Here is a 72,089-nt window from a genome sequence, read left to right on the forward strand (position 1 = left end):
AAAAAGGCACTATAGGCTCTAGCACCACACATAGGGGGTTAGGATAAACTGATCCAATGTTTACTCTCAGTTGTTGTAGCCACATTCAGCAGTCCCTTGGGTGTGCTGAATTAGGGCAGTTGCCCTGAGCCCTTGGCTAGTTAAGATTCAGAGCTGTTCAGTTGGTGAGGGCTCTAGCTGACATTAACAAAGACATGAAGCTTCACACACACATATTATACTATATTTTAGTTTAGTTGTTCATATGCATGTTTCTCCTACTTGACTTTTGGGGGGGAGGAATGGCACCTTTTAAATAACATTTATTTATTTTCCAACTTTTAAAAGTTTATATGTATATTATTTCAAATTTAAAAACACAAGAGACAATGAAAAAATATTCATAATCACAAGCAGTGTATGGTTTGAGTTCTAGTCATTGTATATGTCTACACACAACTGAGCATACATTTTTAAAATGTGGTTGAGGTCATACAGTATTGATAATGCTTCTTCATACACCATGAATATTTCCCAAATCAAGTTCCCAAAGCCATGAGTATTTTGATGACCAAGAATATACTAACCCAAATTAACTGGATAGAAATGTAATCCTGCATTTCACAGGACCAAGCAATTTTTATTTAAAGACAAAAGTGGCAACAGGCCTCTGGATAAAGATGTAGGGGGTGTTACAATAAAAATACTGCATTTCCTTAATGCTAAATTAAAAATGAGACATAGTATATAAAGTATTGCAATAGCATAATGCTTCTAAGGTAAGTCATTATCAGATCTACACGACTATCAGTAAAATATTAGTGGGAGGGTATGTTTCCATTAAATTGTATTCCATGGTATGGATGTACCACAGTTCTTTTAACTATTGACTTGTGGAGGGACATATGAGTAGTATCCATTTTTTGGCTATTAAAAATAAAGCTATTATGAATTTCTCTAATAATTAGCGATGGTGAGAATCTTTTCATATGCCTCTTAGCCATCTGTATGTCTACTTTGAAGAAATGTCTATTTAGGTCTTCTGTCCATTTTTAGATTTGGTTGTTTGTTTGTTTGTTTGTTTGTTTGTTTGTTTTGTGGTACACGGGCCTCTCACTGTTGTGGCCTCTTCCATTGTGGAGCACAGTCTCCGGACGCACAGGCCCATCAGCCATGGCTCACGGGCCTAGACGCTCCGCAGCATGTGGGATCTTCCCGGACCGGGGCACAAACCCGTGTCCCCTGCATTGGTAGGTGGACTCTCAACCACTGCGCCACCAGGAAAACCCAGTTGTTTGCTTTTTGATACTGAGCCGCATGAGCTGTTTGTAAATTGTGGACATTAATCCATTGTCGGTTGAATCGTTCACAAATATATTCTCTCATTCTGTGGGTTGTCTTTTAGTTTTGTTTATGATTTCCTTTGCTGTTCAAAAGCTTTTGAGTTTAATTAGTTCCCATTTGTTTATTTTTGTTTTTATTTCCATTACTCTAGGAGACAGATTGAAAAAGATATTGCCGCGATTTCTGTCAAAAACTGTTCTATGTTTACCTCTAAGAGTTTTATAGTGTCTGGCCTTACACTTAGGTCTTTAATCCACTTTGAGTTTATTTTTGTGTATGGTGTTAGGGAGTGTTCTAATTTCATACTTTTACATGTACCTGTCCAGTTTTCCCAGCACCAATTATTGAAGAGGCTGTCTTTTCTCCACTGTATATTCTTGCCTCCTTTATCAAAGGTAAGGTGACCATATGTGCGTGGGTTTATCTCTGGGCTTTCTATCCTGATCCATTGATCTATATTTCTGTTTTTGTGCCAGTACCATGCTGTCTTGATTACTGTAGCTTTGTATTATAGTCTGAAGTCAGGGAGTCTGATTCTTCCAGCTCCATTTTTTGTTCTCAAGATTGCTTTGGGGCTTCCCTGGTGGCACAGTGGTTGACAGTCCACCTTATGATGCAGGGGACATGGGTTCGTGTCCCGGTCCGGGAAGATCCCACATGCCATGGGGTGGCTAGGCCCGTGAGCCATGGCCACTGAGCCTGTGCATCCAGAGCCTGTGCTCCGCAATGGGAGCGGCCACAACAGTGAGAGGCCCACGAACTACAAAACAAAACAAAAACAAAGATTGCTTTGGCTATTTGGGGTCTTTTGTGTTTCCATACAAATTGTGAAATTTTTTTGTTCTAGTTCTGTGAAAAATGCCAGTGGTAGTTTGATAGGGATTGCATTGAATCTGTAGATTGCTTTGGGTAGTAGAGTCATTTTCACAATGTTGATTCTTCCAATACAAGAACATGGTATATCTCTCCATCCATTTGTGTCATCTTTAATTTCTTTCATCAGTGTCTTATAACTTTCTGCATACAGGCATTTGGTCTCTTTAGGTAGGTTTATTCCTAGATATTTTATTCTTTTTGTTGCAGTGGTAAATGGGAGTGTTTTCTTAATTTCACTTTCAGATTTTTCATCATTAGTGTATAGGAATGCCAGAGATTTAAGTGCATTAATTCTGTATCCTGCTACTTTACCAAATTCATTGATTAGCTCTAGTAGTTTTCTGGTAGCATCTTTAGGATTCTCTACGAAACTGAGTTATTTGTAGTGAGGTGGATGGACCTAGAGTCTGTCATACAGAGTGAAGTAAGTCAGAAAAGGAAAAACAAGTACCATATGCTAAGACATATATATGGAATCTAAGGGAAAAAAATGAAGGTCATGAAGAACCTAAGGGCAAGACGGGAATGAAGACACAGACCTACTGGAGAATGGACTTGAGGATATGGGGAGGGGGAAGAGTAAGCTGTGACAAAGTGAGAGAGTGGGATGGACATATATACACTACCAAACGTAAAATAGATACCTAGTGGGAAGCAGCTGCATAGCACAGGGAGATCAGCTCAGTGCTTTGTGACCACCTAGAGAGGTGGGATAGGGAGGGTGGGAGAGAGGGAGACGCAAGAGGGAAGAGATATGGGAACATATGTATATGTATAACTAATTCACTTTGTTATAAAGCAGAAACTAACACACTGTTGTAAAGCAATCATACTCCAGTAAAGATGTTAAAAAAGAATTTCATAGTATCTGGTCTTAACATTTATGTCTTTAACTTATTTTGAGTTTTAAAAAAAATATATTGAGTATAGTTGATTTACAGTTTTATGTTAGTTTCAGGTGTACAGCAAAGAGAATCAGTAATATGTAAGCATATATTAACTCTTTTTAGATTCTTTTCCTATATAGGCCATTAAAGAGTATTAAATAGAGTTCCCTGTGCTATACAGTAGGTCCTTATTAGTTATCTATTTTATGTATAGTAGTGTGTATATGTGAATCCCAATCTCCCATTTTATCCCACCGCCCATTACACCCTGGTAACCATAAGTTTATTTCCTACATCTGTAATTCTATTTCTGTTCTGTAGGTAAGTTCATTTGTACCCTTTTTTAAAATTCTAAATATAAGCAATATCATATGATATTTGTCTTTCTCTGACTTACTTCACTCAGTGTTACTTTCTCTAGGTCCATCCATGTTGCTGCAAATGACATTATTCTTTTTTATGGCTGAGTAATATTCCATTGTACATAGATACAACATCTTCTTTATTCATTCCTCTGTCGATGGATATCTAGGTTGAGTCCATGTTCTGGCTATTGTAAATAATGCTGTAATGAACATTGGGGTCATGTATGTTTTTGAATTATGGTTTATCTGGATATATGCCAAGGAGTGGGATTGCTGGATCGTATGGTACCTCCAGTTTTAGTTTCTTAAGGAACCTCCATACATTCTCCATATTTTACATTCCCACCAACAGTGTAGGAGGGTTCCCTTTTCTCCACACCCTCTGCAGCATTTATTGCTTGTAGACTTTTTAATGATGGCCATTCTGACTGGTGTCAGGTGATACCTCATTGTAGATTTGATTTGGATTTTTATAATAATTAGTGATGAGCATTTTTTCATGTGCTTTTTAGCCATCTGTATGTCTTGTTTGGAGAAATGTCTATTTAGATCTTCCACCTATTCACTGATTGGGTGGTTTGTTTCTTTGGTATTGAGCTGCATAAGCTGTTTGTATATTTTGGAGATTAATCTCTTGTTGGTTGCTTTGTTTGCAAATATTTTCTTCAATTCTGAGGATTGTATTTTTGTTTTGTTTATGGTTTCCTTTGCTGTGCAAAAGCTATTAAGTTTAATTTGGTCTTATTTGTTTATTTTTGTTTTTATTTTCATTACTCTAGGAGGCAAATCAAGAAAGATCTTGTTGCAATTTATGTCAAAGAGTGTTCTGCCTATGTTTTCCTGTAAGAGTTTTATAGTATCCGGCCTTACATTTAGGTCCTTAATCAATTTGGGGTTTATTTATGTATATGGTGTTAGAGAGTGTTCAATAAGTGGTGCTGGGAAAACTGAAGAGATACATGTAAAAAAATTTCATTTTTTTACATGTATCTCTTCAGTTTTCCCAGCACCACTTATTGAAGAGACTGTCTTTTCTCCATTGTATAGTCTTGCCTCGTTTGTCATAGATTAGGTGACCATAGGTCTGTGGGTTTATCTCTGGACTTTCTATCCTGTTCCATTGATCTATTTTTCTGTTTTTGTGCCAGGACCACACTGTCTTGAATTACTGTAGCTTTGTAGTATAGTCTGAAGTCAGGGAGCCTGACTTCAGCTCCGTTTTTCTTTCTCCAGATTGCTTTGACTATTTGGGGTCTTTGGGTTTCCATACAAATTGTGAAATTTTTTGCTCTAGTTCTGTGAAAAATGCCATTGGTAATTTGATAGGGATTGCATTGAATCTGTAGATTGCTTTGGGAGTATAGTCATTTTCACAATGTTGATTCTTCCAATCCAAGAATGTATTATATCTCTCTATCAGTTTGTGTCCTCTTTGATTTTATTAATCAGTGTTGTATAGTTTTCTAAATACAGGTCTTTTGCCTCCTTAGGTAGGTTTATTCCTAGGTATTTTATTCATTTTGTTGCAATGGTAAATGGGAGTGTTTCCTTAATTTATCTTTCTGATCTCTCATTGTTAGTGTATAGGGATGCAAGAGATTTCTGTGCATTTATTGTCTATCCTGCAATTTACAAAATTTATTGATGAACTACAGTAGTTTTCTGGTGGCATATTTAGGAGTTTCTATGTATAGTATAATGTCATTTGCAAACACTGACAGTTTTACTTATTTTCCAATTTGGATTCCTTCCATTTCTTTTTCTTCTCTGATTGCCATACCTAGGACTTCCAAAAGTCTGTGGAATAATAGTGGCAAGAATGGACATCCTTGTCTTGTTTCTCATCTTAGAGGAAATGCTTTCATTTTTTCACCATTGAGAATGATGTTTGCTGTGGGTTTGTCATATATGGCCTATATTATGTTGAGGTAGGATCCCTCTATGCCCAATTTCCAGAGAGTTCTTTTTTATCATAAAGGGATGTTGAATATTGTCTAAAGGTTTTTCTGTATCTATTAAGATGATCACACGGTTTTTATTCTTTGATTTGTTGAAGTGGTGCATCACATTAATTGATCTTCAGATATTGAAAAATCCTTGCATCCCTGGGATAAATCCCACTTGATCATGTGTATGATCCTTTTAATGTGTTGTTGGATTCAGTTTGCTATTATTTTGTTAAGGATTTTTGCATCTATACTCATCAGTAATATTGGCCTGTAATTTTCTTCTTTTGTGATTTATTTGTCAGGTTTTGGTATCTGGGTGATGATGGCCTCGTAGAATGAGCTTGGGACTGTTCCTTCCTCTGCCATTTTTTAGAAGAGTTTCAGAAGTGTATGTGTTAACTCTTCATTAAATGTCTGAGAGCATTCACCTGTAAAACCATCTGGTCCTGGACTTTTGTTTCTGGGAAGATTTTTAATCATAGATTCAATTTCAGTGCTTGTGATTTTTCTGTTCATATTTTCTATTTCATCGTGGTTTAGTCTTGGAAGTGTTTACCTTTGTACGAATTTGTCCATTTCTTCTAGGTTGTCCATTTTATTGTCATATAGTTGCTTGTAGTAGTCTCCTATGATCCTTTGTATTTCTGCAGTGTCAATTGTAACTTCTCCTTTTTCATTTCTATTTTTATTGATTTGAGTCCTCTCCCTTTTTTCTTGATGAGTCTGGCTAATGGTTTATCAATTTTGTTTATCTTCTCAAAAAACCAGATTTTCGTTATATAGATCTTTGTTATTGTTTTCTTTGTCTCTATTTCATTTATTTCTCCACTGATCATTATGATTTCTTTCCTTTTACTAACTTTGGGTTTCATTTATTCTTCCTTCTCTAGTTGCTTTAGGTGTAAGGTTAGGTCGTATGTTTGTGATTTTTCTTGTTTCTTGTGGCAAGTTTGTATTGCTATAATCTTCCCTCTTATGACTGCTTTTGCTGTATCCCATAGGTTTTGGATCATCGTGTTTTCATTGTCATTTATCTCTAGATATGTTTTAATTTCCTCTGATTTCTTCAGTGATCCACTGGATATTTAGTAACATATTGATTAGCCTCCATGTGTTTGTGTTTTTCACAGTTTTATTTTCCTGTAATTGATTTCTAATCTAACAGCCTTGTGGTCAGAAAAGATGCTTGATATGATTTCTATGTTCTTAAATTTACAAAGACTTGATTTGTGACCCAAGATGTGATTTACCTTGGAGAATGTTCTGTGTGCAGTTGAGAAGAAAATGTATTCTGCTGCTTTCGGATGGAATGTCCTGTAAATATCAGTTAAGTGTATCTGGTCCAATCTTAGTTAAGGCTGTGTTTCCTTATTAATTTTCTGTCTAGATGATGTGTCTATTGGTGTAAGTGGGGTGTTAAAGTCCCCCGATATTATTATGTTACTGTTGATTTCCCCTGCTATGGCTGTTAGCATTTGCCTTATATATTGAGGTGCTCCTATATTGAGTTCACATATATTTACAATTGTTATATCTTCTTCTTGGATTGATCCCTTGATCGTTATGTAGTGTCCTTCCTTGTCCCTTGTAACAGTCTTTGTTTTATTGTCTATTTTGACTCATATGAGTATTCCTACTCCAGTTTTCTTTTGATTTCCATTTGCTTGGAATATCTTTGTCCATCCCCTCACTTTCAGTCTGTATGTGCCCCAGGTCTGAAGTGGATCTCTTGTAGACAGCATATACACAGGTCTTGCTTTTGTTTCCATTCAGCCAGTCTATGTCTTTCTTGTAGATTTTAATCCATTTAAATTTAAGGTAATTATCATTGTGTATGTTTCTTTTGCCATTTTCTTAATTGTTTTCGTGTCTTTTTGTAGGTCTTTTTTCCTCTCTTTGTTCCCTATTCTTGTGGTTTGATGACCATCGTTAGTGTTGTGTTTGGGTTGTTTTTTTTCTTTTGTGTATGTGTATCTCTTGTAGTATTTTGGTTTTCATTTCCGATGAGGTTTTGATAAAGCAGTCTGTATATATACAAGGTTGTTTTAAGTTGCTGGTCTCTTAATTTCAAATGCAATTCCTATTTCCTACATTTGTACTCTCTGCTTCTCATGGTTTCATGTTTTGTTATCATATTTGTGTATGGATGAGTTCCTGTTTTTACTGTAAGTTTACCTTTACCAATGAGCTTTCCTATTTGTGATTTTCTTGTTTCTAGTTGTGGCCTCTTTTTCCCCCCACTGTCTAGAGAGGTCCCTTTGCCATTCGTTGTAAAGCTGGTTTGGTGGTGTTGAATTCTCTTTGCTTTTGCTTGTGTATAAAGCTTTTTTTTCTCCATCAAATCTGAATGAGAGCCTTGATGGGTAGAGTATTCTTGGTTGTAGGTTCTTCCCTTTCATCACTTTAAATATATCATGCCACTTCCTTCTGACTTGCAGAGTTTCTGCTGAACAATCCGCTGATAACCTTATGGGGAATCCCTGGCATGTCATTTGTTGCTTTTCCTTTGTTGCTTTTAATATTTTTTATTTGTATTTAATTTTTGTTAGTTTGATTAATATGTGTCTCAGCATGCTCCTCCTTGGGTTTTTCCAGTATGGGACTCTGCACTCCTGCACTTTGTTGACTATTTCCTTTCCCATGTTTGGGAAGATTTTTACTATAATCTCTTCAAGTATTTTCTCAGGGCTTTTCCCTTTCTGTTCTCCTTCTGCAACCCCTATAACCTGAATGTTGGTGCATTTTATGTTGTCCCAGAGTTCTCTTAGACTATTTTCATTTCTTTTCATTCCTTTTTCTTTATTCCATTCTGTGGCAGTAATTTCCACCATTCTGTCTTCCAGGTCACTTATGTGTTCTGCCTCAGTTATTCTGCTATTGATTCCTTCTAGTTATTTTTCATTTCAGTTATTTTATTGTTGATCTCTGTTTGTTTGTTATTTAGTTCTTCTAGGTTTTTGTTAAACATCTCCTGTATCTCTTTGATCTGTGCCTCTGTTTTTTTCTTAGATCTTGTATCATCTTTACTATCATTACTCTGAATTCTTTTTCAGGTAAATTGCCTATATACTCTTCATTTAGTTGTTCTTGTAGGTTTTTATCTTGCTCCTTTGTCTGCAATTTGTTTCTTTATCTTCTCATTTTGTCTAAATTACTGTGTTTATGGTCTCCTTTCCACAGGCTGCAGGATCGTAGTTCCTCTTGCTTCTGGTGTCTGCCCCTGGTGGGTGAGGTTGGTCCAGAAGCCTTGCCATTATCTCCTTGATAAGGGGCTTGACTGGTGTTGTGGTGACCAAAGCTTGCCGTGGATATTAAGTGGGGCCTGCCCTTTGCTCTGTGGTTTTCACTGTCCTGTCAGGCACAGGGTGTGCTCCCTAATTTTTAGAGTAGAGACCCCCAGGTATATTTCTTAGCTGTTTTTCTGACTTGTGGTGTGAGATAGGCAGGATTGGAGAACTCTCCCTGCAAAAGAAGCCACTGAATATTCTTCCTCTGGAGCTGTTCACCTGTGAATGTGCTCTGTTGTGTCCCCTTTTGCTCATTGTGTGGGCTCACAAAGTACATTGTTATATGCCCTTCTCTCATTCCCACTTTAACTGCAGTTATGCTGGCAATTGACCCTGGTGAATTTCAGGCATTGTTTTCATCTGGCCACTGACATGGATCCACTGAGGTCAGGTCCCTGGACTGCTATAGTTGTGCACCTGAGCACAGTGTGGGGGCTATGGAAGCAGCTCAGACTCTGGCCTGGCCCAACCCCTATGTGTATGCACCCACAAAGCCCACAGCTGCTATAGCCATATGCATCCCAGCTGCAGGAGTACTTCTTGTCCTTTTGGATGTTTCAGAGATGCTGAATTTAGGAAGATGTCAGCAGAGGTGTAACTCCATGGTTCATGCAACTGTATGGAGATATTTCAGCTGTTCTTCCTTAGTCACACGGCCTCTGGGGCTCAGCTGTGATTTCAGCCCCAACTTCATGTGTGTTGCTCTCACTGGAGTCCGTTTCTGAGTTTGCTGGAGCACAGGAGCCCATCAGGCAGGAAAGAGCCAAGGCAGTGATTGGGGCAAGGAGGCTGCCCTGGTGGGAGGGTGCTGGGGTAGCAATTGGAAGTTGTGAGTCCATCAGGCAGTGATCAGGGCTGCCCAGGCAGGGGGTAGGGGGTAGCCGATGGCAGGGACATGGTATCTGGCTCCAGTAGGTGCCCTCCCTAGTGCCCATGGAAGCAGTAGCTGGTGTGTGAGGAGAGAGGCTGCAAAGCCAGCCCCATGCATTGTGCATCACTCAGCAATGGCTCTTCACTTCTGTGGCAGTCTGGGCTTCCTCCATGAGCATTCACAGGTGTGGAGCTCCTCATTCCCTTCCCTTTGGGCTGTCTCCTCACAGAAAACAGCAGTCCCCTCCCCAGGTCTGCTCACTAAAACTCACGTTCCAACACCCAACCTCTGTGCACACTGGAGGGCACCCATTTCAGGCTGGGGCATGCAGGGCTGTGGCACGGACCATATGTAGGCCTTGCTCTATCCTGCCTGCCACTGACCACTTGCTGTGCTCTCCTCCGAGCCCCCAAAGCTCCCCTTCTGTCCCAGCTGATCTTTCTGCTGGTGAGGGGGCTTTCCCAGATGAGGGAACCTCTCCTCACCTTCAGCTCCCAGCTGAGGCACTGGTCCTGTCCTGATTCCTCTCCTCTTCTTTTTCCCTTCTTCTTTTTTTATTTTACCCGGTTATGTGGGGATCTTTCTTGTCTTTTGGGGTGTCCCAGGTACTCTGCTAGTGTTCAGCAGGTGCTCTGTGAGAATTGTTCCATTTGTAGCTGTATTCTTGATACGTATTTAGGGAGAGATGAATTCCACATCCTCCTACTCCTCTGACATCTTGGAAAAATTCCATTTTGAGTTTATTTTTGTTTGTGGTGTTAAAGAATGTTCTAATTTCATATTTTTACTGGACATGTAGCTGTTCAGTTTTCCCAGCACTATTTATTGAAGAGACTGTCTTTTCTCCATTGTATAGTCTTGTCTCCTTTGCTGTAGATTAATTGATTTTAGCCATGTGGTTTTTTTAATTAAATTAAATTAAATTATTTTTGGCTGAATTGGGTCTTCATTGCTGTGTGCAGGCTTTCTCTAGTTGCAGTGAGTGGGGGCTACCTTTTGTTGCAGTGTGAGGGCTTCTCATTGCAGTGGCTTCTCTTTGTTCTGGAGGACGGGCCCTAAGCATATGGGCTTCAGTAGTTGTGGCATACAGGTTCAGTAGTTGTGGCTTGTGGGCTCTAGAGCACAGGTTCAGTAGTTGTGACACATGGGCTTAGTTGCTTCCAGCATGTGGGATCTTCTGGACCAGGGCTCAAAGCCTTGTACCCTGCTCTGGCAGGTGGACTCTTAACTACTGTGCCACCAGGGAAGCCACATGAGTATGGGTTTATTTCTGGGCTTTCTGTCCTGTTTGATTAATCTATATTTCTGTTTTTATGCCAGCACCATACTGTTTTTTTTTTATTTTGCTTTGTTTTTTGTGGTACTGTTTTGTTTTTTGTGGTACGCGGGCCTCTCACTGTTGTGGCCTCTCCCGTTGCGGAGCACAGGCTCCGGACGCGCAGGCTCAGCGGCCATGGCTCACGGGCCCAGCCGCTCCACAGCATGTGGGATCTTCCCGGACCGGGGCACGAACCCGTGTCCCCTGCATCGGCAGGCGGACCCTCAACCACTGTGCCACCAGGGAAGCCCCACCATACTGTTTTGATTACTGTAGCTTTGTAGTATAGTCTGAAGTCAGGGAGCCAGATTCCTCCAGTTCAGGTCTTCTTTCTCAAGATTGCTTTATCTATTCAGGGTCTTTTGTGTCTCCATACAAATTTTAAGATAATTTTTGTTCTTTTTCTGTGGAAAATACCATTGGTAATTTGATGATAGGGATTGCACTGAAGCTGTACCAGAATGGCCATCATCAAAAAGTCTACAAACAATTCATGCTGGAGAGGGTGTGGAGAAAAGGGAACCCTCCTACACTCTTGGTGGGAATGTAGGTCGGTAGAGCCACTGTGGAGAACAGTATGGAGCTTCCTTAAGAAACTAAAAATAGAGCTACCATATGATCCAGCAATCCCACTTCTGGGCATATATCCAGAGAAAAACATGGTTCAAAAGGATACATGCACCCAAATGTTCATTGCGGTACTGTTTACAATAGCCAAGACATGGAAGCAACCTAAATGTCCATCGACAGATGAATGGATAAAGAATATGTAGTACCTATATACAATGGATTATTACTCAGCCACTAAAAAGAATGAAATAGTGCCATTTGCAGCAACATAGATGGACCTAGAGATTATCATACTAAATGAAGTAAGTCAGACATAGAAAGATAAATATCATATGATATTGCTTATATGTGGATGGATCTTTTAAAAAAATGATACAAACGAAGTTAGTTACCAAAGAAATAGACTCACAGACTTAGAGAACAAATTTATAGTTACCAGGTGTGAAAGTTGAGGGGCAGAGATAGATTGGGAGATTGGGACTGACATTTACATACTGCTATATTTAAAATAGATAACTAACAAAGACCTACTGTATAGCACAGGGAACTCTGTTCAGTACTCTGTAATAACCTAAATGGGAAAAGAATAGATACATGTATATGTATATCTGAATCTCTTCACTGTACACCTGAAAGTAACACAACATTGTTAATCAACTCTACTCTAATATAAAATAAAAATTAAAACTCTTATGAGCATTTATATACAGGATTTTATGTGAAAATAAGTTTTCATTTCTCTGGGTAAATATCCAAGACTGCAATTACTGGCTTGTATGGTACTGAATGTCTAGTTTTTGAGGAAACTGCCAAATTGTTTTGCAGAATGGCTGTACAATTTTACATTCCCAGAAGCAATGTATTAATGATCCAGTTTTTCCATTTCCTGGTCAGAATTTGGTGGTGGTACTGTTTTGTTGTTGTTATTATTTCAAGTGGTAACTTGTGATTGTAATTTGCATTCCCCTGATGTTTAATGATATTGAACATCTTTTCATATGTTTATTAGCTATTTGTGTGTCCTTTTCCATAAAATGTCTGCTTATGTCTTTTGGCCATTTTTAAATGTATAATTTGTTTTTTTTTGTTTGTTTGTTTGTTTGTTTTTTGCGGTACGCGGGCCTCTCACTGTTGTGGCCTCTCCCATTGCGGAGCACAGGCTCCGGACGCGCAGGCTCAGCGGCCATGGCTCACGGGCCCAGCCGCTCCGTGGCATGCGGGATCCTCCCGGACCGGGGCACGAACCCGTGTCCCCTGCATCGGCAGGCCGACTCCCAACCACTGCGCCACCAGGGAAGCCCCCTATAATTTGTTTTTAAACTGTCCCATTTTAAGAGTATATATATATATATATATATATATATATATATATATATATATATGCCTGTGTGTATATACATAAATATGCTTATAGCAATTTGTCAATTTTTGTCCATTTGTGGATTATGATTTTACTGTCTAGTTTAAGAAATGTTTGCTTAGCCCTAGATCTCAAAGAATTTCTCCAGTGTTTCTTTTTCTAAAATTTTATGATTTTATGTTTTACATTTAAGTTTGTGATCCATATTGTGTTGAATTTTATGTAGGGTGTAAGGTTTAGGTTGAAGTTCTTTTTTCTTTTTCTTTGTTTTTTTTCTGGCCTATGGATATTCAATTCTTTCAGCACAATTTACTGAAATTATTTTGTCATGGATCCATTGAACAGTGACTTGATTTTGCACCTATTTAAAAAATCAGTAGGGCATATTTGTGTGGCTCTATTTCTGGATTCTTTATTTTTTTCCATTAATCTGTGTTGCTACCTCTCTACTAATATCACACTGTCTTGATTATGGTAGCTATATAATAATTCATAATATCAGGTAGAGTAATTTCTCCACTTTATTCTCCTTTTTCAAACTGATTTTACCTACACTAGTGTCTTTCCACCATTCCATGTAAATTTTAGAATTAGTTGACTATGTCTATGTAAAGAAATTTCATTAAACCTATAGATCAATTTGGAGACAATACACATTTTAATAAATTGAATCTTCCAGTCCACAAATATTTTATGCCTAACCATTTATTTAGTTATTTTTTTTTTACTTCTTTCATCAGCATGTTGTACTTTCTACATACATCGTGTACATATCTTTTTAGAATTTTATCTACGTATTTCATGTTCTTTGGAGCAATTGTAAGTAGTATTCTGTTTTTTTTTGTTGTTGTTTTGGTTGTTGTATATTCATTGTTAGTGCATAGAAATGTGATTGCTTCTTGTGTGTTGATCTTGTATCCTGCAAACTTGCTGAACTCACTTAGTTCTACTTTTTTTTTTTTGGTAGATTCCTTGAGATTTTCTAGGCAGGCTACCATGTCATGTCATATGCAAATACATACAGTTTTGTTTCTTCTTTTATGATATTTATGGGTTTTGTTTCATTTTGTTGAAATACTGGCTAGGATTTCAACTACTATGCTGAAAAACTAAAAATACAACTACCATGTGATCCAGTAATCCTACTTCTGGGTGTATACCTGAAGAAAATAAAAATAGAGTATAAAAAAGATATCTACACTTCCATGTTTATTGCAGCATTATTCACAATAGTCAGGATACAGAAACAACTTAATCATCTGTCAATGGATGAATGGGTAAAGAAAGTGTATATACATATATATGCCATGGAATATTATTTATCTGTGAGAAAGAAGAAAATCTTTCCACTTCCAACAACATGGATGGGCTTTCAGGGCATTATGCTAAAATTCCAGACAGAGAAAGACAAATAATGTATGTTATCACTTACACATGGAAACTATAATTGCCAAACACATAGAAATAAGAGTAGATTGCTGGTACCAGGGGCTGGGGGTGGAAGTATTGGGAAGATGTTGGTCAAAGGATATAAACTTACATTTAGAAGATGAATAAGTTCTGGAGAGCTAATGCATAGCATTGTGATTATGGTTAACAATACTGTACCATATAATTCAAAGTTGCTAAGAGGTGGACTTTAAATGTTCTTATCACAAAAAAGAAATCATAATTATGTGTTCTGATGGAGGTGTTAGCTAAGGCTACAATGGTAATCATATTGCATTATGTAAATATATCAATTCAACACGTTGTGTACCTTAAACTTAAACAATACTATATGTCAATTTTACATCAATTAAAAGAAGAGTGGTGGAAACACAAAAGACACCGAATAGCCAAAGCAATCTTGAGAAAGCAAAACAGAGCTGGAGGAATCAGGCTCCTGGACTTCAGACTACACTACAAAGCTACAGTCATGAAGACAGTATGGTACTGGCACAAAAACATAAATATAGATAAATGGAACAGGATAGAAAGTCCAGAGATAAACCCATGCACCTATAGTAACCTTATCTTTGATAAAGGAGGCAAGAATATACAATGGAGAAAAGACAATCCCTTTGGTAAGTGATGCTGGGAAAACTTGACAGCTACATGTAAAAGAATGAAATTAGAACACTCCCTAACACCATACACAAAAATAAACTCAAAATGGATTAAAGACCTAAATGTAAGGCCAGACACTATCAAACTCTTAGAGGAAAACAGAGGCAGAACACTCTATGATATAAATCACATCAAGATCCTTTTTGATCCACCTCCCAAAGAAATGGAAATAAAAACAAAAATTAAAAAATGGGACCTAATGAAACTTCAAAGCTTTTGCACAGCAAAGGAAACCATAAACAAGACCAAAAGACAACCCTCAGAATGGGAGAAAATATTTGCAAATGAAGCAACTGACAAAGGATTAATCTCCAAAATTTACAAGCAGCTCATGCAGCTCAATATCAAAAAAACAAACAACCCAATCCAAAAATGGACAGAAGACCTAAATAGACATTTCTCCAAGGAAGATACACAGACTGCCAACAAACACATCAAAGAATGCTCAACATCATTAATCATTAGAGAAATGCAAATCGAAACTACAATGCGATATCATCTCACACCAGTTAGAATGGCTATCATCAAAAAATCTAGAAACAATAAATGCTGGAGAGGGTGTGGAGAAAAGGGAACACTCATACACTGTTGGGAATGTACATTAATACAGCCACTATAGAGAACATTATGGAGGTTCCTAAAAAACTAAAAATAGGACTACCATACAATCCAGCAATTCCACTACTGGGCATTTACCCTGAGAAAACCATAATTCAAAGAGTCATGTACCACAATGTTCATCGCAGTCCTATTTACAATAGCCAGGACATGCAAGCAACATAAGTGTCCATTGACAGGTGAATGGATAAAGAATATGGGGCACACGTATACAATGGAATATTACTACTCAGCCATAAAAAGAAATGAAATTGAATTATTTGTAGTGAGGTGGATGGACCTAGAGTCTGTCATACAGAGTGAAGTAAGTCTGAAAGAGAAAAACAAATACTGTATGCTAACACATATATATGGAATCTAAAAAAAAAAAAATCGTCATGAAGAACCTAGGGACAAGATGGGAATAAAGACACAGACCTACTAGAGAATGGACTTAACACGGGGAGGGGGAAGAGTAAGCTGGGATAAAGTGAGAGAGTGGTAATGTATATGTGGACATATATACACTACCAAATGTAAAATAGATAGTGGGAAGCAGTTGCATAGCACAGGGAGATCAGCTTGGTGCTTTGTGACCAGCTGGAAGGGTGGGATAGGGAGGGTGGGAGGGAGGGAGATGCAGTAGGTAAGAGATATGGGGATATATGTATATGTATAACTGATTTGCTTTGTTATAAAGCAGAAACTAACACATCATTGTAAAACAATTCTACTCCAATAAAAATGTTTAAAAAAAAAAGAAGAGTGGTGAGAGAGAGCATCCTTGCCTTCTTTGTGATCTTAGAGATTCTCACCAAAATCTATATGGTTTTACAAATGCTATCAAGTTGAAGAAGTTCTCCTCAATGCTATTTTTCTGAGAGTTTTTAAAAAATCATAACCAAGGGTTGGATTGTGTGATATGATTTTTTCTGTCAGTTGATATTATCATATGAGTTTTCTTCTTTAACTTGTTTAAAGGAAGGATATCATCAATTGAATTTGGAATATGGAACAAGTCCTGCATACATGGAGTAAATCCCATGTAGTCACAGTTATATTTAAATTTATACATTGATGTGCTTGATTTATAATCCTTTATTGAGGATTTTAAAATCTAAGTTCATGAGGGATATTGGTCTATAGTTTTCGTTTTTGTGTTGTATTTGGTTTTAATATTAGGATAACACTAATCTCAAAGTGAGTTAGGAAGTATTAATTTTCTTCTATTTTTTTGGAAGAAATTGTGGATAATTAGTTTTAATTTCTTTTTTTCTTTTTAGCATCTTATTGGAGTATAATTGCTTTACAATGGTGTGTTTGTTTCTGCTTTATAACAAAGTGAATCAGCTATACATATACATATATCCTCATATCTCTCCCTCTTGTATCTCCCTGTTTTGATTTCTTTTTACATGTTTGGTAGAATTCTCCGGGGAAAGCCATTTGGGGACTGGGCATTTCTTTTTCAGGAGATTTTTTTCCAATAACAGTTTTATTGAGAAGTAATTGACGTATAAATGTTCACCATTTAAAATATATAATTCCACAGTTATTATTATATTTACAGAGTTGTGCAACCATCACCACTACATAATTTTAGGATATTTTTATCACTCCAAATAGAAATGCCATACCAATTACCAATCAACCCCTCTAACCTTTTCTGTCACACTCCCCCAACCCATGGCAATCACTAATCATTCTGTTTGTACAGATTTGCTTATTCTGGTCATATCACATAAATGGAAAAATATAGTATGTGGTTTTTGTCATAAGTTTCTTTCAATTAGCATAATCTTTTCACTGTTCATTCGTGTTGTAGTGTTTCAGTTATTTTTATGGGTGAATAGTATTCCAATGTATGGATATATTACATCTTTCTTTTTCCTTAACTGAAGTACAGTTGATTTACAATATTGTGTTAGTTACAGGTGTACAGCAAAGTGATTCAGTTATATTTTTCAGACTATATTCCATTATAGGTTATTACAAGATACTAAATATCATTCCCTGTTCTATACAGAAAATCCTTGTTGCTTATCTATTTTATGTACAGTAGTTGGTATCTGTTACACCCATACTCCTTGTCCCTCCTTCCCTCCCTCTCCCCGTTGGTAACCCTAAGTTTGTTTTCTATGTCTGTGTGTCTGTTTTGTATGTAGATTCATTTGTATTATTTTTTAGATTCCACATATAAGTGATATCATACAGTATTTGTCTTTCTCTGTCTGACTTACATCACTAAGTATAATATTCTCTGGGTCCACCAATGTAACTGCGAATGGGAATATTTCATTCTTTATGTCAGAGTAACATTCCATTATACACACACACACACACACACACACACACACACACACACCCCTATATGTACATCACACCAAGTGTACATATATATGTACATATATATATGTACATCACATCTTCTTAAACCAATCTTTGGTTGTTTCCATGTCTTGGCTATCATTAACAATGCTGCTATGAACATTGGGGTGCATTTATCATTTCAAATTAGAGTTTTCATCTTTTCTGGATATATGCCCAAGAATGGGAGTGCTGGATCATGGTAGCTCTATTTTTAGTTTTTTAAGGAACCTCCATATTGTTCTCTATAGTGGCTGTACCAATTTATATTCCCACCAACACAGTCGGACTGTTCCCTTTCCTCCACACCCTCTCCAGCATTTATTATTTGTAGACCTTTTGATGATAGCCATTCTGACCTGTGTGAGATGATAACTTATTGTAGTTTGATTTTTCTCTAATAATTAGCAATGTTGAACATCTTTTCATGTGCTTGCTGGCCATTCTGTATGTCTTCATTGGAAAAATGCCTATGTCTTCTGCCCAGTTTTCAATTGAGTTTTTTTTTTTTTGATATTGAGTTGTATGAGGCGTTTATATATATTTGATATGAACCACTGGTCAGTCGCATCATTGGCAAATATTTTCTCCCATTTCATAGATTGACTTTTCATTGTGTTGATGTTTTCCTTTGCTCTGCAAAAGCTTTTAAGTTTGATTAGGACCAACTTGTTTAGTTTTGCTTTTATTTATTTTGCTTTGGGTGACTGATCTAAGAAAATATTACTACAATTTTCTAAGAAAATATTACTACAATTTATGTCAAAGAAAGTTTTGCCTATGTTCTCTTCTAGCATTTTTATGGTGTCACATCTTATATTTAGGCCTTTAAACCAATTTGAGTTTATTTTTGTATGTGGTGTTAGGGAGTGTTCTAATTTTATTGATTTATATGTAGCTTTCTAGCTTTTCCAGCACCACTTCTTGAAGAGAATGTATTTTCTCCAGTGTATATTCTTGCTTCTTTTGTCATAGATTAATTGACCATTGGTGTGTGGCTTTATTTCTGGTCTCTCTATTCTGTTCCACTGATCTATATGTCTGTTTCTGTGCCAATACCACACTATTTTAATTACTGTAGCTTTGAAGTATAGTCTGTAAGAGTTATTCCTTCCAGCTTTGTCCTTTATCTTCAGGATTGCTTTGGCAATTCTGAGCCTTTTGTGGTTCCATATAAAAGTTAGGATTATTTCTTCTAGTTCTGTGAAAAAAGTCATGGGTATTTTGTAAGAAATTGCATTACATCTGTAGATTGCTTTGAGTAACATGGCCTTTTTAACAATATTAATTCTTTCAATACAAGATTATATACAAGAGGATATATTTCCATGTCTTTGAAATATCATCAATTTCCTTCATCAGTGTTTTATAGTTTTCAGTGTATAGGTCTTTCACCTCAGCTTATTCCTAAGTATTTTTCTGATGTGATTTTAAATGGGATTTTTTTCTTTCTCTTTTTGATAGCTCATATTAGTTTAAGGAAATGCAAACTATTTCTGTATATTAATCTTTTATCCTGCTGCCTTGCAGAATTCATTTATTAGTTCTAATAGCTATTTTTTTTGTGTGTGGAGATTTTGGATTTTCTGTATAGTGTATCATGTCATCTGCAAATAGTGACGGTTTTACCTCTTTCCTTCCAATTTCTATATCTTTTCCTTTTTTCCTTGTCTGATTGCTGTGGCTAGGACTTCCAACACCATGTTCAATAAAAATGGTGACAGTGGGTATCCTTGTTGTATTCCTAAATTTAGTGGGAAGGCTTTCAGCTTTTTCCCATTGAGTATCATGTAGGCTATAGATTTGTCATAAATGGCTTTTATTATATTGAGATATATTCCCTCTGTACCCACCTTGGTGAGAGTTTTTATCATGAATCAATGTTAAATTTCATCAAAAGATTTTTCTGTGTATACTGAGATGATCATGTGGTTTTTGTCTTTCCTTTTGTTAATGTGGTGTACCACATTGATTGATTTGCATATGTTGAAACGTCCTTGTTACTCTGGAATGAATCCAACTTGATCATGGTGTGTGATACATTTTATATATTGTTGGAATTGGTTTTCTAATATTTTGTTGAGGATATGTGCATCTATATTCATCAAAGATATTGACCTGTTATTTAATCTTTTTAGTGTCTTTGTCTGGTTTTAGTATCAGGGTGGCCTCATAGAAAGAATTTGGGAGTGTTCCCTCCTTTTCAAATTTTTGGAATGGCTTGGGAAGGATAGGTACAATTTCTTCCTTGTATGTTTGGTAGAATTCCCCAGTGAGGCCGTATGGTCCTGGACTTTTGTTTGTGGAGAGTTTTTGTTTGTTTTGTTTTGTTTTGGTTTAATTAACAGATTCTATTTCACTTCTAGTGGTCAGTCCATTCAAATTTCTTCTTGACTAAATTTTGTCAGGCTGTATGTTTCTAGAAAATTGTACATTTCTTCTAAGTTGTTCAATTTGTTGACAAGTAACTGTTCATGGTATTCTCTTAGGAGTTGTTTTCTTTTTCCTTTTTTTTTTTGTATTTCTGTGGTATCAGTTGTGACTTCTTCTCTTTCATTTCTTATTTTGTTTAATTGGGTCCTCTCTCTTTTCTTTTTGGTGAGCCTGGCTGGAGGTTTGTCAGTTTTGTTTATCTTTTCAAAAAACATCTCTTGGTTTTATTGATCTTTTTATTGATTTTTAAAATTTTTATAAATTTACATCCTCTCTGATAGTTATTATTTCCTTCCTTCTGCTGACTTTAGATTTTGTTTGTTTTTCTTTTTCTAATTCTTTTGGGTGGTAGATCATGTTGTTTTTCAAGATTTTTCTTGTTTCTTGATGAAGACCTGTATCACTATGAACTTCCCTCTTAGAACTTCTTTTGCTGAATTCCATAGATTTTGTAAGGTTGTATTTTCATTTTCATTTGTCTCAAGGTATTTTCTGATTTATTCTTTGATTTCATCATTGAACCATTGGGTTTCTAGTATCATGTTTTTTAGTCTTCATGTGTTCATTCTTTTCCCTTTTTTCTTTCTGTGATTAATTTCAAGTTTCACACTACTGTGTTCAGAAAAGATGATTGAAATAATTTCTATCTCCTTAAATTTGTTGAGGATTATATTTTGACCTATTGTGTGATCTATCCTAAAGAGCATTCCATGTGTGCTTGCAAAGTATGTGTATTCTTGTTTTTTTGGATATAATTTCCTGTAGATATAATTAAGTCCAACTGGTCTACTGTGTCTTCTAGGACCCCAATTGCCTTATTGATTTTTCTGTCTGGATTATTTGTCCATTGATATCAATGGGGTGTTAAAGTCTCCTACTCTTCTTGTATCATTATCAATTTCGCCCTTTATGTCTGTTAGTATTTGTTTCATATACTTAGGTGCTCCAATATTGAGTGCATATATGTTAAGGAGTGTAATAACCTCTTCTTGTATTGATCTCTTTATCATTACATAATGCCATTTTTGTCTTTCTTTATGGCCTTTTTTAAAAAGTCTATTTTGTCTGATATGAGTATTGCTATCCCTGCTTTATTGTTGTTTCCATTTGCATAAAATATAATTTCCATCATCTCATTTTCAGTCTGTGTGTGTCTTTTGCTCTGAAAAGCATCTCTTGTAAGCAGCATATTGTAAGTTCTTGTCTACCCCAGATCTAGCACTAAGCTGTGATGGCGAGTGGGTGGAGCTGGGGCACTCTCATTGGGAACCAAACTGCTGCACACTCCTGCCCAATGCCTGTCTGTCTGAGATTCGGTGCTTAGCCATGGTGCACTTGTGTGGTGCCACCATGTGCACACACTGACAATGCCTGCTGAAGCCCCAGCCACTGACCCCTGCACATGCTGAAAATGGGCTCCACAGCTCTACCTGGATCACACCCCAGTCCCTTGGTCTGTCTCTGTGTAGCTAGGCTAAATCTTTGCCCAGATCTCATGCTGGGCTGTGGTGTGGTGTGAGTGGGGCCTGGGTGTTTGCCCCTTCAAATTGGGAAGTGTGGCAAGGCTGCTACCACTGGTTCAAGGCTCTCTCTGACCTGATTGTTAGCAAGTTAGCATGCACACACTCCACACAAGTAGAGACTAAGCTTCTCTAGCTGCTCTCTCTGTCTCAGGGGATTTCCCAGCAGGCAAGGGGGTTTATCTCCTCTGCACAGTTCCTCAGGACTGGCTTGCCCAGATTGTGGCTTGTCCTGCTCAATCCCCAGGGTGAGCATCTGCCAGGGTGGACCTTGTCTTCTTTACATACTCTTCCCAGGGGCCCAGATCCTGACCCAATGCCTTTTGTTCTCATCCTACCCAGTTATGTGGGATTTTTGCAGTTTTGGTTGCATAGGAGCTCTTCTGCCAGTTTCTAGTTAGTTTTCTGTGAGAATTGTTCCACATATAGATGTATTTTTGATGTGTTTGTGGGGAAGGTGAGCTCCATATCCTCCTACTCTCCCATCTTGATCCCCTTCCTGAGCTATCACATGTATATATTCAGTTACCAGTAGTGGACATTTGGATTGTTTCCACTTTTTGGCTATTAGGTATAATGCTGCTATGAATATTCTATAAGTTTTGTGTGAACATAGGTTTTCAATTCTCTTGGGTATATACCTAAGAGTGGAATTGCTGGGTCACATGATAACTCTATGTTTAACCATTTAAGGAACTGCCAGATCATATTCCAAAGTGGCTGCAACATTTTACATTTCCACCAGCAGTATATGGGTGTTACAATCTCCACATTCTTGCCAATACTTACTAATGTCCAACATTTTTACTTTAGTCTCCTTAGTGTATATGAAATAATCTTTCATTGTGTTTTATTTTCAACATCTTTATTGGAGTATAATTGCTCTACAGTGGTGCATTAGCTTCTGCTGTATAACAAAGTGAATCAGCCATTCGTATACACATATTGCCATATCCCCTCCCTCTTGCATCTCCCTCCCACCCTCCCTATCCCACTCCTCTAGGTGGTCACAAAGCACCGAGCTGATCTCCCTGCGCTATGCAGCTGCTTCCCACCAGCCATCCATTCTACATTTGGTAGTGTATATATGTCCATGTCACTCTCACTTTGTCCCAACTTACCCTCCCCGCTCCCCATGTCCTCAAGTCCATTCTCTATGTCTGTGTCTTTATTCCTGTCCTGCCCCTAGGTTCTTCAGAACCGTTTTTTTTTTTTTGATTCCATATATATGTGTTAGCATACAGTATTTGTTTTTCTCTTTCTGATTCACTTCACTCTGTATGACAGACCCGAGGTCCATCCACCTCATTACAAATAGCTCAATTTCATTTCTTTTTTTTTTCATTGTGGTTTTGATTTACATTTCCCTATGACTATTGTTGGACATCTTTTCATGTGTGCATTGCCATTTGTATATCTTGAATTTCCAAATGAATCTTAGGATCAGCAGGTTAAATTCTGCAGAAAAGTAAAGAAAATGCAGCTGGGGGTTAAATAGGGATTAAGTTCAATCTGTACATCAATTTGGGGAGCATTGCCATCTTAACAATAGTATTTTCAAATAACAAACACAGTATTAATTTTCGAATATTTAATTATTCTCGATAATTTAGTTTCTCTCTTTACAATCAGGATGGCTTTTCTTCTTGCACAGTAACCTGACTAGAATCTACAGTACAATGTTAAATCGAATTAGAGGGAGTGGACATCTTTATTTTATCCCTGATCTTAGGGATAGAGTGTTTTTTCTTTCACCAATAAGTTGATGTTAGTTGTACAGTTTTCATTGATCATCTAATATTGATTGAGGAAGCTTCCTTTTACAGCTGGTTTGTTGAGTGTCTTTATTATTAAAAGTTGATGTGTCTGTCAAATGCTCTGTGTCTATTGATATGATCATGTGGTTTTTGTCCTTTATATTATTTATATGATGTGTTACATTGATTTATTTTCATATATTAATGCAATTTTGCATTGCATTCCTGGGATAAAACTCACTTGTTTTTGTGCATAATCCCTTTTCAAGTTTGATACATTTGGTTTCTGAGCATTTTGTTGAGAGTTTTTTTTATCTATATTCATAAGGAATATAATCTATAATTTTCTTTCCCTGTGATATTTTTGTTTCTGGTATCAGAATAATACTGACTTTATAGAATGAGTTGGAAAATATTCCCTCCTATTTCTTGGAAGAGTTTGTGGAGAATACTGTTATTCTTTAAATATTTGTTGCGTATCAGCAGTGAAGCCTAATGGTCCTGGGCTTTTCTTCATAGGTCACTTTTTGATTACAATTTTAATTTATTTACTTGTTATGATTCCTTTCAGATTTTATATTTCCTCTTGATTGAGTTTTGGTAGTTTGTTCTTTCTAGCAATTTGTTTCATCTAGGCTGTCTAATTTGTTGGCATAAAATTGTTCATAATATTCCCTCATAATACTTATTTTTGTGAAGTTGTTAGTAATATCCCTGCTTTTATTCCAGATTTTAAAATTTATTCATTCTTTCTTTTTTTTTTTCTTTGTCAGTCTAGTTAAGGGTTAGGCAATTTTGTCAATCTTTTCCAACAAGCAACTTTGTTTTTACCTATTGTTCTTCTATTCTCAATTTTATTTATTTCTGCTGTAATTTTCAGTATTTCCTTCTTTTTGCTTGCTTTTGGTTTAATGTCCTCTTCTTTTTACAAGTTTCTTAAGGTGAAATGTTAGATTCTTCATTTGAGATGTTCCTTCATTTTTACTCCAGACGTTTACAACTTAGAATTTCCTTCTAAGTACTGCTTTAGCTGCATATAGTTTAATATGTTGTATTTTAGTTTTCATTAATTTTAAAATATTTTCTAATTTCCATTGTGATTTCTTTTGTGATTCATTAGTGTTTTTCTCAAGAGTGTGTTAATATTTATTTTCCCAAATTTCTTTCTGTTTGGTTGTCTAATTTCATTCCATTTTATGATTTGAATACTTTTAAATTTATTTATGACAACATATGTTCTATCCTGGAGCATGTTCTATGTGCACTTGCAAAAATTGTGAAAATGTGTATTAGGCTATTGTTGGGTGGAGTGTTCTATTGTTGGATAAGGAGCTCTGTTAGGACTGGTTGATTTATAATGTTTTTAATGTTGTCTATTTCCTAGTTAATCTTCTACCTAGTTGTTCATCTATTATTGAAAACAAGGTATTGAAGTCTTGGACTATTATTGTTGAATTGTTGTTATTTATTTATACTTCGATTTCTATCAGTTTAGCATCTTGTATTTTGAGACTCTGTTGTTATGCGCATTTATGTTTAGTATTATATTTTGTTGACTGAATGACTCTTATCATATAATGAACTTCTTTTCCTCTAGTAACAATTTTTGTCTCAAAATAAATTTTGTGTGACATTAGTGTGGTCATTCCAACTCTCTTTTTGTCACCTTTGCATAGTGTATCTTTCCAAATCCTTTGTTTTTCAATCTAAAGTGTGTCTCTAGTGGATAGCATATAGTTATATCATGTTTTTAGTCCATTGTGCAAACATCTGCCTTTTATTTAAAGTGTTTAATTAATTAAATTTACTTACTGCTAAGATTTACATCTATCATTTTGCTATTTGTTTTTTACATGTCTGACTTTTTTTCTATTCTGTATTATTCCATTAATGCCTGCTTTATGTTAAATAGATATATTCTTGTCTCTCATTTTTATTATTCTATTGTTTATTTTACTATTATTTTTTTAAAAATTATTTTGTCAGTGGTTATCTTGAGGATTAAATTTAACACTTTATAACTCTGGTTTAGATTAGTGTCATCTCTTTTTTTTTTAAATACAGCCTCGTTTATTTATTTATTTATTTATTTATTTATTTATTTATTTATTCATTTATTCATTTATTTTGGCTGCACTGGGTCTTATTTGTGGCATGTGGGATCTTTTTTTAGTTGCAGCATGCATGCTCATAGTTGTGGTATGCGGCTTCTTAGTTGTGGCATGCAGACTTCTTAGCTGTGGCATGCGGACTCTTAGTTGTGGCATGTGAACTCAGTTGTGGCATGCATGCAGGATCTAGTTCCCTGACCAGGGATTGAACCTGGGACCCCTGCATTAGGAGCATGGAGTCTTACTCACTGGACCACCTGGGAAGTCCCAATGTCATCTTAATTTTAATAGTATGCCTATGTTCCTTTCAATGTCCTCTGTGCCATTATCATCATACAATTTACATCTTTACATATTATAAGCCCATCAACATAGTTTTGTAATTATTACTTTATAGGGATCTTTTAAATCAGATTGAAAAAGAAAAGAGTCATAAACAAGAATACATTTATATATTTTTATATTTACATATTTAGTTATCTGTGCCCTCTTTATTTCCTTGTGTGGATTTGAGTAATTATCTGGTATTCTTTCATTTCAGTCTTAAGGACACCCTTTAGTATTTCTTGTAGAGCATGTCTATTAGTGACAATTTGTCTCAGGGTTTATTTATTTGGGAAAGTCTTATTTTCTCCTTCATTTGTGAAGGATAATTTTGCTGGAACTAGAAGCATCAGTTGATAATACTTTATCAGCCTTTTGAATATATCATCCTACAGTCTTTTGTTTTCTGTGGTTTCTTTTGATGTCATCTTTTTTTATTTATTTATTTTAGGCAGCGTTGGGTCTTCATTGCTTCATGTGGGCTTTCTCTAGTTGTGGTGAGCAGAGGTTGCTTTTCATTGTAGTCTGTGGGCTTCTCATTACAGTGGCTTCTCTTGTTGTGGAACATGGCCTCTAGGTGTGCGGGCTTCAGTAGTTGTGGTGTGCAGGCTCTAGAGTATAGGCTCAGTAGTTCTGCTGCATGGGTTTAGTTGCTCTGCAGCGGGTGGGATCTTCCTGTACCAGGGCTTGAACCCACATACCCTGCATTGGCAGGCAGATTCTTAACCACTGCACTATCAGGGAAGCCCAAGCCCATAAGTCATCTTTAATAATATCAAGGTTGCCTTGTATGTGATGGGTTGTTTCTTTTGCTGCTTTGTCTTTGAAAAGTTTGACTATGATGTAGCCAGGTTTGGATCTCTTTGTGTTGATTCTACTTGGAATTCACTGAGCTTCTTGGATGTGTAGATTGTTTTGTTTCCCTAATTTGGAAAGTTTTGGGCCATTGTTTTTCTTTAAATATTATTTTTGCCCTTTTCTTTCTCTTCTCTCCTGAGAATTTCATGATGCATATGCTGATACACTTGATAATGCTCCATAGGTCTCTGAGGCTGTTTATTTTTCTTCATTCTTTCCTCTTTCTGTTTCTCAAACTGTAAAATATTAATCAAGCTGTCTTCAAATTTTCTTATTCTTTCTTTTACCAAATAAATCTCCTATTGAGCTTCTATAGTAAATTATTCATTTTAGTCATTATATTTTTCCACTTCATAAATTCTCTTTGATTCTTTCTTAGAATTATAGTAGCTGATTTAAAGTCTTTGTCTAGTAAATCCAACATGTGGGCCACCTCAGGGACAACTTCTATCAATTGCTTTTTTACTTGTGTATGGGTCATACTTTTCTGTTTCAAGTGTCAAAATTTTTGTTGATAACTGGATGTTTTAAATGATATAATGTGGCAACACTGATGATCAGATTCCCTCCCTCTCCCCAGGATTTGTTGTTGGTTCTGTTAGTTATTATTCCTTCCCCTGCTTGTTTGTTTAGTGACTTTTCTGGACTAATTTTGTAAAGTTCTTTTTCTTTGTTGTGCACTGCCACTGTCATATATCCTCAGTCTTGTGGTCAATTAATGATTGACAGTGCTTTCCTTAAATTTTTTGAACTATTAAGCCTCTCAGCCTTTGACAGTGGCTCTCTGTGTATGTGGGGGCATGCCTTCAATCTTCAAGCAGGCTGTTTATATCTATGCATTAGACTTCACTTTTTGTTTACACAGAGCACAGAGCCTCAAGATCAGCCAGATGTGAGAAGTTAGGGCCTTCTCAGGTCTTTCCTGGGCATGAACACAGTACTGGTCATGTGTGGGGCTTTCTAGAATCCCAGGAATATGTTGGAGATTTTCCAAGCCTGACATATCTATAAGGCAGGTATATATACATTTATATATTAACATATAATAATTTTTATATATTTATTATATATATATATATATATAAATCATTCTACCTTCGTATATATACATTTTTTGGTCAGTGTGTTGTGAGCCCCAGCTGTTATTGCTATCTGAGTTATAGGTAAAAGTATAGGGAAAGAACTGGTGCTCTCCTTTTTAGCAAATGCTCTATGGAATTGGCTCTTCTTATAGAATGAACTCTGAGTTAAGTCAGATAAAGATAAACCCTGAGAGTACAGCAGTACAATTTTTTAGGGTGGTGCCTGATGTATCCAAAACAACAATTATCTGGGGATTATGCTTTTGAAACACTCCCAACCTGTTCTGCTCCTTCCAATGTTCTGTTGACTGCTAATTTTCACAGATAACAATAGTTGAGAGGCTTTTTGTTTTAAAGGCTACCTCTTAGTCAGGGTGGGAGGGAAAGGATGGGAATAAATTAAGGTAAATAACGTACAAAATCTCACTGTTCTTACCAAGATTTAGTTGTGTGTCTGTAATAATACTACTCTAATTGTTGCAAGCCTTTGGTTATTTTCCAGAGTACTGAAAAGATTGATTTTGACAAATCTTTGCTTTTATGAAGTAGATTTTTGAAGGTTCTTACTCTGCCATTTCAGAAGTGTTTCTCATTGGTATCTTTTAAATTACAAATCAAAATTTCATTATAGGTATATGGTTATCCCAGCTACTTATTTCATCTTGGCTCAGTTCTCATATTTTGTGGTTTCTGAGGTATTAGTCATTTATTTTAAATTGTTGACTTTATGAGCATAAAACTGATTATAGTACTCCATTGCTATCATTTTAATGGCTGTAGAATCTGTAGTTATACCTCCTTTGGTATTCTAATATTGGTTATTTATGTCTTCTCTCTTTTTATCTTTGTCAGTCCTGCTAGGACTTTGTCCATTTTTTTAATCTTTTCAAAGAACTGACTTTTGGTTTTGTTGTTTTCCTCAGATTTTTAAATTTTGTATTTAATAATGTTAATTCTTATGTTTATTATTTCCTTTATTTGTACAATTTGGATTTATTTTGTTATTCTTTTTCTAGTTTCTTAATGTTGGAACTTACATTATTAATTTGAGACCTTTCTCCATTCCTAATGTAAGCACTTAGTGCTATAAATTTACTTTACAGTACTGGCTTAGCTGCATCCCACATATTTTAATATATTATATTTTCATTGACCTCTACATATTTTTTTCTTTGCTTTGAGATTCCCTCTTTGACTCCTGAATTGAACAAACATAGATGTTTGTTACTTTTGTAGGTGGTGTAACAAATCCATTTCTAAAAGTCATTTCCAGCAGACGTTTCTATTTTTCTTACAAAAGTTCCTTTATAAGACACGTGATTTTCTAACTCAGCTTTATCATACCACCCAAAAAGTTAAGAACAAGTTTTGTTCATGTTGCATATACAAATTTATAAATAACCAATAAATCTTTCCAAAGTGTAGTGTGTGCTTCCCGTTGGACAACTGTGGTACATTATTCTACCATTTCTCTTTCACAATATCAAGGTCTCATATGATGAAGACCAATGGTCAGATGGATAATGGCAGCTATCTGCTACACCTTTCTTCCTCAGAGATTCTTCTCACCTTCCACTTGTCAAGGCTTTTGTCTATTGTTGTGGAGACAGAGTGGTGTCTCATGCAATTGTGACACATTGTTCATCTCAGTTCTATGAGCTGTAAGACTTGGTGGCCAGAGACCACCATTCTTGCCCTACCCCACCTGCCATTCAGGGAGACAGGATAGGATGAGACTTGAGGTGTCAGAGGTGTCTGTCATTTGCTCATGGTGAAGAGTCACTTTTGTTTTGGATCCTGGGCTGAGCTGTCAAGTGGCTGAGGTGAGGGCTCCATATGATAGGGTCCCCATTCACTCCAGACCACCCAGCTTACTGGTTGACTTCAGGCAAGTATGACTCAGTGGGTACAAAGTGTGCTCCACTTCTCACTGCACTATCTGCCAGAACACAGTGGTATTATTTTTACCTGTAACAAGCACAGACTCTATCACATAGTTGGTGCTCAATCAATCCTCATTGAATATATTAATAAATGAATGGATGAGGACGAAGGAAAAGACATATAGTATGATTTGCACTGAACTCAGTCTCTAATGGGAACAGATCTTCTTAGTAGGACATACAACTATTGAATTGAGCAAGGTTCAGAGACTATTGCACATAAGAATGCAAAAAAATGCATGCTGCATCTGGGTTTACATGTTCTTATCATAGGTTTTCCTTTTTCTGTATTGAACAGTACAGACTGAAGCACTTAACATCACAAAAGCAACAGCGTTCTCCAACTGGTATGTGTTGTGGATGGGTTACAGGTGTGCTGAGATTTGTGCTCTCTTATCACTCAGAGTGGTTGGCTAGGATCTGAAGTGGCCCTAGTTCTAGGGATGAAGTTATCAGAGTCCTAGTGCCAGTTACTCCTGGCTCAAAAACCCCTTCCTGCTTATTTCAGTATACCATATAAGCATTATCAATCTCCGTGTGTGCCATAATGTGAAGTGGTTTGTAAGTCCTAGACACACCATAATTTTGAGTACTTCCTTTGAACATGTTAATGTGTAACATTCAGTCAAGACTTGTTTTGTGGGTCCCTAGCTGCTATTGTGCTTACATATACTTATGGAATATTTTAGAGAATTTTCCTAGAAATTTTATCTTCGCTGTTTCATCTGTATTTTATTTTATTTTATTTTATTTTGTGGTATGTGGGCCTCTCACTGTTGTGGCCTCTCCTGTTGCAGAGCACAGGCTCTGGATGCACAGGCTCAGCAGCCATGGCTCACGGGCCCAGCCACTCTGCAGCATGTGGAATCCTCCCAGACCGGGGCACAAACCCGTGTCCCCTGCATCGGCAGGCAGACTCTCAACCACTGCGCCACCAGGGAAGCCCTGTATTTTTTATTTAATCAAATGTGCCAAACTGTCTTACAATCTTAGTGAAGCCATGAAAATTTAATAGGTACTCTCCTATTAGGAAACATTTTACCTGCCTAAAATTGAATAAATCTGCACTACAACAGGCCGAGGATCTGTAAGTGAGGATAAGCTTACCCTCATTTTAGAGGAAAAAGACAAAAACATAACTGCCCAGAATTTACTGTTGTTATACTTCAAAGTAGAAGAAATGCTCACTTCTTTCTTGTGGTAAAAATATTTGCTTGCTATGATAACCAGTTATTGATTTACTCATTTGACAAATATTCCTTGAGCATCTTTTGTGAAATGATATATTCAGAGGGAGGAAAATAGCATAAGGCATGGTTCTTCTTCTCAAGGAGTTCATAGTCTATTAGGAGAGGCAAGACTTGAACACATTAAAAACAGTTGAAAATAATGTTAAAACAGTGTAAGCTATTTCCTATGGCGGCATAAACTGAAATGTCAAAGGACTCATAATGATTATAAGTATTATAGGAGATCAAAGGAGCACAAGGATGTTATGTGACTTCCTGGAGATAATGGGAGTAAAACTGGTCTATGAAGAAGGGAGAAGAAAAATAATAATAGCAAACGCTTATATAGCAGCTACTATGTGCCAGGTACCTTCTTCAGCATTATATATACTGGTTCATTTAATATTCACTAACACAGAGAGTTAAGAAACAGAGTTTTGGTAAATTGCCTAAAGTAATACAGCTAGTCAGTGTCAGAATAAAACACATGCAGTTTATGTTTTTATCACTGTACTGCACTATCCCTTGGTAAATATTCTAGGATTTGAGAAGCAATTTAATGAAGGCGCAGTAGGGTATACTAAGATCAATCAGTAGACTAATAGAGGGTGGCTGAGATTGATAAGAAAAGTAATGTATTTCTTGTGACTCAGCTCCTGCTTCTTTTGAGGTTAGGGCTCTTCCCCCCATCTTGTTACAATTAATGCCTATGGCACAGGGTTGCCAATCCTTCACAAGAACCCAAGGACTAAAGCTTATCAACCCTATTTGTCAGTTACTTGTTTTCTCTAACTCTGTAACTTCTTAGGTTTAGAAATAAGTTGTGCAGACATAGTGTTTGCCTTTCCCTATCACTAACTTTGGCTTTTAAAATTAAATGCTTAAACTATAACAGCTATTTCTTTTTTTTCTTTTTTTTTTTTTTGGCGGTACGCGGGCCTCTCACTGTTGTGGCCTCTCCCTTTGTGGAGCACAGGCTCCAGACGCGCAGGCTCAGCGGCCATGGCTCACAGGTCTAGCCGCTCTGCGGCATGTGGAATCTTCCCGGACCAGGGCACAAACCCGCGTCCCCTGCATCAGCAGGCGGACTCTCAACCACTGCACCACCAGGGAAGCCCTAAATGCTTATACTATGGCGGCAGACAAATTCCTCAGTTTGCACAAGATATATCATTAGGTGATTTAAGATTGAATCTTTGAGAGTCTTGCCTTTGGGATCAAGCCTTAGAGCTTTAATCTGTCTGATGATGGGGAGCCATTGGAAGTGTTTGGTAAGAGAACACTGCAATAATTGTGGTATTTTATCTGGCAGTCATGTGCAGGGTGGATTGGATAATAAATGATCAGTTTCCAAATATGAGCAACTATACAGATTTCATTTTGCTGGGCCTTCTTTTCCTGCTTTTAGGCAGTAAAACTGTATGATCAAAAACAGTCTAAGATAATTAAGCTTTTTTTTTCTTTTTACTTTTCAGCCTACCCATCCACATGGTTTATGGACTTAACGTTAAACTGAGGATGTTTGCTCAACTATCTGCCCACATAGCATTCTGTTTGCTTTTTACATATTTTAGGAGGCTTCAATATGTAAAGAATATGTACAAAATATGCAAGATTTCAACTTTCAATGAGTTATTTTTCACTTTAGGCTACCAAAATTTAAAGGAAAAAATGGTTAACAATTTCACAGAGAAACTTTACATTTCATTAAGTCTGCTTTAAGATGTTTGAGTTATTTCTCACTATAAACTTGATCTTAAGACAAGGAACTGTTCAAAATCCTCTGCTGTATATGTTAATTTAAGAAGTCTTTGCAGTTTTTGCTTTTCACTTTTCCTTGTTTTACTTTGCAAATCCAAGAAACCTAATTCTCAAAACAATTCTATTTTTCTTTATGATGCTTGTTCCAACTCTTTGGGAAAGAGAGGCCCTGATCGTCTACAATTTCCTCAACGTCTAACCTAACAGCTGTAAGCACTTAACAACTAATCAGCTCAATTCAGCTCACCTGTGTGAGTGATCCTTGACAGCTCCATCTGCTTTTAGTCAGGGTATTTTTCTTTTTTTGTAAAAGAGTTAAAGGGAAAAGAACTAATGAACTTGCATGATTACTTTCAGCTATTTTGAGTGTTATTCAAGGTACAAAATGTTTAAAACAATACATTTACTTTTTTATTGAAGTATAGTTGATTTACAATGTTGTGTTAGTTTCTGGTGTACAGCAAAGTGATTCAGTTATACATATATATATATATACATATATATATATACGTTTCCAGATTCTTTTCCATTATAGGTTATTATAAGATATCAAATATAGTTTCCTATGCTATACAGTAGGACCTTGTGTTTATCTGTTTTATATAAAGTAGTGTGTAAATGATGCATTTACTTTAATGCATATGTCTAATCAACAAATGGCTACCATATTATTGGCAATAAATACTATTGGCAACAAATACTACAAAAATGACCAGAAAGTTATATGTGGATTTCAAAAGAGAAATTGAGAAAATGTTAGCTAAAAATAAAAATTTTAAACCTTTTAAAAAATTAGAAAAAAATCATAGAAACTATTTAGTATGGCAAAAAGTACTGTATTAGCTAAAGTAAATGCTAAATCTCCTAGAAGAAAGGACAGGTCTTTAATACTCACAGTGAAGCTAACATTGTATTGGGCTTGGATATGGAGACTTTACAAGAGAACAAAACAGTGTCCTTATCATTACTATGTAGAGAAGGAGTGTGGCTTTTCAAGACATCAAGCAGCTATGGAGATGAGGTGGAAAAAGTATGACCTGCTCTTACTCTCACTTGGATACTTTGATATTGATCCACACTGCTTCTGTGTGGAAGATGACATCTGACAAAAATAGCAAAAACCTCACCCAACCAATAAAAGCCTTATTTCCCCAGAAGAATAATGCAGAGCTATTGACCATAAAATACATTTTACATACACCCACATCTAGCTGTAATAAGAACCTACTATTTTTAAATCTTTTACAATTGAAAAGCAGCTTCCTTCTACTCATTCATTCGTTCTCCTTTATAATAGCCCTATATTTATAAACCCAATTGCTTGCTCACTAATATCAAAGAAGAAAGCCTAGGGTGACTTACTTAGAGTTAGTAAGAGTCAGGTGTAGACTGCCTGGCTCAATCTAAGGTCCAGGTGCTCACCATTAAATTTCAGGGCCAGAACTGATGCAGGGTTAACAACACCTCTGCTTAGACCAAAGAAATCTCTGCTCTTCCCCCTCTTTTGATATTTCAGATTAAATTAGGATGGACATAAATGCCAGGCACTTCTTATACTCAAAGAGAAAGAGCTTTAGTAAGCCAGTTGCTTGAATTTCAAAGAACATCAGACATCAGAGCTGCAAGGATCCTTTAAATATTATTGTATATTATTAAATTCTTCATTGTACACATGAGAAAACTGCGATAGAGTGGTGGGCAGACTGGTCCAAGCTTTCCTGGAATAGTTTTCTGCTAAATGCCACTGGAGATTTACCAAGAAAGTGATCCCCATAGGCCTATAACACAGTGTCTTGCACTGTAGATTACCTGCAAAAGTATGACATTACTATTTGGGTACTGAAGTGATTTGATGATTCTGTAAAAAATATTTTCTCTTTTAGAAAAAAGACTCCTCAAACAAATGCTATATTCAGATACACTAGCCTTTGGCAGCAACTCAGCACCTGTTTAACTTTGGTGTTGGTTCAAAGCATTTGATTTTCAAAGACATAAATAGTGAAAGGCTCCTATTGCCTTAGCAACTGTATTAACCAAACTGTTCATTGTTTTTCCCTTGACACCATCCCCCAAATCATTTCAATATTCAGTTATATAGGAAAACAAATGTAGCTGCTTTATGATATTTTCCAGAAGACATAGTTTCTTCAATTTGCTATTTAGGAAAATGTTCCATGGCACAGTGTTTTCATGCATTTTTACTAAAGATTTTAAAATATAATTGTTACCAATGGACAGAAGTAAATGTCTTCCATAATAAGAATGAAGTGTCATGGCTAAAGATTTGGAATTATAGTCAGAAGACCTGAGTTCAAGTGTGATCCTGCTACTTACCAGCTATATAAAATTGAGCTAGTCACTTAATCACTTATATTCAGTTTCCTCAACTATAAAATGGGACAGTAACACTTCAGAGTGAGTTCACTTTGATTTCATAAGATACTGTATACAAATGTTAGTAAACTATGCAATACTGTAAAAATGTAATGTAATATAATATTACTCAGCATCTTTATTTATTCTTAAGAGGATGATTTTCAATCATTCAAAAGGTTGGAGAGAAGACAAATGCATATGATCAGATAATTCGATTTTCAGGGATGATAAGAACCCAGTTGGTTGAACTCTTCTTCAGCAAATAGATCTTGACCAATTATACTGTTCATAAATGACTTGTGTCCATTGATTTTCCCAGAATCTAAATGGGCTTTTTAAGAATAAATCTAAATTTAAATGATCATGCTTATGTTTCTACAAATAAAACTATTTCCTTCATTTTGAGAAAGACAGCATGTTTTTATGACTCATTCTGGAAAGTTATATTTACATATTTCTCATGTTTCATTGATGCCTTCGTAATCACACTCTACAATAGAATATATATATATATATTTGTATATATATATATGCTTCTTTGATAAATCATTTTGTCAGTAGACAAAAAGTATCCTAATGCATATGTGTGCCACTCCATAAAGTTAATGGTATTCCCAAGTTTCAGTGGCAGATTTCATCCCACCACTCTTGCAATCCTGGGATACTTTCTTATCCTGGGATATTTTTTCCCTATATAGACAGTTATTGGACATATGATATTCCCAAAATTTTGGGGAGCATCCAATAAGACTACATATAAAGCGAATTGCATATGCTTCAAGGCTTTGTATTTGGAAGGTAGGATTAAAATAAAGATGATTTTAAAAGCTGGGAGGCTTCTGAACCAAATTTGTTGGAGTATTTTAGCAAGATGAGATGTTTGAGGCTGGTTAGGCCACGCTCTCACCCAGCTCACTGGAATGTCATACCTAAGCCTGGTCTTAATATACTCAATGCTAACTTTCTTCCTTTGCCAAGGATATCAAAATGTCCTTGGGCAATGCCTTAAACCTCCAGGTAGTTTTTTTCAGTTGTTTATATATCTTATCAAGAGCTGTTTGACCATAGTTTAATTTTTTTTAAACCACTACCCTAAACCAAAGCAGTGGGAATTTCAAGCTCTGTAGCAGACCAGTCCTGGGGATTAAAATGTAGGTTAGGCAGTCGTCATATCCTTGGGTAGACAGGATTGCAGGTTGACATGTGACAGCATCTCTTACTGCACCATATGTGATCAACCACTTTGACAACATAAGTAATCAGATAGTTAATACACCACTGACCACACTGCTTAGCTAAGGGTAGCAACTTAAACTTCATGTGAGTCTCAGAAATGTTTGATGGGCAGGATGTATCCATTTGATCGCTTACTGCATTCTCTGTTTTGTCACTGCACAAGGCACAGGGTACTCTAAGGGGAAAATTGGCTATTTGTCTCATGATTTATGGAGGAAGTTGCTTTCTTCAGAATCCTAATCCTTTAGAATCTTTACCTTGGTATCTGGCACCAAGAATTCTCCTTTGCAAAACCAGGAGGATGGGAACCCTTGTCTTGGATGCTCCAATCTGTTTATTTATTCATTAGTTTTGAGTACCTGGTCTGTGACAAGCACTGATCTAGGAGCTGGGATACAGAGATAAACAAAGCAGAAAGTCATTTTTTATCAATATATTCCTGCTTTCTCCCAACAAATCAAATGTGTTTATTGGCAAAAGACTACAAAACTGTTAGCTCTTAGAGAGCTGGGTCTGTGTTTTATTTGTATTTTTGTACCCCCAATACCTATACAATGCCTGGTGGCAAGTAGGTGCTCAGTAAACATTTAGTGAATAAAGGAAGGAATGAAGAAAGTATTTGAAATTCACAAATGGAGATGTCACTAACTAATAAGGCTTATGTCATATGCCTTCTAGGGATGTGTGCAAATTCAAGGGGAAAGGGCAACTACCACACTTCACTAGTTTGGAGATAATATATTGGTGGTAGTAGAGCTTATTGGTTAAGAGTATGGACTTCAGAATTGGATAGATCTGCCTTCAAATTACCAGTTCCTCCATTTCCTGTGTGACCCTGAGCAAGTTGTTTCCTTAGTTTCCTCATCTGTAAAATGGAGCAAGTAATACCAACCTCATAGAGTTGTTGGGAGGTTATATAAGATGGGGGTGTATAAAGAACTTAGTACAGTGCCTGCCTCATACCAACTGTTCAGTGCTTATTAACCTCAGGCAGCCACTGTAAGCTGTGAGCCTCTGGAGAAGGAGCCTATTGGACTCTCTGAATGGACTTCATCTGCCCAGAGGAATCTCACTCACTCTGGCCTGATATCAGGAGGTTCTTTGAAGCTACCTGTATTCATCTATCTGTCTATCTATCTATCTATCTATCTATCTGTAGGGGACAATGGGTAGAGGGCTTTTGACTTTTTAGAAATCTGATCCTCATAGTTGTATAGAATAGATCCTAGAACAAAGCTCTTCTTGGGTATATTTTCTTACTGATTGGCTTGAACAGGCAGACAAAACCATTTATTTCTAATCACAGGAAGAAATTTGGACACCTCACTTCCAGGATTAAAACAAAACTTCATCGCAAATGAAAATGAGGACAAGTGATGATTTAGTAACAAAAGTAAAGTGTTGTCTAGAAAGGAAATACAAAGTAGACAAAACCCAACTGTTCAGGGACTTAGGGGTTTGGGAATAAGGGAATTAAAGTCTGGACCCAGGGTGGCCCCTTGGCAAAATTCTAAAAGATGCTTTGTGTTTCCAATATGTCTGAGCTAGGCACTTTCCCACATTTCTAAGTCAATTTTTAGTTGCACATTTGCACTCAGAGATAAATTTAGGAAAAGGGAAGAGAGGCAGAGAAATGCCCCAATCTGAGCATTTTCTGTGTGCCAGCTATTATGCTAAACTCTTCATATGCATTAGAGATGTACTCCTCAGGCAATTCTGCAAAGACTGTACTATTAGCCCCATTTTGTAGATAAAGAAATCTTAGAATGGTTAAATAACTCGGCATCATATCTTTTGTGTGACTGAGTCTGGAGTAGGACCTGGATTTGTCTGTAGTCAGAAGTAATGCAATTCTTAAACTAAATTAATAAAGCTTGTGAAGGTAGGATGGGGTGTGAACAAAGTTTTGAGCAATAGGCCAACACTTAAGTCTCAGAACAATCTTATTTAGGCAGCTGAAAAGAACCTGTGGACTCTCATACATAAAATATGATCCCTCTTTTACCCTTAGATTGCCCTTAGTGTTTTTCTTGTTTGTTTTAATTAGAGTTATCTCTATAGACACATTTTAATAAAACCCTCCTCTGACCTTTAATATGATTGTCAAAGCCCCAAAGCACCTAAGACTTCCTATGTAGATATCAGGGCATAGAAAAGAAAAGTGAGCCTTGATCTGTCCCAGTATTAATATGGGAGAAACTTTAGACTTTATCATATGGATGTTTTATTGTTTCCCTTCCCAACACACCTGCATCCCTTTCACCCCTCCTGACATCCATCAAGGATATCATGGAAGAAATGAAAGAAAACATGGCTTTGTCTCTACCACAGATGGTTGTGACCTTGTCACTGACAGCCTAATAACACAGTATGTGGTTGAATTGGATCCTTTACTCCTTCTACCACCATATATCTTGTGGTTCTCTTAGGAACTTTAAGGTTCTCCACAAGTATAATTTTTTTACCTTCTTTAGTCCAGGCTTTTACTTTGTATGAGGCTTTGGCTAGGCAGAGCTAGGGGAAAGCCATGAAGGTGAGGAAGTTCTTGAATACTCAGCAGTCTAACTGGAGCTCTGCAAGGGCAAGGATCCATGTTTTATTCATGTCTGCATTGCCAGTATCTATGAAACCTCTGACACACTAAGGGGCACTCAGTAAATGTTGAATGAATGAATTAGTATGACTAATGTTGGTCATTGAGTATCTCCTGTAAGGAGACTACTCAGAGGAGATAAGATTTTTTGATGGGCCTTGTGAGAAGATAAGGAGGAGGAAAGGTAGAGAAATAAACCCCAAACAGGATGGAAACCTGGAGCCATCTTTGATTCAGTAAGCTCCTGCTTAGTGCTCAATGATTTATGTATTATTTTTAGGAGCCTACATCCAGTATGCAGGCAGACATGTAACTAGAATCTTCAGAACAATTGAGAAGGGCCCAAACTGTACAAAAATCCTGATGAGACAGGTCCAAAAGAAACTAGAAGCAACAGAACCAACCCAACACTTAGTTTTACAGAGAAAAGGAGAGAAAGTGTTACCAGAACCTAGAAAGAAAGAATCATGTAGAACAGGTAACCTTGAGAGGAACAAGGACCTGTGTGCAATGGACCCAACCCATCTGCAGTGATCCCTCAGTGAGGGAGCTGGCATGTAATCAGTGTTCAATAAATGATAGCTATTATTTGATCAACACAATGCATGTGATTACTTAAAAGCTAAACTTAAATTAGTTTAAAATACTACTATGCCAGCCATAATTTTCAAGTACTTAGCATATATTAATTCAACTTAATCATTACAACAACCTCAAGAGAGTTGCTAATATTAACTCCAAGTTACAAGTGATGATATCAAGGTACAGATAATTAACTTATTCAAGATTATATGTGCAATAAAGCAGCAGATCCATAATTTGAATGCAGGTAATTTTGGCTCTAGGACCTAAACCCTGAACCACTACTCTATAATGCTTGAGCTAGGTAGTGTTCTTAGGTCCTGAGGATGAGGGTGGCTGTGGGGTGGGGTATGCCCTAGCCTATCTTATTTCCTCCTTTTTTTCACCTCTTTCCATGTCAGTTAAAGATGGTGGATCTCTGTTTTATTGTATGTAGGGCCAAATTAAAGAAAAAACTTTGAGAAGTCTCTTTATGATAGTATACAATGAGATGTCCCTGTTCAGTATATTTCAACACAGTAAATGAGGAAATAGAGGATTGTCATTCAAAATGAAATATTAATAAAAGGAAGATGATGGTAATGGTAGAGTATTGGCCAGGCCTAAGTATGACTATGCAAATAAGCAGTGGAAGTCACATTCATCCCTACAATTGAGCTAATGATAATAATACTGACCAACCATCCAGGGATAGCTACCTAACTCTTAAAAAAAATAGTTACTTCAACCAGTAATAATTAACCTTTTGTCACTTTTGATGTAACAAATGTTCTAACCCACAAGGCCCAATCCAATTATTTCTTTTATTTCCACTGTTTTTCTCTCAAAATAAAATACACCTGCATTGTAAGTTATGAAAAACTTTCTGAAGTTGGATTGTATTACAATGATATATTTGGCATTAGATTTTTCTTTTTATATGATTTGCTCTAGTGATCACATAACATTATGATTTGTTGCCTGGGATTCATTAAAAGATGTCTTTTGATCAGTGTAACCAACTTAAACAGTTGTTTATTGAGAGCCAGCTCTTCAAGCACAAGCGATAAAGGTTGGGGGTTTTATGTATATGTGTTTGTACACACATATGTATATATCAGTATGTGTATGTGTCTCTGTATGTTGGCTCAGTGAGACTGTGGAATTTGTGATTTTATGCTTGCCAGAATGTGTGAAAACATTAAGAATGCCATTAGTACAGAACATTAGTCACTTCCTAATCATAGTGGAAGAATCAAATTATAATGGGGTGATGCCTGTTATGGCAGTCAGTGTCTCATAAAGACCATTTCTATAAAAATGTACCCCATCGACCTCCACTTATTTCAGGAAAATGCTAGCCATAGAAAACCCTCTACCTCAAACTTTGAACAATCCTTTCTTCTGATATACCCCCAAACTTCTCACTTGCCTCCTTGCTAACAACCAAGGATTATCAAGAGTAACTGAAGACCAATCAGAAAGTCTTCCATTAAAAAATGTTAATAACCACTTAATAGAAAGTTTGCCAATCATACCCTGTGTTAGTATTTCCTCTTTTTACTCTATAAAACTTTCTTTCTAGCACCCTTGAAACCCTGCTGAAACAAAAGTGAAGACAAATGGGTTCCTGTGCTTCAAGTTTATGAATAAACAGACTTTTTGTTAATTGTGTCTCAGACTTAGTTTCATCTCTTGCATTCCTTTTTTAGTGTATTTCAAATGAATTCAGCAAGCCTTACTTGAATAACTTCTCAAGACAATTTCTTAGTTTAATTATTTGTAAAAATCTAAGGTTACTAGGTTATCACTCTCCACTTCAGTTTAAGATTGCCTTTATGCTAGTCTGCCTGCTTGTAACAAGAGAGGTAAACATATTCTAGATGTAATTGCAAGATGTCTTTGTTACTTGCTAAATTTGTCCAGATGCTGGAGTGGATGATATAGTGAAATAATTTGCCATTGTTATACCTTGCAATATACATTTTGTGATCTCTGTTTTCAAATGTAGTGATCCTTTCTACATGAGACATCACCAGTGAACCATATATTAAAAAAAATTTAAATATCTTTTAGCAACTTTGCCATAGAAAAAAACTTAGGGAAACTTCCTCTTTTTATGCATTCCCACCCGTCCTTAGATTCCAATTATAATTATATTGTTCAAAATGGGTATGAACAATGAGGATTTTTTTCAATGAGTGTTAAATTTCACAAAACTTGTAATACTCTCAGGAGGAAAGAGACAACTTTCCATCTTATCCTGGAGAAAATCAACAATAAAATCATCACCTCTGTACTACATCAAAATGTAAAAATGCAGAGTCAGAAAAAAAGTCCTTGTGTTTTATAATTTGATGCCAAAATTATCTTGTAACATGCTGGCCGTTTTGGACACAAATTTGTTATTTTGGGTCTTTATTACTTTAAAGGCCTGTTTTAAGATAGATTTTTTAATTTGCATGAATATTTTAAAATAAAATTCCTCCTTTATCTTGTAGCCAAATTGTAAGGGAAAACCAGAAACCTTGGCTCTGTGGGCTTGACAGCATAATTCTTAAGGTTACATGCAACACATTAACACAGCTGTGACCAATAACTGTACTGTCTTTATTATTCTCCTATGAAATGAAATTAAAATGAAGTGGAAATGTTTATTCCATAAATGGTGGGCAACATTTTAAACAATAAAGTCTAACGGTTTGCTGGAAAGCAAAAAGAGGCCTCTCATTCAACAACTGAGAGGTAACCCAATGCCAAACTTGTCCAAATAGGCAGACAGCTGACCATCCTGTTAAGACACTATATCACACGGCAATATCTTCATTAGGGGGAATTATTTCTATCTTAAAATTCCCACAGGCCATGATAAATGAAGCTTTGTTTCACATCGTGAATCTAATTAGCCCATTTCAATTGGTCATGTTAATATGAAGATAACTTTTCTTCACAGGACTTTTTTCATAAAGCTATTTTGGTTTGTGTTTACTTTTTTGAAATTCCCCTGGAGCATGTTTAGTAGTTGCATGTTAATTCTTTGGTCAGGCTGATGGTATTTTTCCTCACTTGAAAAATTGACTATCACAGTTAATCACCTCAACTCACATTCCTTTGGCTTCTTAGTGCCAATCAATAAGTTGAACCAAATCAAATTACTGAAGGTTGTTACTTCTGAATCAGGTAAGTGCCTTATTCCAGTATGTGCACCTGACATGTATTTTGTTTGAAATAAGATACTTCTCCTTCAACAGACACATGCCAATCAACAGTGCTGCATGAGGAAATACAATAACTGCATGAGGACGACTTGCTGACATAAGTCTGAAAATTAATCTTCAAGATGTTCAATATATTTGTGGGTGGGAAAAGGGCACGATATGGGGAATAAAGAACTGCAAGAGCTCAAAGTGTTTTTAATTTGCTTTACAATTCCATTTGTATATCAATATATCAATATACAAAGTACTGCTGACTGCAAATGATACAGAAACATAGAAATTCCAAAAAAGCTTCTTATAATCATGGTGCTCTTTTGGATTACTAAAGCTATAGTAACTAGTCCTAAAATATCCTGGACAGCACTTTGACACTCAGCAAAATGCAAGATTATTGGATATGAAAGATTAAAGGGATGCTTGGCAATTGTCAGAGAGACTGTCGGGTGGTTGAACAACATTTGCAGTGTCATTGTATCTTATCCCATTGACAACATGATTAAGACTATAGGCAAAATGTTTCAGAGTGCCACTGTGTGTTTCAGAGAGAAGAGGTCTACAGAGTTCTGGACACTATTGCATCCTGATTCTCCTGGAGCTTGTCCTAGAGCCTCATGAATTGGAGGTGCCAAGGCAGACACTGTTGGCCTTCTGGGGACGGTGGTATGGCAAAAGAGACAAACTGAGAGGAAAAGAGGGAGTTACTCTCAGCTTGTGCTAAAAAACAACAACAAAAACTGAGATACATTTATACTTGAGTCATCCTATAACAACATCTTCCCCCTATTTTCAGGAACAAAGTGTAAGAGTGCCCCTTTATCTATGAAGTCACATTCCCCCCTCAGTTACCTATTAGTGACTCTTCCTGCTTGACCTTGATTTTTACTTCAAGCTGATTTCATGGGGATTCAAATCTTGATGCTGAGAGAGGTGTAGAAGGAGATATTTCCCTAGCCCTATGCCTTTCTTGGGGCAATCTAAGGTACTGTTCTACACTAAAGATGGCACTGATTCAACCTGCCCTTTTCTACCAAACACTACCGCACTGCAACCTTATATCAGCAAAAGGTCTTCTATGGCTAGGTATGGTTTATCACTTGGTGTGTTTCTTACCACATGCTGATAGTCAGATGTCATCAACAGTACTTCATATCAAATTAAAATCTGCTCTCTTCCATTTGGCAAACATTAATTTTCCTCTCCTTTCCCCCCTTTGGCACCAGATACAGCTTATATCTACTTGAATTTTCCTTAACAGTTTTCTTGAGGTTGGCTTCAGCTCAAGGATTTGTAATTGTTTAGAAAATGGTACTGCAGGATAGGCCAAAACAAGAGAAATGTTTTGCTGATGCATTGTGAATTCTCTTTTAGTAAACACTGGTATTTTGGTGCTGAAATGAAGTGGCTTCCAAGAAGTTTTAATATTCAGAAGTTTGGTTCTGATGACTTTATTCATGACATATCTAGGATTGCTGTTCAGAAAATATTTAATACATTTAAGGTATAGTAAGTACCTCTACATCCCCAGACAGTATGTTTAGAGTAGTGTACAAGATATATGATATACAAAACATGAACCTTGCTGTCAAGTATTTATAGTCAAAGGAGAGGAAAATGGAAAATATTCTTAGAACTATTAGATAAAGCAGTAGTGCTGTTAAGTGCTACAAGAGAGTTCAGAATAGAAAGAATGTGATTCTTCTGAACTGCATTATTCAAGACAGCTTTCCACAAGGAGGTAGGTTTTGAAGTAGGCCTTGAGGGTTGGGTAAGAGTTGAATAGATGTAGGTGAATATAACATTTTAAGAGACAGGAACAGCCTGAGAAAAAACGGAGATGGAAAGCACAAGGACTACTTACTTAGGGTGAGAAAAGTAATAATGTCTGAGGAAAATCTACAATAAAGACCAGTCATGTCAAAAAGTACTGATGAATCTCATATGCTCAGGTCCTTAAAATATCAAGCTGTGACCTAAAACAAACTCTATAGTATTATTTTAATAGTGTTACTATGCTAATAAATGGAGCAGGAAAGGTAAGAATTTCTTATACTAATGCAGTTTGAAAAGGTTAAAATTAATATTTTTAATTAAATGTTAAGTCTACACCAGTGGTTCTCAAACGTCAGTTTGCAACAGAATCAGCGGTGGGGGTGGCTGCTTGTTTAAAACACACATTGCTAAATCTCATCTCCAGAATTTTTGATTTTTAGTTGCTTTCTGATGGTGCTGAAGGATTTGCATTTCTAACAATTTCCCATATGACACTGATGTTGCTGATTTGGTGATGATACTCTGGGAGAAGTGTTTCTGTCAGAGGAAAGAGCTAGTGTGAAGACCTTGTGACACAAATTAGCTTGGTGTGTTCAAGGACAAATGAGGAAGCCTCTCAGGCTGGAATAACAGATTGAGCAGGGGAGAAAGTAGAAGATGACATCAGAGAGGTAACAGGGACTAGATCCAGGACCTTGAGATCATTAGCAGGATTTTGGCTTTTACTCTGATGATGAAAGTCATTTGATTTCTATTTTAACAGATCTGTCTGGTTGCTAAAAGAAGAGATTTAAGGAGAGCAAGATAGAACACAGGAAAACCAGTTAAAATATTGTGATATTCTAGGCCTGAGATAATTTATTCCTTGGACTATGGTGGTAGTAATGGAATTGGTGAAAAGCACTAGACTCTGGACATATTTTGAATGTAGAGCCAACATGATTTCCTGACAGAGAGTGGGATCTATAAGGGAAAATGATCAAAAATGACTCCAGCATCTCTGTTCTAAGCAACTGGAAGGTGAAGAGACCATCAACTAAGATAGAAAAGACCAAGAGTAGAGCAGATTTGGTGGTGGGGAAAGATCAAGAGTATAGTTTGGACTATGTATAGTTTGAGATTTATAGACTCATGAAATATTATAACTCAAAGGTGCTATAGATATTAACAGTCCAGAAAGGGATAAAAATTTAACCAATGTTACACAGCTAGAGAGAAGCAGATCTAAAATTAAGACACATTATATTTTTAAATTAATTTTTATTGGAGTATAGTTGCTTAACAGTGTTGTTAGCTTCTTCTGTACAGCAAAGTGGAGCAGCTATACATATACATATATACCCTCTTTTTGGATTTCCTTCCCATTTAGGTCACTATAGAACATCGAGTAGAGTTCCCAGAGCTATATAGTATGTTCTCATTCATTATCTATTTTATACATGGTATCAATAGTGTATATATGTCAATCCCAACCTCCCAATTCCTACCAACCCACATGTTTAACCCTTGGTATCCATACATTAGTTCCCAAGGTCTGTGATTTTACTTCTGCATTGTAAATAAGATCATCTGTACAATTTTTCTAGATTCCACATATATGCATTAATATACAGTATTTGTTTTTATCTGTCTGACTTACTTCATTCTGTATAACAGTCTCTAGGTCCATCCACGTCTCTACAAATGACCCAATTTCATTCCATTTTATGGCCAAGTAGCATTCCATTGTATATATGTACCACATCTTCTTTATCCATTCCTCTGTTGATGGACATTAAGGTTGTTTCCATGACCTGGTTATTGTAAATAGTGCTGCGATGAACATTGGGGTGCATATATCTTTTTGAATAATGGTTTTCTCTGGGCATCTGCCCAGTAGTAGGATTGCTGGGTTATATGGTAGTACTAGTTTTAGTTTTCTAAGGAAGCTCCGTAATCTTCTCTGTAGTGGCTGTATCAAATTACATTCCCACAAATAGTGCAAAAGGGTTCCTGTTCCTTCACACCCTCTTCAGCATTTACTGTATGTAGATTTTTGATGATGGCCATTCTGACCGGTGTGAGGTGATACCTCACTGTACTTTCGTTTTGCATTTCTCTAATAATTAGTGATGTTGAGCATCTTTTCATGTGCCTCTTGGCCATCTGTATGTCTTCTTTAGAGAGATGTCTATTTAGGCCTTCTGCCCATTTTTAGATTGGGTTGTTTGTTTTTTGATATTGAGTGCATGAGTTCTTTGTATATTTTAGAGATTAATAATTTGTCAGTTGTATCATTTGCAAGTATTTTCTCCCATTCTGAGGGTTGTCTTTTCATCATGTTTATGGTTACCTTTGCTGTTCAAAAGCTTTTAAGTTTAATTAGATCCCATTTGTTTAATTTTTGTTTCTTTTCTCATTACTTTAGGAAGTGGGGGAAAAAAGATCTTGCTGTGATTTATGTCAAAGAGTGTTCTGCCTATGCTTTCCTCTGAGAGTTTTAGAGTGTCTGGCCTTACATTTAGGTCTTTAATCCATTTTGAGTTTATTTTTGTGTATGGTGGTGTGAAGAAGTGTTCTAATTTCATTCTTTTACATGTAGCTGTCCAATTTTCCAAGCAGCACTTATTAAAGAGGCTGTCTTTTCTCCATTGCATATTCTTGACTCCTTTATCAAAGATAAGGTGACCATAGGTGTGTGGGTTTATCTCTGGGCTTTCTATCCTGTTCCATTGATCTATATTTCTGTTTTTGTGCCAGTGCCATACTGTCTTGATGACTGTAGTTTTGTAGTCTAGTCTGAAGTCACAGCGCCTGATTCCTCCAGCTCTATTTTTCTTTCCCAAGATTACTTTGGCTATTTTGGGTCTTCTCTGTTTCCATACAAATTGTAATTTTTTTTCTTCTAGTTCTATGAAAAATGCCACTGGTATTTTGATAAGGATTGCATTGAATCTGTGGATTGCTTTGGGTAGTATAATCATTTTCACAATACTGATTCTTCCAATCCACGAACATGGTATATCTCTTCTTCTGTTTGTGTCATCTTTGATTTCTTTCATCAGTATCTTATAGTTTTCTGAATACAGGGCTTGACCTCCTTAGTTAGGTTTATTCCTAGGTATTTTATTCTTTTTGTTGCAATGGTAAATCGGATTGTTTCCTTAATTTCTTTTTCTGATCTTTTGTTGTTAGTGTACAGGAATGCAAGAGATTTCTGTGTATAAATTTTGTATCCTGGGACTTTACTAAATTCATTAATTAGCTCTACTAAGTTTCTGGTAGCATCTTTAGGATTTTATATGTATAGTATCATGTCATCTGCAAACAGTGACAGTTTTACTTCTTTTCCAATTTCGATCCCTTTTACTTCTTTTTCTTCTCTTATTCCCTTCGCTAGCACTTCCAAAACTATGTTGAATAAAAGTGGTGTCTTGTCTTGTTCCTGATCCAAGAGGAAATGCTTTCAGTTTTTCACCATTGAGAATAATGTTTGCTGTGGGTCTGTCATATATGGCGTTTATTATGTTGAGGTAGCTTCCCTGTATGCCCATTTTATGGGAAGTTTTTATCATAAATGGTTATTGAATTTTGTCAAAGCTTTTTCTGCAACTATTGAGATGATCATATGGTTCTATTCTTCAGTTTCTTAATATGGTGTATCACATTTATTGATTTTCATATATTGAAGAATCCTTACATCCCTGAGATGGATCCCACTTGATCATGGTGTATAATCCTTTTAACTGTTGTTGGGTTTGGTTTGCTATAATTTTGTTGAGGATTTTTACATCTATGTTCATCAGTAATATTAGCCTGTAATTTTTTTTGTGATATCTCTGGTTTTTGTATCAGAGTGATGGTGTCCTCACAGAATGGATTTGGGAGTACTCCTCCTTCTGCAAATTTTGAAAGAGTTTGAGAAGGATAGGTGTTAGCTCTTCTCTAAATGTTTGATAGAATTCACCTGTGAAGCCATATTATCCTGTGCTTTTGTTTGTTGGAAGATTTTTAATCACAGTGTCAATTTCAGTGCTTGTGATTGGTCTGTTCATATTTTCTATTTCTTCCTGATTCAGTCTTGGCAGGTTGTGCATTTCTAAGAATTTGTCCATTTCTTCCAGGTTTTCCATTTTGTTGGCATAGAGTTGCTTGTAGTATTCTCTTATGAACCATTGTATTTCTGCAGTGTCAGTTGCAACTTCTTTTTTATTTCTAATTTTATTGATATGAGTCCTCTACCTTTTTTTTCTTGTTGAGTCTGGCTAAAGGTTTATCAATTTTGTTTATCTTCTCAAAGAACCAGATTTCAGTTTTATTCATCTTTGTTATTGTTTTCTTCATTTCTAATTCATTTACTTCTGTTCTGAATTTTATGATTTCTTTCTTTCTACTAGGTTTGGTATTTGCTTGTTCTTTTTTCTCTAGTTGCTTTAAGGTTGTTTATTTGAGATTTTTCTTGTTTTTGAGGTCGGATTGTATTGCTATAAACTTTCCTCTTAGAACTGCTTTTGCTGGATCCCATAGGTTTTGGATCATTGTGTTTTCATTTGCCATTTGTTTCTAGGTATTTTTTAAATTTCCTCTTTGATTTTTTCAGTGATCTCTTGGTTATTTAGTAATATATTGTTTAGCGTCTATGTGTTTGTGGTTTTTTTACAGTTTTTTTTCCCACCATATTTGATTTCTAGTCTCATAGCATTGTGGTCGGAAAAGATTCTGCATATGATTTCAATTTTCTTAAATTTACTGAGGCTTGATTAGTGACCAAAAATGTGATCCATTCTGGAGAGTGTTATATGTGCACTGCAAACGAACGTGTATTCTGATGCTTTCGGCTGAAATGTCCTATAAATATCGATTAAGTCTGTCTGGTCTAATGTGTCTTTTAAGGCTTGTGTTTCCTTTTATTCCGTCTGGAAGATCTATCCATTGGCATAAGTGGTGTGTTAATGTCCTCCACTTTTATTGTGTTACTGTTGATTTCCCCTTTTATGGCAGTTAGCATTTGCGTTATGTATTCATGTGCTCCTGTGTTGGGTACATAAATATTTACAATTGTTATATCTTCTACTTGGGTTGATGTAATAGTCTTTATTTTGAAGAATATTTTGTCCAACATGAGCAATAGTACTCCAGCTTTCTTTTTATTAATCTTTATTGGAGTATAATTGCTTTACAATGGTGTGTTAGTTTCTGCTTTATAACAAAGTGAATCAGCTATACATGTACATACGTTCTCTTCCCTCTTGTGTCTCCCACCCTTCCACCCTCCCTACCCCACCCCTCTAGGTGGTCAAAAAGCACTGAGCTGATCTCCCTGTGCTATGTGGCTTCTTGCCACTAGCTATCTATTTTACGTTTGGTAGTGTATATATGTCCGTGCCTCTCTCTCACTTTGTCACAACTTACGATTCCCCCTACCCGTATCCTCAAGTCCATTCTCTAGTATGTCTGTGTCTTTATTCCTGTCTTACCCCTAGGTTCTTCATGACATTTTTTTTTTAATTCCATATATATGTGTTAACATACGGTATTTGTCTTTTTCTTTCTGACTTACTTCACTCTGTATGACAGAGTCTAGGTCCATGCACCTCATTACAAATAGCTCAATTTTGTTTCTTTTTATGGCTGAGAAATATTCCATTGTATATATGTGCCACATCTTCTTTATCCATTCATCCGATGATGGGCACTTAGGTTGTTTCCATCTCTGGGCTATAGTAAATAGAGCTTCAGTGAATATTTTGGTATATGACTTTTTTTGAATTATGGTTTTCTCATGGTATATGCCCAGTAGTGGGATTGCTGGGTCATATGGTAGTTCTATTTGTAGATTTTTAAGGAACCTCCATACTGTTCTCCATAGTGGATGCACCAATTCACATTCCCACCAGCAGTGCAAGAGTGTTCCCTTTCCTCCACACCCTCTCCAGCATTTATTGTTTCTAGATTTTTGATGATGGCCATTCTGACTGGTTTGAGATGATATCTCATTGTAGTTTTGATTTGCATTTCTCTAATGATTAATTATGTTGAGCATTCTTTCATGTGTTCCTTGGAAGAATGTATAACTTCTATTCAGAATTGTCTATTTGGGTCTTCTACCCATTTTTGGTTTGGGTTGTTTGTTTTTTTTGTTATTGAGCTGCATGAGCTGCTTATAAATTTTGGAGATTAATCCCTTGTCCGTTGCTTCATTTGCAAATATTTTCTCCCATTCTGAGGGTTGTCTTTTGGTCTTGTTTATGGCTTCCTTTGCTGTGCAAAATCTTTGAAGTTTCATTAGGTCCAATTTGTCTACTTTTGTTTTTATTTCCATTTCTCTAGGAGGTGGGTCAAAAAGGATCTTGCTGTGATTTATATCATAGAGTGCTCTGCCTATGTTTTCCTCTAAGAGTTGGATAGTTTCTGGCCTTACATTTAGGTCTTTAATCCATTTTGAGTTTATTTTTGTGTATGGTGTTAGGGAGTGATCTAATCTCATAATTTTACATGTACCTGTCCAGTTATTCCAGCACCACTTTTTGAAGAGGCTATCCTTTCTCCACTGTACATTCCTGTCTCCTTTATCAAAGATAAGGTGACCATATATGCATGGGTTTATCTCTGGGCCTTCTATCCTATTCCATTGATCTACCTTTCTGTTTCTGTGCCAGTACCATACTGACTTGATTAATGCAGCTTTGTACTATAGTCTGATGTCAGGGAGCCTTATTCCTCCAGCTCCATTTTTCATTCTCAAGATTGCTTTGGCTATGTGGGGTCTTTTGTGTTTCCATACAAATTGTGAATTTTTTTGTTCTAGTTCTGTGAAAAATGCCAGTGGTAGTTTGATAGGGATTGCATTGAATGTGTAGGTTGCTTTGGGTAGTAGAGTCATTTTCACAATGTTGATTCTTCCAATCCAAGAACATGGTATATCTCTCCATCTATTTGTATCATTATAATTTCTTTCATCAGTGTCTTATTATTTTCTGCATACAGGTCTTTTGTCTCCTTAGGTAGGTTTATTCCTAGATATTTTATTCTTTTTGTTGCATTGGTAAATGGGAATGTTCTCTTGATATCAGTTTCAGATTTTTCATCATTATTGTATAGGAATGCCAGAGATTTCTGTGCATTAATTTTGTATCCTGCTACTTTACCAAATTCATTGATTAGCACTCATAGTTTTCTGGTAGCAACTTTGGGATTCTCTATGTATAGTATCATGTCATCTGCAAACAGTGACAGCTTCACATCTTCTTTTCTGATTTGGATTCCTTTTATTTATTTTTCTTCTCTGATTGCTGTGGGTAAGACTTCCAAAACTATGATGAATAATAGTGGTGAGAGTGGGCAAAGTTGTCTTGTTCCTGATCTTAGTGTTTGTGACATCTTTCTCTGGTTTTGGTATTAGGGTGATGGTGGCCTCGTAGAATGAGTTTGTGAGTGTTCCTCCCTATGCTATATTTTGGAAGAACTTGAGAAGGATAGTTGTTAGCTCTTCTCTAAATGTTTGAAAGAATTCACCTGAGAAGCCATGGGGTCCACGGCTTTTGTTTGTTGGAAGATTTTTAATCCCATTCTCAATTTCAGTGCTTGTGATTGGTCTGTTCATATTTTCTATTTCTACCTGGTTTAGTCTTGACAGGTTGTGCATTTCTAAGAATTTGTCCATTTCTTCTAGGTTGTCCATTTTTTTGGCATAGAGTTGCTTGTAATCTCTCATGATCATTTTTATTTCTGCAGTGTCAGTTGTTACTTCTCCTTTTTGATTTCGAATTCTATTGATTTGAGTCTTCTCCCTTTTTTTCCTGAAGAGTCTGCCTCATGCTTAATCAGTTTTGATTATCTTTTCAAAGAACCAACTTTTAGTTTTATTGAAATTTGCTATCGTTTCCTTCATTTCTTTTTCATTTATTTCTGATCTGATCTTTATTAATTCTTTCCTTCTGCAAACTTTGAGGGATTTTTGTTCTTCTTTCTGTAATTTCTTTAGGTCAGGTTAGGTTTTTTTTATTTGAGATATTTCTTATTTCTCAAGGTAGGATTGTATTGCTATAAACTTCCCTCTTAGAACTGCATTTGCTGCATCCCATAGGTTTTGGGTCATTGTGTCCCCACTGTCATTTGTTTCTAGGTATTTTTTTTTATTTCCTCTTTGATTTCTTTAGTGATCAAGTCATTATTAAGTAGTGTATTTTTTAGCCTCCATGTGTTTGTATTTTTTACAGATCTTTTCCTGTAATTGATATCTAGTCTTATAGCATTGTTGTTGGAAAAGATACTTGATACAATTTCAATTTTCTTAAATTTACCAAGGCTTGATTAGTGACCCAAGATATTATCTATCCTGGGGAGAGTTCCATGAGCACTTGAGAAGAATATGTATCCTGTTGTTTCTCTATGGAATGTCCTATAAATATCAATTAAGTCCATCTTGTTTAATGTATCATTTAAAGCTTGTGTTTCCTTATTTATTTTCATTTTGGATGATCTGTCCATGGATGAAAGTGGGGTGTTTAAATCCCCTACTGTGAATGTGTTACTGTTGATTTCCCCTTTTATGGCTGTTAGTATTTGCCTTATGTATTGAGGTGCTCCTATGTTGGGTGCATAAATACTTACAATTGTTATATCTTCTTGGATCGATACCTTGATCATTATGTAGTGTCCTTCTTTGTCTCTCCTAATAGTCTTTATTTTAAAATCTATTTTGTCTGATATGAGAATTGCTACTCCAGCTTTCTTTTGATTTCCATTTGCATGGAATATTTGTTTCCATCCCCTCACTTTCAGTCGTACGTGTCCCTATGTCTGAAGAGGGTCTCTTGTAGACAGCATATATATGGGTCTTGTTTTTGTATCCATTCAGCCTGTCTGTGTCTTTTGGTGGGAGCATTTAATCCATTTACACTTAAGGTAATTATCGAAATGTATGTTCCTATTTCCATTTTCTTAACTGTTTTGGGTTTGTTATTGTAGATCTTTTCCTTCTCTGTGTTTCTTGTCTAGAGAAGTTCCTTTAGTATTTGTTGTAAAGCTCGTTTGGTGGTGCTGAACTCTCTCAACTTTTCCTAGTCTCTAAAGGTTTTAACTTCTCCATCAAATCTGAATGAAATCCTTGCTGGGTAGAGTAATCTTGGTTGTAGGTTTTTCTCCTTCATCATTTTAAATATGTCCTGCCACTTCCTTCTGGCTTGCCGAGTTTCTCCTGAAAGATCAGATGTTAACATTATGGGGATTCCCTTGTGTGTTATTTGTTGTTTTTCCCTTGCTGCTTTTAATATGTTTTCTTTTATTTAATTTTTGATAGTTTGATTAATATGTTTCTTGGCTTGTTTCTCCTTGCATTTATCCTGTATGGGACTCCCTGAGCTTCCTGGATTTGATTAACTATCTCTTTCTCATATTAGGGAAATTTTCAACTATAACCTCTTCAAATATTTTCTCAGTCCTTTTTTTTTTTCTCTTCTTCTTCTGGGACCCCTATAATTCGAATGTTGGTGCATTTAGTGTTGTCCCAGAGGTCTCTGAGACTGTCCTCAGTTCTTTTTATTATTTTTTTTTATTCTGTGCTACAGCAATTATTTCCAATATTTTATATTCCAGGTCACTTATCCATTCTTCTTCCTCAGTTATTCTGCTATTGATCCCTTCTAGAGTATTTTTAGTTCCATTTATTGTGTCGTTCATTGTTGCTTGTTTCCTCTTTAGTTTTGCTCGGTCCTTGTTTAGTGTTTCTTGCATTTTCTCTATTCTGTTTCCAAGACTTTGGTTCATCTTTACTATCAATATTCTGTATTCTTTTTCAGGTAGACTGCTTATTTCCTCTTCATTTGTTAGTTCTGGTGGCTGCTTACCTTGCTCCTTCATCTGCTGTGTGTTTTTCTGTCTTCTCATTTTGCTTATCTTACTGTGTTTGGGGTCTCCTTTTTGCAAGCTTCATGTTCATAGTTCCTGTTGTTTTTGGTGTCTGTCCCCAGTGGCTTAATTTGATTCAGTGGATTTTGTAGGCTTCCTGGTGGAGGGGACTAGTGCCTGTGTTCTGGTGCATGAGGCTGGAACTTGTCCTTCTGGTGGGCAGGTCCATGTCTGGTTGTGTGTTGTGGGGTGTCTGTGGCCTTATTATGATTTTAGGCAGCCTCTCTGCTATTGGGTGGGGTTGTGCTCCTGTCTTGCTAGCTGTTTGGCATAGGGTGTCCAGCACTGTAGCTTGCTGGTCGTTGAGTGAAGCTGGGTTTTGGTGTTGAGATGGAGATTTCTGGGAGATTTTCACCATTTGATATTACATGGAGCTGGGAGGTCTGTTGTGGACCTGTGTCCTGAAGTTGGTTCTTCCACCTCAGAGGCACAACACTGACTCCTGGCTGTAGCACCAAGAGCCTTTCATCCACCCGGCTCAGAATAAAAGGGAGAAAATGTAGAAAGAAAGAAAGAAAGAAAGAAAGAAAGAAAGAAAGAAAGAAAGAAAGAAAGAAAGAAAGAAAGAAAGAAGATAAAATAAAGTTATTAAAATAAAAAAATAATTATTAAGAAAAAAACATTTTTTGAAAAGTAAAAAAAACGGAGGGCAGAACCCTAGGACAAATGGTGAAAGCAAAGCTCTACAGACAAAATATCACACCAAAGCATACACATACACAATCTCAAAAAGAGGAAAAGGGGAAAAAATAATATAACTTTCTCTCAAATTCCACCTCCTCAATTTGGCATGATTTGTTGTCTATTCAGGTATTCCACAGATTCAGGGTACATCACGTTGATTGTGGATATTTAATCCGCTGCTCCTGTGGCTGCTGGGACAGGTTTCCCTTTCTCTTCTTTGTTTGCAGAGCTCCCGGTGTTCAGCTTTGGATTTGGCTCCAACTCTGTGTTTAGGTCATCTCAGGGCATCTGCTTCTTTGCTCAGACAGGACGGGGTTAAAGGAGCAGCAGATTCAGGGGCTCTGGTTCACTCAGGCTGGGGGGAGGGAGGGGTACGGATGCGGTGCCAGCCAGCCGTGGTAGAGGCCGGCGTGACATTGCAGCAGCCTGAGGCGCGCCGTGCATTCTTCCAGAGAGGTTGTCCTTATGTCACGGGACCCTGGCAGTGGCAGGCTGCACAGGCTCCCAGGACGATAGGTGTGGATGGTGACCTGTGCTTGCACACAGTCTTCTTGTTGGTAGTGACAGCAGCCCTAGCATCTCATGCCTGTCTCCGGGGACTGTGTTGTGAGCTGCGGCCCTCGCCTGTCTCTGGAGCTCCTTTAAGCAGTGTTCTTTATCCCCTCTCCTCACTCACCAGGAAATAAAGAGGGAAGAAAAAGTCTCTTGTCTCTTCAGCAGGTGCAGACTTTTCCCCGGACTCCCTCCCAGCTGGCCGTGGTTAACTAACTCCTCCAGGCTGTGTTTACGCCACTAGTCCTCTCCCTGCGATTGGACCAAAGCCTGAGCCTCAGCTCCCAGCCCCTGCCTGCCCCGGCAGGTGAGCAAACAAGCCTCTCGGGCTGGTGGGTGCTGTTCGGCACCAATCCTCTGTGAGGGAATCTCTCCGCTTTGCTCTCCACGCTGCTTTTGCTGTGCTCTCCTCCAGGGCTCCAAAGCTTGCCCCCTCTGCCACCCACAGCCTCTGCACAGGAAGCGTCTTCCTAGTGTGTGGAAACATTTCCTCCTTCACAGCTACCTCCCACTGGTGAAGGTCCCATCCCTATTTTTCTGTCTCTGTTTATTCTTTTTTCTTTTGCCCTACCCAGGTACGTGGGGAGTTTCTTGCCTTTTGGGAGATCTGAGGTCTTCTGCCAGCATTCAGTGGGTGTTCTATAGGAGTGGTTCCATGTGTAGATGTATTTCTGATGTATCTGTGGGGAGGAAGTTGATCTCCTCATCTTACTCTTCCACTATCTTTCTAGAGGAGCTCCACTTTCTTACTTATTTCATTCGGTATGATGGTCTCTTGGTCTGTACAACTCACTAAAAATGATTAAATTTCACTTCTTTTTATGGATGAGTAATATTCCATTGTATATATGTGCTAAATCTTCTTTATCCATTCACCTGTTGATGGACACTTAGGATTTTTTCCATGTCCTGGCTATTGTAAATAGAGATACAGTGAACATCGTGGTACATGACTCTTTTTGAATTGTGGTTATCTCAGGGTATATGCCCAGTAGTGCAACTGCTAAGTTGTATGGTGGTTATATTTTTAGTTTTTTAAGGAACCTCCATACAGTTCTCCATAATGACTGCATCAATTTATATTCCCACCAAGAATGCAAGAGTGTTCCTTTTTCTCCACACCCTCTCCAGCATTTATTGTTTGTAGATTTTTTGGTGATGGCCATTCTGAATGGTGTGAGGTGATACTTCATTGTAGTTTTGATTTGCATTTCTCTAATGATTAGTGATGTTAGACATCCTTTCATATGTTTGTTGGCAATTTGTATATCTTCTTTGGTGAAATGGCTATTTAAGTCTTCTTCCCATTTTTTGATTGGGTTGTTTGTTTTTTTGATATTGAGCTGCATGAGCTTCTTGTAAATTTTAGAGATTAATTCTTTGTCAGTTGCTTCATTTGAAAATATTTTCTCCCATTCTGAGGGTTGTCTTTTCATCTTGTTTATGTTTTCCTTTGCTGTGCAAAAGCTTTTAATTTTCATTAGGTCCCATTTGTTTATTTTTGTTTTTATTTCCATTTCTCTAGGAGGTGGGTCAAAAAGGATCTTGCTGTGATTTATGTCATAGAGGGTTCTGCCTGTGTTTTCCTTTAAGAATTTTATCATGTCTGGCCTTACATTTAGGTCTTTAATCCATTTTGAGTTTAGTTTTGTGTATGGTGCTCAGAAGTGTTCTAATTTCATTCTTTTACATGTAGCTGTCCAGTTTTCCCAGCACCACTTATTGAAAAGGCTGTCTTTTCTCCATTGTATATTCTTGCCTCCTGTATCAAGAGTAGGTGACCATACGTGTGTGGATTTATCAATGGGCTTTTTATCCAGTTCCATTTATCTATATTTCTGTTTCTGTGCCCGTACAATACTGTCTTGATTACTGTAGCTTTGTAGTATAGTCTGCTGTCTGGGAGTCTGATTACTGCAGCTCCATTTCTCTTTCTCAAGATTGTTTTGGCTATTCGGGGTCTTTTGTGTTTCCATAAAAGTTTGGAAATTTTTTGATCTAGTTCTGTGAAAAATGCCATTGGTAGTTTGATAGGGATTGCATTGAATCTGTAGATTGCTTTGGGTAGTATAGTTATTTGCACAATGTTGATTCTTCCAATCCAAGAACATGGTATATCTCTCCATCTGTTTATATCAACTTTAATTCCTTTCGTCAGTGTCTTGTAGCTTTCTGCATACAGATTAGCTCTAGTAGTTTTCTGGTAACATCTTTAGGATTCTCCATGTATAGTTTCATGTCATCTGCAAACAGTGACAGATTTACTTCTTCTTTTCCTATTTGGATTCTTTTCATTTCTTTTTCTTCTCTTATTACTGAGGCTATAACTTCAAAACCCGTGTTGAATAACAGTGGTGAGAGTGGACAACCTTGTTTTGTTCCTGATCTTAGAGGAAATGGTTTAAGATTTTCACCACTGAGAATGATGTTGGCTGTGGGTTTGTCATATGTGGACTTTATTATGTTGAGGTACATTCCGTCTATGCCAACTTTCTGGAGGGTTTTTATCATAAATGGGTGTTGAATTTTGTTGAAAACTTTTTCTGCATGTATTGAGATGATCATATGGTTTTCCTCCTTCAGTTTAATATGGTGTATCACATTGATTGATTTGCGTATATTGAAGAATCCTTGCATTCCTGGGATAAACCCCAGTTACTTGTGGTGTATGATCCTTTTAATGTGCTGTTGGATTCTGTTTGTTAATATTTTGTTAAGAATTTTTGCATCTATGTTCATCACTAATATTGGCCTGTAGTTTTCTTTCTTTGTGACATCCTTGTCTGATTTTGGTATTAGGGAGATAGTGGTCTCGTAGAATGAGTTTGGGAGTGTTCCTCCCTCTGGTATATTTTGGAAGATTTTGAGAAGGATAGGTGTTAGCTCTTCTCTAAATGTTTGATAGCATTCGCCTGTGAAGCCATCTGGTCCTGGGCTTTTGAATTTTGGAAGATTTTTAATCACAGTTTCAATTTCAGTGCTTGTGATTGGTCTGTTTATATTTTCTGTTTCTTTCTGTTTCAGTCTCAGAAGGTTGTACATTTCTAAGAATTTGTCCATTTCTTCCAGGTTGGCCACTTTTTTGGCCTATATTTGCTTGTAGTAATCTCTCATGATCCTTTGTATTTCTGAAGTGTCAGCTGTTTCTTCTTTTTCACTTCTAGTTGTATTGATTTGAGTCTTCTCCCTTTTTTCTTGATGAGTCTGGCTAATGGTTTTTCAATTATTTTTTTATCTTCTCAAAGAACCAGCTTTTAATTTTATTGATGTTTGCTATTGTTTCCTTCATTTCTTTTTCATTTATTTCTGATCTGATATTTATTATTTCTTTCCTTCTGCTAACTTTGTGTTTATTTTGTTCTTCTTTCTCTAATTACTGTAGTTGTAAAATTAGGTTGTTTATTTGAGATGCTTCTTGTTTTCTAAGGTAGGATTTTATTGCTATAAACTTCCTTCTCAGAACTGCTTTTGCTGCATCCTATAGGTTTTTGTTGGCCGTGTTTTCATTGTCATTTTTTTCTAGGTATTTTCTTATTTCCTCTTTGATTTCTTCAGTGATCTCTTGGTTATTTATTAATGTATTGTTTAGCCTCCATGTGTTTGTATTTTTTACAGATTTTTTCCTGTAATTGGTATCTAGTCTCATAGTGTTGTGGTTGGATAAGATACTCGTTATGATTTCAATTTTCTTAAATTTTACAAAGTTTGATTTGTGACCAAAGATATGATCTATCCTGGAGAATGTTCCATGAGCACATGATAAGATAGTTTATTCTGTTCTTTTTGGATGGAATGTCTTATAATTATCAATTAAGTGCATCTAGTTTAATGTATCATTTAAAGCTTGTGTTTCCTTATTTATTTTCATTTTGGATGATCTGTCCATGGGTGAAAGTAGGGTGTTAAAGTCCCATACTAAAAGTATGTAGTAGCTGATTAGGGGGCTCTGGCTCACTCAGGCCGTGGGGAGTGATGTGTATGGAATGCAGGGTAAGCCTGAGGCAGCAGAGGTCAGCATGACGTTGCAACCGCCTGAGGTGCACTGTGTGTTCTCCCAGGGAAGTTGTCCCTAGATCACAGGACCCTGGCAGTGACGGGCTGCACAGGCTCCTGAGAGGGGAAGTGTGGATAGTGACCTGTGCTTGCACACAGTCTTCTTGGTCACTGCAGCAACAGTCTTAGCATTTTATGCCCATCTCTGGTGTCTGCATTGATAGCTGTGGCTTGCACCCATCTCTGAAGCTCGTTTAGGCAGTGTTCTGAATCTCCTCTCCTCACGCACCCTGAAACAATGGTCTCTTGCCTCTTAGGCAGTTCCAGACTTTTTCTTGGACTCTCACTTGGCCAGCTGTGGCACACTAGCTCCCTTCAGGCTGTGTTCATGCAGCCAACCCCAGTCCTCTCCCTGGGATCTGACCCCTGAAACCAGAGCCTCAGCTCCCAGTCCCCACCTGCCCTGGTGGGTGAGCAGACAAGCCTCTCAGGCTGATGAGTGCTGGTAGGCACCAATCCTCTGTGTGGGAATCTCTCCACTTTGCCCTCTACATCCCTATTGCTGTGCTCTCCTCCTGCTGTGGCTTCCCTCTTGCCACCCCCCTTGTCTGCCATTGAAGGGGCTTCCTAGAGTGTGGAAACTTTTCCTCCTTCACATCTCCCTCCCAGAAGTGCAGGTCTTATCCCTATTCCTTTGTCTCTTTTTTTTTTTTTTTTGGCCTATCCAGGTACATGGGGTGTTCCTTGCCTTTTGGGAAATCTAAGGTCTTCTACTAGCATTCAGTAGGTGTTCTGTAGGTGTTTTTCCACATGTAGATGTATTTCAGATGTATTTGTGGGTAGGAAGGTGATCTCCATGTCTTACTCCTCAACCATCTTGAAGGTCTCCCCTTCAGTAAGTTTTAGCAAAGAATAGTCACCTATATCATCTTCATCCCATGCATGAGTAGAGCACTTGAGAGTTTACAATTTGCTTTCTTCAAAATTATACCATATTCTCCTCAAAATATCCCTATAAGTAGCAGGGCAAGGATTCTTATCATCATTAGTTTCCAGATAAACAATCTGACCCCCAGAAGATTAGGTGGATCAAAATCATAAATGGTAATGGTAGACCTAGTTTCTCTAACTCTAGGTCCAGTGAGCTTTTAATTAAAATTAAATAAAAATAAAAATTCTGTTCCCCAGTCACTAACCACATTGCTAGTGTTTAATAGCCAAATGTGACCTATAGTTACTATTTTGAAATTCATGGAATGTTTTATTGGACAGCAATAGCCAAGTTATTTATTCTTATGTTTACTGAAATTTGAATTTATGTTGACAGAGTCTTCAGGCCATACTGAAGCTCTGGAATCCCTTAATATTAGTTAGTGAATCCAGCTGGATTCTTTGAATTCTTCCTAAAATCCTTCTAAATTAAGGGACTCCAAATCTACCCTAGCTTTCTGGAAATATTTGGAAAACGAAAATTCATTCAAGAGTCAGATTAAACATTTCTCCCAAAGTAGAAACTGTGGAGAGTTAAGAGTGGGATGAAGATGACAGAGGCTGGCAGGTAGGGTCAGGAAAATAGAATATTGATCTCAGAGAAGCAGACAAATTTGAAATGGCCACAGACAGTGCTAGATACTGAGGGGGTTGTCAGCAAATAAAACAGAATAGAGTCCAGGGAGGTTAGATAAGACCAAAGTAACCAGGCAAGTCCGAAGCTAAGATAGAGAGAATCAGAGAGTAGGAAACTATGACAAAGGAAATAATGAGGTGACCTTTGGCCCTGGGAAAAGAGTGTTCTCTTTCTTTGTTACTTTCATGGATCCCCAGGGGAATCTGGGCTCACAGATGCCTGCTGCTCCAGAATGTCAAAGCCAAGAGATAAAATTGGATCACTGGACTTTTTTCTGCCCCATGTTTTAGAAAATCTGAATTGAATGCCATTTCTTCTACTGTAATGCATACCTTTTCCTGTTTACCACATACTCCTTCCTCTCCTCTACCAACAGCTAGTTAACCTTGTGCCCATCATTTGCACATTATATTAACTGTTTGGGCTCCTGAAGGTATTTGACTTTGTGATCTCTGGCCTATTCCCTGCTGGTGGAACACGTTCCTTTTAAATTAAGGCAAAAGTGTTAGGTCTCCTAAAATGTTCTTAGACTCGTTTTTATGGGAAGACAATGTGCAAGCTAATATAAACCCGAGTGGCTTGCAGTAGGTTTTATAGTACTTTATGTCCTGGTAATTCGATGGCACATACTATTACATATTCGTGCAAAGAGGAGGTATACTTATGCAACATACATAAGTATACGTATTTGAACATATATGTGTAACACTGTGTAAATTGAATATGTTAAGAATTCAAGGAAGAGAAAAGTCTGTATAAACTGAAGTAATGTAAGAAGGCTTCTTGATGAAGACAGAATATAATCTGGATCCTGAAGGGTAGGTAGGGCTAAGAAAAGGGGATTGAAAAACATTCTAAGTTGAGCCATCTGAAATTACTACTATTTAATGACTTTAGACATAAAACAGAAATTTTATATGGTTCAATCTAAAGGCCAAAGGAAGTAGTATTATCAAAGGCATTGAGACAGGGAGGACTTGCTGGAGTGGAAGGAACTTTTGGGGAGAAGAGGAAGATAAAGTTAAATGGTTAGGAGGAGGCTAGATTAAGGAGCTTCTTAAAAGTGAAGCTAAATAGTGTGATCTTGATTATAGGATATAGAAACTATTGTAAGCTAATCTGCAGAAGTTACTGGATGAATAAAATCTGTGTTTTGGTGGGATAAGATGTTTAGTTTGAGGCCAGGCATATGAATGATCATAATCACTCATGGTATAGAGTTTTAATGTTGGGAAATTTTCATTTGCATATATTTGGGGGCAGTGACACCTATTCAACATTGCTGACTTTTTCCTTTCTTTAGAATAGTATTTAGAATAGAAGTGTTCACAAACTTCTAGGGACATGTGAATGTACTTCTGAGTAGTGATGACATCAATTCATTTTAAATTTAAAATAAAATAGAATAATTATTTAAATATGTTTATCCTTTAAAATTAAATCACTTGAACATATATTAGTATATATAAAGAGAGCATACATTTTGGTTAGAGGAGACCAAATGAGCAAGCTCAGGTCTCAATCAATCAGTCTATGTATTATAGCTAAACACTGCTACCTGCTGTGTTGGTTTTGACCTTTATACATTTTTAAATTGTCAAAGGGATTTTATGTCCATAATTAATTATGGGTTAAAATAAGAGACACTAGGAACACTGATACTGACACATATCAATTTAATGAAAAGCATAAAACAACAAATTTGAAAATTTTAATCATTTAGCTTCAAGATGCTATTCATCAGATATAGAGATATAGAGAAATAAGTTGCACTCATCTGATATTCTTATACAACATAGCAAGATATCTCTAATACCTCAAAAACCAATGTAAGAGATAGAAAACAAAGTAAAAATTATACTTAATTTGGTTTTTCCTTCATGGGAATCAAGGCCATCCACATTATTTGCAAATCATAACCTAAAATTTCTTAACCTCATTCTTCATAAAATAAGCATCAAAATTGTGTTAATAAATCACTTGATTTAAAAAAATCCATAAAATCAGTAATTATAAACCTCTGATATTTGGCTACATTTATCAATTATTATTCAACTCAATCTAAATTTATTAGACATTAAAATTTTTATGAGTTGCAAAAGCTAAAGAGCCCATGCTATCGTGGAAAATATAAATATTCAGTATGCAAGAAATATTGTTATATGTTCATTGCTGTTAATTTCACAAATAAATTATCCAATAACACTGTCTCCACAAATAATATGATATATTTGAAGGCATGATTCTATTATTAAAGGAAGAGTGAGAAAAAAGTACAAGATGAGAATATTACAAGATGAGATGTTAGTCGTTTATATATATATTCAATTCTCAAGCCAAAGATGTACTACTTTTGAATCTATTTGTTCCCAAATCATACTTTTACTTAACTAATTTATGTTTACCTATATGTATTAAATTTAAAGGGAAAAGGTATCTTTACATAAACTATAATTGGTTTCTTTTAGATTAACTAAAACTATATTTGATATACAGATTTGAAGATGTTTATTTTTATCATAACTATCCTGCATAATGAAAGCATGAAATTCTTTTTCTTTAAGTTTAAGTGGGTTCAAGAGGTTAAATGTAATTTATTTTCTTTTTTTATAAATTTATTTATTTATTTTTGGTTGTGTTGTGTCTTTGTTGATGTGCACAGGCTTTCTCTAGCTGCAGTGAGTGGGGTCTACTCTTCGTTGCGGTGCACGGGCTTCTCATTGCAGTGGCTTCTCTTGTTGTGGAGCATGGGCTGTAGGTGCACGGGCTTCAGTAGTTGTGTAATGTGGACTCAGTAGTTGTGTCTCACGGGCTCTAGAGTACAGGCTCGGTAGCTGTGGTGCATGGGCTTAGTTGCTCTGTGGCATGTGGGATCCTCCTGGACCAGGGCTCAAACCCGTGTCTCCTGCATTAGCAGGTGGATTCTCAACCACTGCACCACCAGGGAAACCCTAAATGTAATTTTAAAGTTTACAAACATGTTGGAAAACACTGTGTTCAAAGCCATTCAGTTGCTTTAGAAATTGCTTGCTGAAATAAATTATTTTGTATATCCATTCTTAAGACAGAGAACAGTCATTGCCCTGTACCCCTGCTTGCAGATTTCAGTTTATTATCCCAGGAACTGCATTGGCTACACCTAGCAGCCTGCACTGCTGCTCGTCTGTTTTCTTTAGATTCCTTCTTTGACTTCTTTTAATGGGTGACTCATCTGGAAGAAATTATTTGAGTAAATGAGAACCACATTTCTCACTTTCGCCTACAACTAGTTCCTAGGCGAGCTCTCACTCTTTTTTTCTATTTTAAAATTCAGGTCAGTTATCACTTTTAAGGAAGCCTTGGAAAATAGCAATAGAAACAGGCTCCCTGGCCATTCACTTAGGCTATCTGCCAGGCCAGCTTCCTAGCTTGTACAACCTGCCTTCACCCCACACTGATGAAATCACAGCTGCTAAGGCATTGCCCTTTCAGAGGCATCTAAGTCACCATTGTTTTCATGGTCATATGTTTTTCTCAGATATTTACCTGAAGTTTCCTTGTGCTTTTTTTTACCTCATTATTTTAAATGGTCTTTCCCTGTAACAGGTTGAGTGATAACCTGGAGCCTTTGAAATACACTGTACACTAAGGTGCTCTCTTAACTGTTATCTTCCTGGAGTCTCACAAAGACCCTGCAAGTTAGGCAGAGGGATGTTTAGTCTTTACAGATGAGAGGGACAGAGTGGAAGGAAATCACTCTTTGCCAAGTGCTTACCACATGCCAGGCCCTTTAGCAGGTGTTTTATATACACAGTCTCATTTAATTCTTCAGAACAGGCTAGTGGTGTAGGTACTGTTACTATCCACGTTTACCTGGTGAGGAAACACTCTCAGAGAGGTTGAGTAACTTGCCCACAGATATATGGTTAGTAAGTGGCAGAGCCAGGAATTGGACATAAGACTTTTAGACTGTTCTTCTGGTTTGGAGTTTAGTTCCTATAAATGTACCCTCCCTGGACAATATATAAGAAGTTTCTCTGATGCAAGTATTTAATCCTAAATTACTCTCCCTAACAGGCTCAAAACCACATTTTCTCTCAGTCAAAGTGTACTCAGCCAATACATTAGTTAGAAGAAAATATTATCAGGTAAACTCACTGGGGTTGGGGTAAAAGTAGGAGGTGGAGAAATTCTGTCTGTATTTCAATGCCTAATAGAAATTAGCAATATTTTTAAAAATACTATAAAAACTGAGGCCTAATTCAGTTTCTGTGGGTTCTTAATTACTACAAGTGACTTTTATCCAAACTCTTCTCAGGTTGTGTTAAGTTTGTGATGCCAGCTTTGCCACCCAGTCTTGCATCTTCTTCTAATATTAGAGCTCTGTGTTTGCCTTTTTAGCTATAGGTGCCCCCTAAGCATCTCCCATGGTTTGTACATGGGGCTCTGAAACTAAGGAACCACAATATCAGTCTTCCTCTATCCATGCCCATACCCTTGAAACCTCCTATTTTTATCCTACAGCTAAGACCACCACATGCCAAGTTGTGACACCTAGTAAGGCTCCAATCCTGCTGCTGTCCTTCAAATTTTAACTTCATCTTCCATCCCTACAGAGGTAACGTGCTATGTAGAAAAATGACAGGCAATGACATAAAAGGAGATTTGAGTCAACTGAGAGTTTTATAATACTAATGGAGGAGTGAATAAATATTGTAAATATATAATCATTTATCCCTCCATATAACCTATAAGTTCAGTGCTATGTCAATGGAAACCTCAATAAGACTTTTTTCATGGAAATGATTTAAAATTTTTATGTTGGATTAAATGTACAGTAGCCAATTCATGTTTGGAAAAAAAAGATACATAAGGAGTAGAACCCATTCTATCAGATATTATGACATATGATAGGACTATATAAAGTAAAACAGTGTGGTATTGGTTAAAGATTAAATAAATAGCTCAGTAGAATTAGAGTATAGAAACAGATTATATAGTAAGTATATGACATAATTAGTACATGATTACATACAATTAACATATAGTATATGATTAGCAATTAGTATATGATATATATGAATCATGAATGTGATATAAATAGTATTTCCAACAGTGGTAAACAAATGTATTATTCAGTTGTTCAATTGCTGTTGCTTTGGGGAAAAAATAACATTAAAGCCATACCTCACAGAACTCACAAAAGTTAGTTCTGGAATAGAGTCCCCAAAATAAAAAAGGACTCACATAGAAAACAAACTTATGACTACCAAAAGAGAGAGGGAGGGGCGCAGGGACAAATTAGAAGGATGGCATTAATAGATACAAACTACTATACATAAAATAGGCAATGAGGATTTACTGTATACCACAGGAATTATATTTAATATCTTGTAATAACTTATAATGGAATATAATCTGCAAAAAAATCCTGAATCACTATGCTGTATACCTGAAACTAATGCAATATTGTAAATCAAGTATACTTCAATTTAAAAAAAGATTACATTAACTTTGTATCCTGCTACTTTACCAAATTCATTGATTAGCTCTAGTAGTTTTCTGGTAAAATCTTTAGGATTCTTTATGTATAGTATCATGTCATCTGCAAACAGTGACAGCTTTACTTCTTCTTTTCCGATTTGGATTCCTTTTATTTCTTTTTCTTCTCTGATTGCTGTGGCTAAAACTTCCAAAACTATGTTGAATAATAGTGGTGAGAGTGGGCATACTTTTCTTGTTCCTGGTTTTAGAGGAAATGGTTTCACTTTTTCACCATTGAGAACGAAGTTGGCTGTGGGTTTATCATATATGGCCTTTATTACATTGAGGTAAGTTCCCTCTATGCCTACTTTATGGAGAGTTTTTATCATAAATGAGATGCAAGAGGGAGGGGCTCTGGGGATATATGTATACATATAGCTGATTCACTTTGTTATGCAGCAGAAACTAACACAATATTGTAAAGCAATTATACTCCAATAAAGATGTTATAAAAAGATTACAAAAGCATTAAATGAATATATATGATTTGGAGCTTAAGAAGTGCTTTTTTTTAAAGAGGAAAGATTAAAAAGTAAAAGTATAAAGAGAAACATTAATAAGGTTGACTATATCACTAGAAAATAAGCAAAACACATAAATAGACATACATTTCACCAAAGAGGATACTTGTGGCAAATAAGCACATTAAAAGATGCTCAATATCCTTAGCCATTAGAGAGATGCAAATTAATACTACAATGAGATATCAGTACCCACCCATCAAAATGCCTAAAATTAAAAAAAAAAAACAACAGGAACAATACAAAATGCAGGTGAGAATTCAGAGGAACTGGATTACTCATATATTGTTGGTAGGAATGTGAAATAGTACAACTGCTCTTGAAGAGTATTATAGTTTCCTATAAAGTTAAACATACACTTACCATATGGCCCAACAACTTGAACTCTTAGTCATTTAGCCCAGAGAAATTAAAACTTCTCTTTACACCAAAAACCTGTACACAAATATTCATGAATGCTTTATTTGTAATAGCTCCACCTGGAAATATCCCAGATGTTACTTAGAAGGTTAATGTTTAAACAAACTCTTGTATCCATACTATGGAATACTATGCAGCAACAAAAAGGAGCAAACTATTGATACATGCAAAAACCTGGATGAATCTCAAAGATATTACATTTAGTGATAAACGTAAGTTTCAAAAGATTTCATACTATATGTTTCCATTTATAAGTAATTCCAAAATGACAAAATTATAGAGGTAGAGAACAGATTATTGGCTATCATAGTTTAGGGATGGCAGGGAAGAGGAGGGTATAACTATAAAGGGAGAGCACATGGAAGATCTTTCTGGTCATTGAATAGTTGTGCATGGTGGTTGCAGTGGTGGTTACGAGAATCTACACATAAGATTAAAATAGCATAGAAATACACCCATACACACAAATTAATACATGTAAAAATAGTGAAAACAGAATAAGATCTGTAATATAGTTAATAGCATTGTACCAATGTCAGTTTCTTGGTTTTGATATTGAACTACAGCTCTTTAAGGTGTCATCATTATTGCAAACTGGGTGAAAGGTATAAGAAACTCTTATTTTGCAACCTCTTGTGAGCCTATAATTATTTCAAAATAAAAAGCAAAAGAAACAAAAAGCATCAATAAATTTGACTAAGCCATTAAAAAATTCTGTATGACAAAAAGATACCATTCATTTTTTAAAAAATATTTATTTATTTATGTTTGGCTGCATTGAGTCTTTGTTGCTGCGTGTGGACTTCCTCTAGCTGTGGCAAGTGGAGGTTATTCCTTGCTGCAGTGCACAGGCCTCTCAATGTGGTGGCCTCTCTCATTGCAGAGCACAGGCTTCAGGCTCGCGGGCTTCAGTAGTTGTGGCACGCAGGCTCTAGAGCACAGGTTCAGCAGCTGTGGCACACAGGCTTAGCTGCTCTGTGGCATGTGGGATCCTCCCGGACCAAGGCTTGAACCCGTGTCTCCTGCACTGGCAGGCGGATTCCCAACCACTGTGCCACCAGCGAAGTCTAAGATACCATTCTTAATTTAAAATACAAGTGATAATATTGGGGAAAATATTTGCAACATAAATATCAGAGAAAGCATTAGTATCTAGAATATATAAGGTACTCCTACAGATCAATAATAAGATAAATATTCCAATCATAAAATGCAAAATATATACATAGATATTTAAAAGATGAGGAAAACCAAATTATTAGTGCCTATATGAAATAAAGTTCAATCTCATTAGTAAGCAGGAAAACACAATTTAACACAATTTTTTTCACCAAGTAAGTTGGCAAAAACAGAGAATGTAGAAATAAGCACTCTCAAACACTGCAGGTGAAGTATAAATTGTGACCATCACTTGCGAGTGCAATTAGGCAGTGTTTGTTAACAATTATAATGTGTCTGCACAAAGACATATGGTTACTACAACAAATAAACTTTTGTACCTATGCACAGGGAGACACATGCAAGGATGTTCAGCATTATTGGCAATAATGAAAACTTTGGAACAGCTTAAATGTCCATTAAGAAAGTATCGGCTGAAAAATATCATGATTTATCTATATAATGGACTACAGTTTATCAGCTAAAATGACTAATGATATGGAATGATTAATACAGATAGATGATAGTTTAGATAGAGATAGATAGAGAGAATATATACATATATACATAACTGAGTAAAAAGTAACTGCAGAACAATATATTCAGTATGGTATCATACAATCACACACATTACATGATATACTTTCTATAGCATATGTAAATGCATAGAAAAAGGTCTAGTAAGATACAAACCAAAAAGAAGGAGGAATTAAGACAGAGACTGAGAAAGTAGTTTATTCTTATATGAAAATATATTAATTTTTCTAAGGAATATTCATATATTCAATATAGAACTTAAAAATATTCATATATTCAATATAGAACTAAAAAATAATAGGCTACCCATAAAACCAAGTACATCTGGGTCTGGAACCCCAGCTCTTTAACTTACTACCTATGTGAGCTTAAGCAATTCTCTTACCTTTCTGGGACTTAACTTTTATGTTCATACACTATGGATAAGTATAGGACTTACCTTGGGTTGAGTTTTAGAGAGTATATAAGTAAGAAAAGAACACACAGAAGACCTTCAGTAAATACCAACTATTGTTAGCATTTTAATTATAGTTTCTATATGAACTGACCTTGGCATCCAGTGCATGCTCTGACAGTCATTCCATCCTGTCAACCATCTCCTTGTCTGAGACCCTTCTAGCCATTTTTCCCTATATCTGTACAAGACATCACATAGACAGCCAACTGGAGGCATCAACCTCTTGGTGGCAGAGGGTAGGTTAGGGTTTTCTCCTGTTTTGTTTTTGTTTAATAAATATAGCTATTACAAACACTAAACCTAATTTGTTATCTACTGTTTCTCCAACACTTTGTCTTTTTTCACCACCTGTCTTTTGGATGTGCTTCTCTGAAGACAACTGGGGACAAGCACTGGACTGGGATTTGGATAACCTGGATTAAACTTCTTGTTCTGCAACTAATGACTAAGGGAGATTAGGCAATTGTTGAAAATCTTCTTTGTTTGTAGAATTCCTTGCTGTCTTCTTTACCTGTTTTGCAAATCAAAGAAAAAGAAAATATCTGCCTACTGTAAAGATCTATACAAAAGAGAATATTATCATACTAATTGCATATTGCCTTTTAAAAATGATTAGCCAATGGTTACTTTTAACAAATAATATATAATTATTTAATAAATAATATCAATCATTTCAAAAATAATAATTTTAAGAACTAATTCTATCTTGATGGAGGAAAAATACTTGACTAGAAATATTTTCTATATAATTTCTCCTTTACCAATATCTGTGGGAAGCCAGGTCTGGTTCCAATAAGGCCTTACCCCATTCACCTCATACTCTGAGAATTGCAGGCCAAGGTGTCCAGGAAGAGTTTATCAAGTGAAGATCTAAACAATTTATCTTTACTCTCTTGAGGATAGACATTGTATATTACATTTCCTTTCTCCTCAAACTTATCTCTAAAATGAATCAAAAATGAATATTAGGTATTATACATTCTTCTTTGTGCCTGCAAACACATCATTTGTTTTCTAAGCCCTAGAGTAGATGTGAAAATTCATTCAAATAAAACTGGCAAAAATAACAGTACTGAAGAGAACTGTTTTGCAGTGTCTTCCTACCTCCCATCATCCCTTGCAGGCAAGAGCTGACAAAGTAGCAATGGAGACATGGACCACTGAATATAAAGGAAACTTTGACACCATTTCAAGTTTTCAATCCCTGAAAAAGGGTAGTACTGATAAGCTTTGAGATAATTTCTTCTTTCAAAGTCAAACAGAAGAAATGCTATCCCTCAACAACCAGGGGCTATGCATGTTTAGTTGACGTTTAGAAACCATTTATAGAACTTTCTCAAGTTCTTCATGAAAGGCTAAAATGTAGAAGCAGTAGAGTATAATGATTAAGAGCTTGAGCTCCACAGCCAGCTGGATGGGTTCTTTTTTTTAATATCTTTTTATAAAATTAATTTTTATTGGAGTATGGTTGCTTTACAGTGTTGTGTTAGCCCCCACTGCACAACAAAATGAATCAACCATACACATACAGATATCCTCTCCCTTTTGGACTTCCCTCACATTTAGGTTACCACAGTGCATTAGGTAGAGTTCCCTGAGCTATACAGTATGTTCCCATCAGTACAGATGGCCAACAAACACATGAAAAGGTGCTCAACATCACTAATTATTAGAGAAATGCAAATTAAAACTACAATGAGGAATCACCTCACACCGGTCAGAATGGCCACCATCAAAAAATCTACAAACAATAAATGCTGGAGAGGGTGTGGAGAAAAGGGAACTCTCATACACTTTTGGTGGGAATGTAAATTGATACAGCCACTATGGAAAACAGTAAGGAGGTTCCTTAAAAAACTAAAAATAGAACTACCATATGACCCAGCAATCCCACTACTGGGGATATACCCAGAGAAAACAATAATTCTAAAAAAACACATGCACCCCAATGTTCATAGCATCAATATTTACAATAGCCAGGACATGGAAGCAACCTAAATGTCCATCAACAGAGGAATGGGTAAAGAAGATGTGGTACATATATGCAATGGAATATTATTCAGCCATAAAAAGGAATG

This window comes from Phocoena sinus, chromosome X, assembly GCF_008692025.1.
Source record: "Phocoena sinus isolate mPhoSin1 chromosome X, mPhoSin1.pri, whole genome shotgun sequence".
NCBI lineage: Eukaryota > Metazoa > Chordata > Mammalia > Artiodactyla > Phocoenidae > Phocoena > Phocoena sinus.